The sequence below is a fragment of the Strigops habroptila genome, chromosome 9 (genome assembly GCF_004027225.2).
Source record: "Strigops habroptila isolate Jane chromosome 9, bStrHab1.2.pri, whole genome shotgun sequence".
In the NCBI taxonomy this organism is placed as follows: Eukaryota; Metazoa; Chordata; class Aves; order Psittaciformes; family Psittacidae; genus Strigops; species Strigops habroptila.
In genome coordinates this window covers 12,830,386-12,902,474 of record NC_044285.2, presented here as the reverse complement: position 1 = coordinate 12,902,474, position 72,089 = coordinate 12,830,386, and the positions used below count along the sequence as shown (strand labels likewise).

Below are 72,089 nucleotides of genomic sequence, written 5' to 3'. Positions count from 1 at the left end.
CAAAGTGGCTGTGCCTGTGTGCGACATGCTGTGTGTCAGCCTGACACAGGGTGAAAAACTCCACTGTAGCTGCCCTGGAAATAAGTCACTGTGAGGAGGAACATAAAGGAGCGGATGTCTCGCTGGAGGGAGGCAGCCAGTACAAACCCGGTTACAACAGCACTGCCTGCAAGAGCCACGCGCCTGGCCACAGCCCGGCCACAGCTATTTCAGTGCCGAGACAGGGCTGAGTACAGAGGTGTTTCCAGTAAACACACGCATTGGTGTCATGCGGGGAGGGAGGGAAGTGGGATGGAGGGCACAGCAGAGACACCCCCCTAACAGGGAGGGCACGAAGGCAGGGTGTCTGCTGGGCGCCTTTGATGTGGTGAATGGCGTTTTGACTGCGGTAGGAAGGTAGACTTCGATGTTTTGGGGAGGACAGTTGAGTGATGAACTTGCAGCAGAAGTGGATGAAATCCAGCCTGCGAGACCCAGCTGGTCCCAGCACCTTCACCAGGACCACAGCGTTTGTGAGAGGCTTTAGATAGCTGGGACCTGATACGGTCCCCAGACTCAAAGCTGTGGGAGCATGAACAGGAGATGATTTTAAGTTAAAACCAAAGCAATCCCTAATAAAGAGCTGTCTCTAGTAAGCGGGGTTATTTCTGATTTCAGGTTTTGAAAAGTCTTGAAACTGTTTAGGTCCAAATTACATGTCTCCTGCTGTTACAAGAGCTTCACTCTGCAGTGTCCTGAGCCACCCTCCCATCTCCACACTTAGTGAAAAGACCAGGTTTTTTATTCTGAACATCAAACTATCCTCTTGCCTTAGGAACGTATTTCTGTGGCCTCTGCAGCAACATTAGCCAGGGATCTTTAAGACCACTGTGACAGGCTAATGAGGGTGTTGGTGTGCAGTCATCAGTGGTCTGTGCAGGAGAGCAGCGTACCTGCCTCCGGCTCATGGGCATTTGGAAGGAGGTTGGGGGTTCTGGACCTGGCTGACTTGTTGCTGTGCCCCAGGGGCACCTCTCAGCACTGTGGTTTCCTGGTTTGCTGGCCCTTTGCCTGGCCCTAACAAAATTAGGGCAGGCCTCACCCAGAAGGCTGGGTGCAGAAGTGATCAATAGTACTTCTATTAGTACTATAGATGGTAGTTGGTCAGCAGCACTGCCTGGCTCTCGGCGTCTTAGTCCCAAAAGAAATACATGTATGCAGAAAAAATGTAGGAAGTCTAATGTATGCAGTCTGGCTCTGGTGGCCGAAGGGGGTTTCAGCCTGCGGTCCATGGGCCACAGAGGGCAGATGCTCCATCCCTGGTGAATGACTTCGGTCCTTCTGGTCTCCCTTGTGTGCAATGCTGTGTGTGTGTCTCCAGCAGGTTTTGCTGTGCAAGGTGTTTGTTCTGCAGCAGCAAAGCGTGGAAGGCTCAGGCAGAGGGAAGCAGCCAGGACAGTGCTGTGGGGCAGGACACACACAGCAGCTCCACATGTGAGTGCGTGGGGAAGGAGATCCACTGGTGATCCCTGAGTGCAGTGTAGACACTTGCTCCTGGACAAGAAAGCAGTCCCTGTTCTTAAGGAGATAAACAAATCCCAAAGAACATCCTCTTGGAGTGGCCCCTCCTGCTCGCCTGTGTCCCTAGAGGACAACGAGGGCTTTGTAACTGCCCAAGGCTCTTGGGAATCAAAACAACCTCTGTGTGAGCTCAGTGGCTGTAAATCAGCTGGCTCCACCGAGTGCTAGTGCTGGGTAAATTTAGTGCCGATTGCTTTGATCTGAAATGCTTTTATTTCATACCCTCCACAGAGATAGACACAAGGTCAGACTAACAGCTAATACATGAAAAACGTATGTGGTGGTTATTGATTTTGCAGTGATTAATGATCCAAAGGGAAGGATGGTGATTCATGCACAGGAACAGAGCCTGGGAATGAGCAACACCGACCAAGGTAGCCTTTTAATTCCAGCATCGAGCCTGTTTCCCGCTGCTCGGGGGTAACAGCACTGCTCTCACGGGTGTCCTTGCACTGGGCAAACACCCGCTGGTACACAGCGAGCTCTTGCACCCGTGTCAGAGCTCTGTTTGACTTGCTTTTGCTGCCTGTTTTGCAAGGGGATCAAAAAGGCCAAACCTAAAGCCTTGCTGTACTCCTACTGACAAAAGCTCTTGAAGCTTTCCTGCTGCTGTCCCAGGTGGCCACGAGGCCTGGGAGAGGGTATGGTGTGAGCCCCTTGCCCGGGCTCACACTTGGAGGCATTGTGGCTGAGTGCCTGCAGGAGGCATCCCTGGGGTCAGCCCTTTGGTTACCAGCGGGTGATATCTCAATGAAGGAGTTTCAAAGCTGTCTGCTCTGCTCAGCCTTGCAGGCGATGTTTTTGGAGGTGCTTTTCCACCTCTCAAGCACATGAGACCCCCCGGAGGCTGCCAAGCTGTGGCAGAGTGCATGCTTTCCTTCCACAGCCACCCGTGGATGGGGACCGCAACTCCCTGGGTCACTCTGTGCCACAGACACAGCTGGAAACTGGTGCAAGGGGAAGTCACCCTAATTTTGGAGGGGGAAATCAGGCCCTGTTTGAAGGATCTGGGCAGCAGTTATGCAACTTTCCTATTTGGTATTTGAGAAAACTTCCCCCTCCTGGCTGTTTTAGCCTTGTGACTATGACTAAAGTCATCGTGTTGCTACCAAGGCTCCTTCTGCTGGGCTCACTGCTTTTATACTAGCTGTCTCGCTGAGTGGGCCAGACTTCCTACATCTCTTAGGGCCTGAAGACTCTCCACACTTTGAGTTCCACTTGTTGCCAGCATTAGTGCTTATTTTTCTCTCTCACAGTTGCTTATGTCTTTCCCTTGCTGAAGACAAAGACATGTTGTCTCTTGGGCAGCACCATTGAGAAGGCAATGCTTTGCTGTAAGAGCAATTGCTCTGTTATGGTGGTGACCCTCCTGGGGCCATGCATCCCTCACAACCCCACTGGGGGGGTCAGTGCTGAGGCACAGGCAGGGCAAATGTGGCCAGGGAAGGGGGCTGAGGCAGGAGGTGGGAACACTGGTATGGATGAGGGGTTCCTTCAGCTTTGTTCCATGTGGATGGATTCAGGGGTAGGAATTTCAGAGTTGGTGGTGATACGCATGTGTGTTGCTGATACTGGTTAGCTCATCACCCATCCATGTGACCATGCGAGTCAACGAAAGATGACATATGATGGTGCCATATGGTGGTTCCTGTGGGAACCTGTGTTCCTCTTCTCAGGAAGTCATTATGTGGCAAGACAAACATGGGCACAGGTGAAGGTCCACGGGTACAGGATTGGTTCAGGCTATGTGGATGCCAGTGCACACAAACCCGTTCAGCCACATGCGGGGACGTGTCAGGCCATTTGCACCTCGCTCAGAGGCACTGGCTCCCAGCCTGTCTGTGGCAGGAGCTGTGGAGGTGCTTTGAACGTGCCGAGGAGACAAGGGAGCTGCATACATTGAACTAGGCCTGTGTCCTCACGCTCCCCCAGCCCTCCCTTTGCAGCCTCCCTCATCCCCCCCTCATGCTGCAGCAGAATAGCGTCCCAGCCCATCAGGGTGCACTGCCCTAAGGAAGGGGCAAGAAAACCTTCCCAGCAGCACAGGTCAGTGAGAATGTCCCCCTGTGAGTGGCTGCAGTGCCGTGCTCATGTGTGCTGCTGTTAGCATAGACACTGACTGGTCCCACACGCCCAATGCCAGCTCTCGGTGTGATTGGGAATGGTCCCAGTGGGGTCTTCATCCCTGGTCAGGAGCAGTCGAGGGCTGTTGGCTCCCTCAAAGGGACACTATGGAGACATGGGGTGTTGGCCCCAGTGCTGTCCCTCTACACTGGCATGGCAGGAGAGGGTGGGAAGCACCACAGGGAGACATACCAAGAGAGACTGTGTGCTCCCAAATTAGCTACCAGGCCAGGTCGGTTTTCCTGTTTACTCCCTAAGTGGAAAATAGGAAGAGAGTGAAAAACCTCATCCCCTTGGCTATAAAAAGATCTTGGTGTGTGGGCACAGGAATTTTACCTTCTTTCCATTTCTGCCTTGGTGATGCCAGGTGTGTGGCGTGGGCTGTAGCGGCAGCAATGCAAGTAAAGCAGGATGCCAGGAATAGCAGCTCCTCTGGAGGAGATGGTTCCTCTTGGGCAGAGGACTGGGTCCGGTCTGCTGGTGAGCAGCTGTGTCAAGGTTTCACAAAGCATGAGGGTCACAGGGAACACATACAGGGTTTGTGTGGGTTGTGCTGGGACACAAAGCCCCCGCCAGTATACCTGGCACTTGCACAGGGTGCAAGGCTGATGGCTGCTCACAGCTCCAGAGAGCGGGGCAGAAGGTGAAGAAACCACGTCATCCCTACAGCATTTCATGGGCAGACGGCAATAAAAAGGTCGGCTGGTGGGTTTGGCCAGCAGGAACGAGGGGTCGGAGGAGATAAGATACTGCCATGCTGGAAAAATGGCTGGACTGCGTGTCAGGTTTACAGCATCGAGATGAGTTATTGGGATCCTAAACCCTGCAAGCCCAGTGAGGTTGCTAAACCTTGTTTGCGTCATGTTGTTTGTCCAAAATGATACTGAGAGATGAACTCGTTCTTCCCTTCGTAATTGGCCATGTTCTTATCTGAAGCCTCCAAAGTGTCCTAGAGACTCCTCAAGGAGATAACAACCAACCAAACAAGAAGTCCAAGAGCATTTCTTTCTGGGGAATAGAACAAGTTTCTTGGCTAGCTTTGGTCACCCTTATTTGGCACAGAGAAGGAAAGGACATCCAGAGCTGCCAGTGTCTTGCTTAGGTAGCGACTGAGCTTTCTTGCCTCCTCGCTCCTCTGGGATAACCGAAGCTCTTTTAAGGAGCCAAGACTGAAAGTTGATTTAGCTAATAACTTTGAAAGAATATTGCATGAGAGCAGCAGGCTGCAGCAGCACAGGTCTCCGGTGTGCAGCTGCCTCGGCCAGTATGGTTTAACTGTGTCCCACCAAAGGGTATTGTTGGTGTGTTTATTGTGAGCCTGTGGATACCCTCCACGTGAAAGGCTTTCTCATGGATCTGGGGTGGTTTCAAGGTACCTTTTTCTCTGCATGGTTTATGGCTCCTCTCTTGCAAGAGGAGCCTTTAATAATCTGACCATAGACTTTGAAAAGTATGTGCAATTGTAAAAGAAGATCCCCCAAACGTAGTATTTCCTTTAAAATTCAGCTCAGTGTCTGTGTGCCTGACTGGTCTTAGCTGGTCTTGCCATAACAGATTTCACAGACAATGTGGGGGTTTTTTGGGTGTCTACTTCTGCTGGTGCCACCTGTAGTTGTCCATTTCAAGCAGCTGAGTGTTATTTGTGGCATTGCCTCCACAGCACAAGGATTCCTCCATGTGCTCACAGTCATGTGGGCTCACTGGCAAGTGGGGATGTCACACAAGGGCTGGTGATCTGGAGTAGATGCGGTGGCTTTGTCCATGCTGCATGTCTCAACCCCAGCAGCAAAAAAGCCCCTGTGCTGCACACCCATTCCCCTTGCTGTAGCTGTCTGCTGGGGAGGGGTTGTGGACACCAAAACAGGACACACCATCCCAGCAGCACTCGTACTGGGTCCTACTGGGGTATTCTTGCTGAGTGATCTTTGCTCATGAATTGGATGAGCTCTGTTAGTACCACGAGTGTCCATCATGTCCCACCCCTGAGTCTGTCTTAGCTTTAGCTGTGATTTTTGTATTTGTCAGTAACAAACATTTACTGCATGTCCAGTGTGCCCAGCTCTGGTAATGGGACCTGGATTCTGTGTTAATTACAGTGGGTTCGTCCAGTTCATTGTTTAAAAACGTGAAATTTCAAAGAGGCAAGGAAAAAGTTCCTCTCTGACAGTCTACCTGATGCTGGTTCATTACTTAGCATAGGGTTTCAGACCTACGAGTTGGCCAAGTTTTGCCGTGGTTATTATGTGCTGTATTACCTTTGGCATTATTCTGGTTCTCAGAATAATACAGCAGCCTGTATCAGCACCACAGCAGGTTACTGTGACCAGATCTGTTTTCTGTGAACCCTTCTTGATTAGCAGAAATAAACTGTTTAAGGGAGGGGAACTGAATTAATCAGCACCCACCTGGGCTCTGGGTCATGGTGACTTGCCTCTAGCATTGTCCTGTTCACTCTTGCAAAATACTAGCATCTTAGTTTTCTTTCGGATGAGTCCCTTGGCAGCTGGAGCCAGGGCAGGACACATGCTGTCTGTGCCAGTGCGGATGCCCTCGATCAGTCCAGGTACAGCGTGTATTTTAGGAGCAAAGGAAGTGGATGTAAAGGATACTTCAATGTCAGGTTCTGAGCAAAGCAAACTAATGTGATAAATGAGCAGTTTGCTAAGCTGCTGTAATGATTTTATTAATACAGGCCAGTTCACGGTCAGGCAGGACACTCTGTCAGAGCAGATTGATTTCTTTTTGACTCTTTTCCTCGCCTGCTGCAAGCCTTGGGGCAGCACTCGCGAGGCTCTTTGGGTGCCCTTCACTTTGCTGTGCTCAGCCCTATGCTCCCTGGGGCTCACTGCCTGGCCTGGCTGTGGGGTCACCCCCGAGGTAGCACTGCTGGGACCCAGGCTCAGGCCCAAGAGGACCAAGGCAGCTACAGGAGGTGGTGGATGCTGGGTGCAGGCAGCAGGGCTTGCTTTGTGCTGTGGAGCGCAGGGGACAGGCATGGGGAGTTAAAGCCCTTAGCCTGACTCTGCTAAAACCCCACGCTGCGTGGTTTGTGTGAGCAGGCTGCCCCAGTTCCCTGGGGTTTACCACACATTTTCATCATGCTTGCAAAATGCTGTTATCGCACATTGCAAAAACCAACCTCATCCTCATCTGATCAGAGCGAAACCAGCACAGCTCTGCATGTCTCCAGCATGTCCGGTCTGCTGAGTGCTCCTGTGGAGCACATGGTTATTGCTCAGAGATTCTTCTGAGCTTTGGGATTTTCTTTTCCTTGGCCTGTGAAAGCAGTTGGTAACCATTGCAGCCACGGTTCTTGCTGCTTTAGCTACTGGCCATGACATGACTCTTTGCTGAGGGCTATCTGTATGCAGATGGGCTGCAGTAATGCTGCGGGTGTCGGGGAGCCTGTGCTGGGCTGCTCCTGAGCAGAGGGTCTGGGCTTCTGCCAAAGCCCTGGGGAGCAGAGGCACGGCCAGAGCTGTCTGTGGAGCCCATCCCAGCCTCTCCTCTCCCTGTCCCACCAGGCCAGCAGCAGCCTCTTGGAGTCACCTTGTCCCTCTGGGGCAACACGAGTGAGGCACCCACTATCTCCCCACTGCCAGTGCCCATGTTTCACCCTGATAGCTCCTTTCATCCCAACAGCTCTTTGTGTCCTTCTGACCCAGCCCTGTGTCTGGATGTGGCAATGGCGTGGATGAATGAGAGAGTCTGGCAGGCAGGCAGTCCGGGAGGCTCTGGATATTCCCAGGAGCAAAGCTGCTGGTTAAAGTAGTATGTTTAACAATTATTGCAGGTCCTGGAGGGTATTTAACCTGTGTGGAGGAAACAAGCCGGAGGCACTGCATGGCTTACCAGCACCAGTTGCTATGACAGACCGCTCTGGTGTGCAGCTAGGATGGAGGATGGCACACGCAAAGTATTAGGGAGCACTGCAGATTGCTTTCACTAGAGCTTACCACTCCGATAGGGCTGTAAATGAGCCAAGCCGGATCTCAACCCTTTCAGCGCCCGCAGCTGCTTGAGTTTGCTGCTGGCGGATGGGTTGGGGCTGAGGAGAGGAAAGCACAGGTTACATGCACAAGAAAACGATGGCAATGCATCTGGTGAGGGCCGGCGCGGGGCTGTCAGCACTGTGGGCATGCAGAGACACAGCTCCCTGCCTTCAAATGCCATGTCATACGTTGGGATCATATGGTGCATCTTGCACCAGTAATCAAGTGAATCTGAAAATCAGGACATGAAAGTGCTTTGGCAATGCCAAAAGCAAAACGTAATGAAAAAGATTTCCCTTCCTCTTACTCTGGAAAATTTTAGTATTGAGCAGCTGATCTGAAATTTTTGGAAGTGCTAAAGGCTGACTGTGGGACACAAGTGTTTTACATTGGGTACAGGGATCTTCTGCTTCTAAAATAGATGAAACACTTCACAGGGGAGTCTTTAGACTTTCCAGACCGGAGATAACAGCAGAAACCTGATACCGTTGGAGGCTGGTTGTAGGAAATGCAATTGCTAATGGCTGGTCTTGATGTTCTGCTGTGCTTTGTACTTAAAAGTATGCGTTTTATCGTGAGGGATGACAGGAAGCTGAACTTTAAAGGCTTACGTTGCTGTAGCAGGAGGCCTGCAGGTGGATGTCCAGCTTGGCTCCAGCCCAGGTTGTGTTTCTGGGCAGAGGCTGCGGTGGTCTCAACCCCTCTCAAACCTCTTACTTTTAGTAGGCTCAAAGATCATCTTATCCAGTTGCAGGGAGTTAATTTTCCAAAGGCCTCTGGTGCTGTGCCTGGGTGCCTTTGGCTCTATCCGTGCATGCATGGCAGACTGGTGTTTCTGCTTTGTTCCCCAGGATGAAGCCCGCTTGGGTCTGATTGCAAGCCGCAGCAAGAAGCTTTCTGGGGTGCTGGTCTCGGCAAAGCCAGGCTTCACCCTCCTTCCCGAGCTGGGGTTTGCAGTGGCTGAGGTGTCTGAGCCTCTTGACAAGGTTGTGGATACACACCTGCGCAGGGCAGGAGCAAGCACCACCCTGATGAAATTAGGTCTAATTGAACACTGAGCTAATCAGCGAGGCTCCTATTTCCACCCACTTCCCATCTAGGTCAGCTCACTTCTCGGCCACACCAGAGAGTAACTGAAGTGTTGTGTTGGGTGTCGCGCCGCCAGCCGGGGCCGCTCGGTGGTGGCAGTGCCAGGTTTAAACATCCCGGCGGAGCTGCCGGACGCGGTGGGAGCCGGCGCCTCGGGCTTGCCGGCAGCACGGCTTCCTGCAGGATGCGGCCGCCATCGCTCCCTCCCTGCCTCCGTCCCACCGCCGGGGCTCGGAGTGGTGCGGGCAGCGGCTCCCCGCGGTGGCTGCGGGGTTGCATCTGTGTGAGAGCAGGAACCAGCGCCCGCAGCCTGCCCTGCCCGGGGAGGCGTGTGGGACAGCCTGTGTGCACATACACACGTCGCTTATGTAGACACACACATATGTAGACACACACATATGTAGACACATGTATGTGTATAAATGCATGTATAGATTGTGTGTATACGTATGTAAAATCTATACGTACATATATACACATACAAATATATATAGGTGTGTGTATACACATACATATGTGTATATGTATATGAATTATATACATATGAATGCATATATACACATAAATATATGTGTATACATATATACATAAATGTGTATATTTATATAGATTATATGTACATATGTATCTTTACACACATATGCGTTTATGTATATATTATACACATATATAGACATATATAAACACATATGCGTTTATGTATATAGATTATACATATATACACCTATATACATACACATGTGCATATATGTATGTGTATATGAAGATAAATTATATACATATATACATGCATATATGTATATAAATTTGGTCATGCATATACACACATATAGATACATATTTGTATATATACGCACATGTGTTTATGTATATAAATTATACATGTAGCGAGATATATATGTATATGTGTACATAAATTATATACATATGCATGAATATGCACGCATATACACATATACGTCTCTACATACACGTGTATCTATGCACATACATACGTGTCTCTATATGTGATGTGAATAATGCACATATGCATTCAGATTACACATGCTGGTGTATGTGTGTAATTGTCCATACGTGCCCGGCAGGTGTCGCTGTGCGCTGCTCCTGGGAAACGCTGCTGCGGCTGGAGCTGGAGCTGGAGCTTCTGCTGTGTGCTGGGGCCCTGGAAGGAGTCGGACTCTCGCTGTGGCGGTAGGACACCTTGTGCTGTAGAAAAGGCCTGAAAACAGGGGCAAGATACAGGTGTTTAATACAGCAGTCTCAATTTCTACCAGTCTTTTCTCAGCCCTGAAAGACACTACCCTTGTTACTGAGGTCACTCCATGGGGAAATCTACATTTGCTGAGGAGGTAACAGGATGGGCATGATGCCAGGTCAAGTATGGCTTTGAAAAGATTGATGCTTAAAAGTCTTGCATGATTCAGCTTTAAAATATGTCCTGGAGAAATGGGAAGAAAATGCCTTCTGGAGAAGTACACAGTTTTCAAAATAATTTATCTTTTTTAGAAATGAGTTTTCACCCAAACACATCTTGCATCCTATTAGAGTTGCTCTGCTTATGTTTTCGTACCAGATAATATCCTAATAGCTTGTCAAATTGAAGTCATTTGGGAATTTTTTGCTGTGCCTGGTAGGAGTGAGTGGCTAAAGAATCACCAGCAAAGCAGAGGTTGTCCTGGTTGGACTGGGACCCACACAGAGGCTGGTGCAGAGTGGTGTTAGGCTGGAGCAGCCTGATGTGGTGGGTTTGGGTATGGGCACGCAGCCCACAGTGCAGGCAGCCCCTCACTTGCCTCCTCCCAGGCTGGAGTTCTGGGCCCGCTGAGGCAGGGCACCTCTGTCTGTGTCCGAATGGGTCTCAAGGTGACAGTTTAGGTTGGTTTGGGTGAGCAGCTGCAGGGTGATGCTTTGCAGGAAAATGGAAATAAATGCTTGGGTTTGAGCTCATTCAAACCGAAACAAACTAAAACTGCCCAACCCCATAGAGGACAATACAGCAGCCATGGATTTAAGCCTGCTGCTGATTTCACAGCACTGTACGAGCATGGAGAGACTGAAGGGAAAAAGCTGCTTCAGCTCTTTGAAGCGCAGGGGCTGCACTGATGTGCAAGGCCAGGGCATCACCCCTGTTAGCAAATCCCCACCAAATGCAAACCCTCCCCATCACTTCAGCTAACACTCTGCTCCTGAGAAAGGGCTAATCTTTACATGCCTTGGCCTTTCCCAACACATCCTGGTTCACAAGTTCAGCAGCTTCAAAGTTGCATCTGATCATTAACCCTGAAAGATCAGAGATTACTGGATTTTTTAACTGCGTGTTTGGGATGGCTGAGAGGCACAAAGTTCAGGCACAAATCTGTGTCCAAATCCCAGGACAATCTTCCCAAAGTTCAAGAAGCAGAGGGAGGGTTTCAGCTCAGCTGTGCAATGCCCAAGCTTTGTATAAATTTGTGTCTTCATTTCTTTTTAAAACTGCTCTCATGCAGCTGCTATTTCAAAAGTGGCCATGAATTTTGGGTGCTTCTGGACATGTGGTCTGTGGTGAGCATGGCTGGGCTTACAGCTCCTGTGGACTTCAGCCAGAGGGATGAAGGAGTCCAAGTAAAAGCCCTGCAAGTTACAATTCTTCTTATATGCCAAAGACTACTAGAAAATAACTCTTTTATTGTGCATTTTCTGTCATTTTTATGCCTGATGTGTACAAAATAAAATGCTGTTTGTGGTCATGTTATGCACAAAACCAGAAAATGGAAGCTGTGAGAAGTTTTCTTTTCAGTTTTGTTTCCATGAGATGGCTTTTGGTATTAGAAAGCCATCCATGGGGAAACTTAGGTTGGAAGACGCCTCTGGAGGCCATCTGGCCCTCCCTCTTGTTCAGCTGCTAAGTGGCAACGAGCCCCTTGAGCCTGTACAGTGTGAACTCTGGCACTTTGATAGTGATTTTGGGAGGATCTGAACGAGCACTGAGGGGCAAAGACATTGGTATTCTCCTTGATGGGATTTAATCTTAATGCAGCTCGTTAGTCTTCAGGGTGGAAGTCCTGAACCTGATGGTGCCAAAGGATTAATTTAAAGCTAAATTCCTTAGGTATAGCCTCCAAGAACTGGAGGTGAAGGTCATGCAGTGAAGGAGGCCCATGAATACAGCCTCTCTGTAGAGGTCTGGCCCCGCATGCCCCCAGGGCAAAGCTGGTAAAGGGATGAACTCTTTGAGCCCTGCTGGTGCTGATGCTCCTGGGAGGGGTCTGCTCGAGGCAGCATGGAGCCCTCATCTCAGCATTCAGGAGTAACTACCAATGCACCAGAGTCAAGCACGATCTGAGGTTGTTGCTGTTACGGGTTTTGCCTGTTCATATTGCTGCTGCCCAACAGACACAGATCATGAGGTAAGGCTGGAGTCTGCCGCACAGATGCTCTGTTAGGAGCAGGCTGGGAGCACTACCTGCTGATGGACATGCAAGTTGAGCTGGTCATTGGCAAGCAACACCTTTTGGTGAGCCAGAGACCATCTCATCTGCAACCAAGGCACCATCTCCCGCATGCTCTGCCCTGCACTGAGGATGCCAGGACGTCAGCCCCACAACATCAGCAGGCTGCCAGCCAGCCCCGAGAGCACAAGAGCGTGGTGGCCAGGCTGCTCGCACCACACCAGATACAAAGCACGAGGGCGTAGCTGCATTTCACCTTCCGTCTTTCATGTCCTAAAATTGCCCCACGTCGCCTGAGCAGGCTGGCATGCTTTCAGCTCTGAAAACCAGATGTTGCCAAATTTCCAGTGGTTGTTCTTGGTGCTTTATGTTGTTACTTTAACAGAAATATGCACGTCATACCTCTTGCAAAAACAGATAGGATTTACACCCTTAACAAGGGTCAGCTCTGTTTTCAGATGCCTTCCCCTCCGCAGAGATGTCTATCTAGCACAGAAATGTTGCTGTCAGCTTTCTATGAGCATGAATTCAGCAGCACCCTCCATAGCAACACACAATCCTCTCCCAGCCACTTGCTACCTGCTCAGTTTGTGCCTGCAAAAGTACTTGCCTGGATATTTTTGCCAGTAATGTGACTTCTTTTTAACATCTGCAGTTTTAGACATTAAATCCAGAGTTTCGTCACCAGCTCTGTGCCTCCTACTTGGCTGGAAGTACACAAAGGCTATATAAATATAGTTTTATACATATAATACACATACACATGTATGTGTGTATATGTATATTTAGGTATACACCTTATTTATGCATATGTATATTATTTATATACATACACATTTAAGTGTATATAAACATTATATATTTATGTATATACAGACATATACCTATACATATGTAATGTGTCTATATACATATATGTATGGATGTGGTGGAGAGACCAGCACCGATGGGTTAACTCCATGGGAAAGTAACAGAAATGTGGGAAATGTGCAGGGCATTAAAAAATGTGCACAGCATTAAAAATGAACTAATAGAGCACCATAGGAAAAGTGCAGTAAGTAACCTGTGCTGTCACCCAGCAGTGCTCACAAAGTGGCCAAATGAAGGCCTCTAGCAAAGTCTCCAAGATATCCAAAAAACCAGCGCTGACCTACACAGACCAAGGCTTGCCAAGGGCTGTTGCCAGAGCTGCTGCTTAGGTTGGCTTCAGTTTTAGTGAGCGTGGCTCATAGTCGAGTGCCCCATCACCCAGCTTCAAACCAGGAAAAATAAGCAAAATTCTTCTAGCAGTTTTCTTAGCATTTTGGTTTTTTATATACTTACTGGAAGAATCAAGTGGCACATTAATAACAGTCTTCTGAGAAATATAGAAAAACAGTGTAAAGAGAAAGGGTGGGGTTTTCATGACAGCTTAGTTTTTGTTGGCCAATCACTGTAACTGAAATTACTTAACGAATTGTAAGCACAAATCCCAGTAGGAAAAGAGTTTGCTACGTCTTTGCAAGCACGAGACATCGGGCTGCCTTTTTACCTTATTTTAATAGACCCAGAGAAAAGTGACAGCTACCTCTGGAAAAGCGACCAGGTATGTACTACTGTATGGTGGGGCACTGAACAGTCAAGGCTGTAAAGTGGGAAATACACCATATTCCCTTGATTTGGTGGAGCAAACACAGTCACTACAGCCCTGTGGGGCTCTGCAGCATGTCACCAAATCACAGTGCTGAAAATGCAGCGGCTTTCGTCTGCCGTGAGCATCAGTGCAAATGCAGCTTTATGTTGAATGAGGTACTGGGAATCACTTTCCATTGCAAGGGCCCTGGGTTAAGCATCGCTATTGAACTCCTAAAAGAACAAGCACGGGCAATATAAGAGCCTTGGGCCACTGCCTGGGTCACCTGCTCTGCACAGGAGGAGCTTCCCTTTGCCTGTGTGTGTCTGTGTGTTTCTGTATGTATATATACTCACATATATGTATACAGACACCTTACATACATATGTGTATGTATGCATGTACATACATGTATAGACATTATATATGCATATATATGTATGGGTGTAGAGACATTTATGTATGTAAACACGTGTATGTGTATATACACATATGTGCATGTGTATATATATACATATTCTGTACATGATTCTATATACACATACATGTGTATGTATACATAGACACACAGACACATATATGTATATATATTTATATACATACACATATATGGATATATAGACATTATACATGTGTATATATATTCACATGTGCCTATAGCTGTATAACATGTCTACATATAGAATCATAGAATCATAGGATAGTTAGGGTATGTGTATGTTATACATATATGATACTTATATATGCATATATAGCAAGGTGTTATATAGTTATATGACATATAATGTATGTTGTTGAGATCAAACCATCCCTAAGGAACCCCAGGGGATGGAAGTGGTTTGCAGTCCTCTCTGCATCTGTGTGGGTTTTTATCATGTTCTTCAGCCCCATCACTTTTGGCAGAAGGGTTGTGGTTGCTTCTATTCCCGTCTTCACACAACCATACCCTATATAGACACCTCCTATTCAAGCTCCCAAAAGCCTTCCATGTGCTTATGACAGCCATTAATTTAAATATAAGAAGCTGCTGCGCCCCAGCAACATTGCAGTACCTGGAGGCACACCCGAGGCTCGAGCACAGCCTCCATGGCAGGGCTGCTGAGATGGTCTCAGTGCTGGGAAGCATCAAACACTGTGTGGCCACTTTGTGGGTTTATTTTTTGTTTCGGTTTTTGCTTTTTCTTTCTAACTGTGCATGACTTTATTCAATAAACTTTCAGGGGTCAGAAGCACTTGTACTGCACGTGCCTATTGATTTCCAAAAGGGAAGTGACTGATTAATTGCTTCAGGTCTAGCTCTAGAAGACACCCAAGTGCTGCTTGACCCAGTGTTCTCCACACGCCTGCAGGCAGTGACTCCCCCAACAAAGCAAGGGCAGCAGAGACAAAGATGAATGTCTCATCTCGCCTGTAATGCACCACAGAAACAGGCTTTTATGGAAAACATAGAAGAGAGCAGACCAAGACAGAAAAGGCAACAGTCATTTCCAAAGGTCACACATACTGTTTCTTTATGGCAAGTTTGCCTTCTATGACTGACAAAAGCAGGACCAATCAAGTGTCTTCCAATAGACCTGGGTTAAAAATGAAGTCATGTTACTTGGAGAACTGACAGTCCCACCAGAAATAATAGAAGCTGCTGACAGTTCTGGCTTCATGATAAAAAGCATCTTCCCACATTGTCAAAATTGCTTCTCTGGTGTGGGCATAAAATAAGGCATTATTTGAATGGAAATGTTAATGGTGAAGAGATATAAATCATATTGGTCTGCTGTAAGAATACACTGTAGCTGAAAAATGAGTTCTTGTTTCTCATATGTATGAAAATATATGTTTCTTAAACAAGATTTGCATATCTATTCATATCTCTACATATTTATGTATAACTCTATGCATGTGTTGTACATGTTGGTAGCTAAAAATACTTGGTAATCAGTCCTTCCTCCAAGAGCGAATGGTTGGTGTGATGCACTGAAGGCTGTTGTGCAGGATTTGACTGAGTATCTTTCCATACATAAAGGTTGTAACGTAGCAACCATTGTTTCCTGCTCAGAAGACACTATTTCTAAGCTAATTATCACTACCTTTATTAGTTGCTGCCACCACGGCTCCTGAGCTGGATGAGGAGCACAGCAGCTTTGATTAACCACAATTTTGATGAAGCTGGCCATGGAGAAGAGGCATTGCAAGCAAGGGCTCACTCTCTGATGGCATGCTCCGTGGTGAAGGAGGTATTTATCTTAAGAGCCTGAAGTGTTCAGACAGCCTCACTGCAATGGGAAGCTGTGCCTGGCCATGGAAGAGCCCACAGCCTGAGGCCATGCTACAAACCCTGAGCTGGAGGCACTCATCTCTTGTACTATGCCATGTGTATATATAAATATACACAGGCAAACCTATATATATACGCACACAATCTCTGTGTGCACATTGGGATGAAGAATTCCAGCTCTCAATGTTCAAAACAACTTTCTTTGCTTGGAAGACCAAAGAGGTTGACTCCAAGGGACAGTATCTGCAGCTGTTGAGTCTGAATGATCACCGCTACCATGGCACTGCTGCTGGAAAATGGGGATGTCCTCACAAGGGCTGACGCCAACGGGAATACCATCGGAGTATCCTGCGATTGCTGCTGTGAGCAAGGAGAAGGAAGGGAGTTAAATATTAAGAAGTACCAACCAAATGATGTCCCTTCAGCTGGCACTGGAGCGGCACTGGCTGGGAGGTTGGGGATGGGATGGGGATTGGTCTGTGACCGACAAGGCCGGAGCAATCCCACAACCATGGCCAGGCAGGCACCTGAACCAGGCACCTCTGCCCCACTGCCGAGCTGGTGGGTGGTGGAGCTGTTGGGTGCAATGCCAACAAAGGGTTATATAAATGTAAAAGCATTTTATATAAGCCTATTTTATCTGCACATCACTTATATTTAGAACACCTATTTCTACTGGAAACACTAAAACCGTGTTACATAAGAGCTCGTTTAAGTCCTTTGGCTTACGGTTTGGGCAGGGGGAGGGGTTGGTTCAGGCATGGTGCATTCAGACTGTGTTTTCTAATCAGAACTTCAAAACGCAGCCAAAGGGAGTCTTGAAGTCCTTTTTGCTTTCACCCTGCGCTGCCCTGACAATAGCAGAATACTTCACTGGAGGGAAGTTTCCCTCTTCCTCAGTGCTGCCTTCGTATTTAGAAATGTTCACTGGTAATGCTCTGGATGTGTTGCCAACATAGCAGAGGCAGCAGCTCACACTGCCTGGCCAGCATCCCAATGCCCGGGCTGCTATAGCAGGCAGGAACACCACTGACATCACCCGAGTGACTACTGTGTGTTCTCAGAAATTAAAAACCCCATTAACTGGAACTGACTATTTAGCAATATAAAATGACTTATGTTGGCATTTGTGCAATAGTGTTTTCTAATGGATTAATGATTCCCCAAGCCCACCTCTGAGGCAAAAGCAGGAAGGATGGTGACAATTGCCATAAAACACATGTACAACTGCACTGGAGGCAGTTAAATCACTTTGGGTGAATGGCCACCTCGGGCCAGCTCACCCTGCTCTGCCGTGGCTGTGAAAAGGTTTGTTTCTTGTCATATGCCAGAACAAACTGCTTTGGGTTGTGATAAGACCGCACTGCACTGCGTTGTTGGGCCATGGATGCACATGGGGTCTATATGTTACAGCTTCATCACGGCATTACAGGAGGGCTCTTGGGGGAAGGCAGTCTCCACAGAGGTGCCGTGGTGGCCACTGCCAGCAACATGTGGTGGGCTCCAGCACTGCCGTGGCAAACAGGTCCTTAAGCAGCGGTTGGATGCTGGTCCCACCTCAGTTTCCCAGCATGTGAAACTCCAGAAAGAGAGAAGTGGAAGATCCCACCTCACAGAGGTGGTGCCATCCCCGAGACCTCTTCATTGGCCCAGGTCATGAATGCTACCTCTGTGACAGGACACTGCTCCCCGGCACACTTTGTGCTCCCAAAGGAGCAGCACTGAGCTTTCCCACCACTTTCTCATCTGCACGCTACCTTTAATCACTATCACTGCTCCAATTCCCCCTGCAACTGCTCTGTATTCAGATGATGTGGTTCATTAGTTTCTATAAATGGCCAGGACATTGCATAGATTTCAGGGACAAAGTAAAAGCTGAAGCTCTAAATGACTTTTTCTTCTTACCTCAAGGCTTCTTGCAAGGTGACTCAAACTCCAGCAACTGGTAAAGCCCAGTTTTTTCCACCCCAGCCAGCACCGTCCTCTGGCACCTTCCATTTTCCCTGCTGTAAAGTGGAAAAGACAAGATGCAAATTTCCTAGGAGGAAAGCAGGTAACATCTGAGCATGCTGCAAAGCCTTCTGAGACTTTCCTTCCCTCACCGGGAAGCGAGGGCGGCTTAAACTGTTCGAAAACTATCTCATTCCAGTATTTCTGTGAGCTCAGCGGTGGGGCTGGGGAGGTGTGCGGCAGTGAGATGGTGTCCCTGACACCCAGAGGCAACATGCCCTGATGGAAAACCACCCGAGGGCATAAGCAATGGAGTCTCCAACTTGTTTTTTACAGCAGCTTCATGAGGAGAAGGTGGGGAAAGACTAAGGTGCCGCTGTCCTCGCAGGGTGCCTGTGTTGGGGAGCCAGAGCTTTCCCAAGCCCTCCTGGCTGCTCAGCACTGTGGTCCCAGGGGACAGGGACAGTGCCTTGCCTGCGCGCCCAGCTCCCCATCACTGCACATCCCCACTCAAATAGCTCGAGCAAATTCTTCTCATACTTCACTTGAGCCAGACACTGTAAATTGGATTAAAGTGGTGCCTGGAGAGATTTCTACCACCAAACATTTGAAACTAACATGAACATGAAACTAACTCCCCTCTGGTATACATGGGGCTCCCCAGCTCTAGCTCCCCAGGTTTGAAGCCAGCTCTCCTGTGACACCGCCAGCAGATGGCAAAATTCATGTCAAAACCTGCAACAGTGAAGAATTTAAGCTTAAAAAGATATCTTTTCAATTTCTGCTTGGACAGTAATTGTACTAGGGCTGACGGTTAAAGGAGCTGGGCATTCCCCTGAGCTCCTGGGACTGGCAGGCCACTAACTCCACCTAATTATTTCACTTTAAGCACTCCATCATCTTCTATTATTTCTCACCTGCCGTAGAAGTCAAGCAATGTAGTGAACGTCTGTGATGTTCATGGATGAGCATTTTGGCTGTTTTATGGACCTGGAGAGCAAATCTGCCTCATTAAGCATGGAAGAATTGAAACCAAGGTGATAGGAAACACGAATCAGGCTGGCATCCTCAGGACCCAAATCATCTGGAACACTGATGAGGAAAGTAACTTGCAGATGACCCAGGGAAACCCAGTGGAGCCCAGCTTCACAGCCACAGGACCTGCATGGTGCTGGGCAGAGCTGGGGAGCCCGCCACTTTCTGAGCTTTCCTTCCTCTGCTGACAAGCTACAGAGCACTACAGCGATGCCTGTCTAGCTGTGATCCTAACTGAGAGACCACCGGATGACCAAGAAGAATTGCTGTGTTAACCAGCTCAGCTGATTAAAATTGATGACATGGTCCTCACCCAGGGACTGTTTTGCGTCCAATTCTGTACTGACAAACACTTGTGACTTGCAGTGTACATGGCAGATTTGACTGTGAAAGGTAAAAGAATGGATAGCAGTATGGACTCATGGAATAGAGCCAATTTTATTGTATCTTAAGGAATAAACCAGTTTGGTTTAGCCTCAGAGATTTTAGTACACATTTTCTAATTGCTCAGTGAACTCATACATTATTGGGTTAAGGCTGAGTTTGTGCTTGCTTCTGAGCATACAGGAGACTGGGACTTCGTAATGTAAAGACCTCTCATGAGCCCACCACATTCTCCCAGGCTGAAACAAGCCTCTGGCACCCAACCTTTCCCCACTCACAGAGGAGCAGAAGTGCCTCAGTGATGGGTGTGAGAAGGTTTCGATGAGCTGGCCGAGCACCCATCAGCAGCAAAAACCTCTGATGGTCACAAACCAGCTACTGGTGTTGGGATCCAGCTCTGGGTCTACAGGGACCTGCCACCGCTGCCGTAAATCTGCACCAGTAACTGCTGCTGTCAGCTCCTGAAAGGAAGAAGCAGTTAGCAAGAGAAAAACACTGTTTGGTTTTTATTTTGTCTTCGGCTGGAAGGAAGCCATGGATCACAGCTCGGAGAGCAGGAGAGAAATACAGCTCCTTGGTGACAGCCGAGCTGTGAAATAGAACTGCTTCTTGCTGCTTGGCAGCGCCTGCGAGGTCATATCAATTAAATAAATGTGATGCCAGGCTGATGTGCTGCAGGGAATGGTTTATGACCTTCATCCGGTGAGAAAGGGAGAAGGCAGGTGTTGAGAGAAGGTGAGTGAACACATTTGTGTAAATAGCCATAATCAGTCATATTTTGGGAACACCAGACACCAGCCTGCTGCCAGCAGAGCTGTGCTGCCTCTACCTCAGGGGGTTGGTGGGGCCTACAGACACATGGGAGCCAGGTGTTCTCCCCCTAACAGCCCCAGTGTGAGAGCCTCCCTGCTCCCAGCACCCTCAGCACACAGCCAGCCCTGCAGCCCCGCTCCGTGACCAGTGTTCCAACATCCTGTTTTCACTGGGCTTATTTTAATCTCCCTGTTTCTCATCATGTTTTTCCTCCTGCCCATGCCAACACAGACTGATTCCTGGCAGGCAGGGTGGAAATCTCCTCCCCAGGCCACACCAGCATTCTTGGGGATGAGCCCGACTCTCCCTTGGTCACTCCTGGCTCCTCTCCATGCAGGCACTGGTACCCCCACTGTGGCTAACTGCCTGCTTCACATCAAGCCATTTTGAGTTCTCTCAGCCCCTAAATGGCTCAAGCAACTCTGTGCTTCCATATTTTGCTCCATGATGGCTGAAGAACCAAAAAACCTGCTTTGCTGCTGACATAGTTTTCTTTTATTGGGACAAGAGAAGTGATGCAAGGTATCGATGAGCTACCCAAGAGCCGTACAGGAGTGCCAGAGGTGAGCTTTTGGCAGCTGCAAAGTGTGAGCTGCTCGATGGCTGCCCAGCTTGCCACAGCTTCACTTCAGGCTTCAGGGTGTGCTTCACTCTTGGATTTCCTCTGTCCTGGATGATGAATCTCCTTGCCCTGTACGGGTCCCTAAGCCAGTCACGGTGAGGTTTTGTGTCTTGTCTTGCTGGAAATTGATGCTGCACGCTAGGTGATGCGGTTAGCAAGGTCAGTAGAAACACGGACATAAGCGCTGGCAATACCCAAGGAACATTCCTGTCTACTCTGCACTCCAATAGCTGTATAGACTGACACCTTGCTGCTTCATAGGGCTAGGTGTGTAAAACTGAGAGACTTGAACAATTGAGAGTCTCTCTGCATAAAGCAAGTGAAACAAAATCATGGAAAATCAGTGAAATATCATGTCTAAAGATCCAAAAGATAATGTATTATGCAGAAGTAACCTAACCTTTCAGTATGGGTCAACATCAAACTCGCTAAGAGACTGTAGCATTAGCAGAAAAAAATCTGAGGCAGACATAACAAAAGAAAACACAAACCTATCTACTTTCTTAATCACAGGCTTTAAAAATGTCTCTGCTAGCTATCCAGCTATTTCAAGAGCTGCATCATTTAAATCTATACCCAAACACAGAAGTCACAATAAATCTGTCATTCAGTTATTCAGGTCTATGGCTTTAAATGATTAAAAAAGATAAAATTTAAGACAGATGTTAAATGGAAACACTGTTTCTCTACAGCCTCTAGCACTGAAGATTTAAGTTCTAATCGAGTCTGAACAGCACCCCAAAGAACAAGACAATGTCCTTTTATTACCAGAGTCTGGGTCTGGAGCATCCTTTCCTGAAGCCTGAGCTGCAAAGTAAAAGTGTGTCTAAGGATCAGCCATCTGGTAAAGCAGAAACTCTGCCCTGGCTACACTTGCAGTATAGACACACCTTCTTGGGAAGATGCTGTGGAGATGGTGACATGGGAAAATGACTAGGTTTATACTGACCTTGCATCAGCCATGGTGGGATTGGGGTGACAAAGAAGCTTCCACACTGCACAGCCCCAGAGCCTTAGGGTATGGCTTGAGGAACAAATCAGGTGTAAAGGAAAGCCTGTATTTCATTAGGCTTCGCATCTATTCTGATAGAGGCCAGCAATCTTCAACCAAGCAGGCAGGGGATCACCTACATGCCTTGGACTGTACTCAGCCACAAGTGACTACTAGAAGTATATGAGAAGTCTAAAGCAGAAGTTACAAGAAATCATGTACCAGCCGGAGCAGGAGCCCTGCTGCAGTCCTGCAGGTAATCACAGCCCAGCACCTTTAGTCTATCGGCAAGGGAACCAAAGCTGGGGAGGTGGGCAGGTTGTCAAAGGCAATGGTATCACTGGCTCCCAAGCCAGACAAGTCATAAGTTCCCTGTCCCACACCCAACTGCGAAAAGCAGACTTCTGTATTTCATACCACACGTAACGGCCAGGCCGGGTGACATAAAGGTTAAAAGTAATTTTGGCTGCAGTAAATGAGCACATAGATTACAAGAGGAATTTTATTATCAGAGTTCTCTATAGAAGGGCTGCTTTGCAGTCAGGATGCAATAGACAGATTCCAGGGGAAAGCCAATGACGTTACGTGCCTGCTGCCAGCTATTGAGACAGCTATTTGCAGAGCATGGCCATATGCGGCTATCACCACATCCGCATGGGCTACCAGGGCAAAGCTCCCCCTGCACACGGTCTGGTGCATGCAAATCACCTTATCAGTGATGCTAATTCTCCGCCGAAAGAAGCCATTGAACTTTTCAACAGTCAATATTTTAAGGAGTTCTCAAATAGCACTTGGAGTAAGCAGATAACCACTTTAAATATAGAGACACGGGAATGGAAGCCCAAGTGTGCCGGGTGCCAGTGATGATCTGGATTATTTGCTTGTTGCTAAATACCCTGCAGCACTACTTCCCAGGTTGTTCAGCTCACTAACGCAAACACTGGCAGAACAACAAACAGGAATTTGCAGGATTTTGTAAGAATTGAGGTAACTCAAAGAATAAGGAGCAAATTGGTTCAGGGTTGCTGTTGCTCAGGATTGCATCTTTGGAGGAACGAGGAGAGTTTACTGTTTAATTACGTATAAAACCTAACTGAAGGCTTGACAAGCACTTCTGAACCTCAGCAACAGAAAAGCAACATGAGTATAAATAAAGACAACTTGTGAGAGCAGATTTAGCTCAAAGATGCTTTTCCCCTCTCTTGATACTGAGAAATAATCTGCACTACAGCATGTCACTGAATTCCTCAGGACCCCAAGTACAGTTCTCTGTGGTTTGTAGTATACACGACTGTTGAATAGGGAATGAAAGTCCACACATAGAAAAACTTGCTACCTCTGACTATTGCAGAGTTTAGAAGGGGACAGAAAAAAATAGCAAAAATAGCTCCAGAATAACAGTAGTTCCATATGGAAGAAAAACTCTCCAGGAAGAAGCCTCCCCTCTGTAAAAAAGGCATTAAAAACCTGTTTGTAAATTAACACCTCCAGGCAATAAGCCAGACTGAAGTGAGAACTTAGCAAGGCTTTAAATGCGGTACCAGTCACGCTGCTAAGAACTGCTACAGCACAGAAAAAGCAATAGCAAGGTGACAGGAAAACGAAGTAAATCAAGGCATACAACTTCAGCTGTAGGCAGCAGAGCCACTGCTGCAGGTCGAGGCTGAACTGCTGACCAGGGGCAGGGAAAAAACAGCAGCAGGGACTGCCGCACTGCCGCAGCTGGTTTGCAGAGCCCAATGTCCAGCCTACAGCCCCAGCAGACCGGCTATCCTTAAGGCAAAGACTATCTGAGACACGCTACTCATGCTGTACTCATACCACTAACAGTCGCGTGGGCAAAGTCTTATATAAATAGCTAAGATTATATATAGCAACTCTCATTTAATTATAATTTAATACAATTGTGAGGAAGTTAACTGACCACGACTGAGAACTCCTGATCAGAACAAACTGTTCAGCGTTGTGCTACTCTGCAATTATTAGATCCCATGTGATGGCAGAGTGCATGTAAAATGCTCTGTCCTGGTCTCTTTGGTAAGGGTAAACATCACCTCTTTTAGCTGAAGTTCTTGTTAGATATACTTTAAAATGCTGCCTTTTAACCAAAGACCACATAGAGAAAAGGTGTTTTGAAAAGATGGTTAGTATCCTCATTTCTTACTTGCTTTTTTGTTAAATGAGGGTGTTCCATTTTACTTGGCAAGTACCTTAGCATGGAACAGTGGCCCCTTTATGTAGTTTATAATCTAAGCCTCTTCCCTTATTTGTTTTTAAAGACGTATCAGTTGCTAGGTCACAGCCAAAGGGCTACACATGTAACTGGCCTGGGATGGGCATAGCTGATGAGTGTGGGACAAAACCCACCTTCCACCCCCTGGGAGCACTCTGTGAAAGCCTGCTCTTCCCGCAGACCGCTCTCCCAATGCAGGACTTCTGTGCTTTGCCAAGGGAGAACCCAACACCACACTCACTATCTTCACTTTCTAGCAGTAGATTTCACTTTGCCTTACAAAACACTTCTACTTTTTTTAATTGTCTCCACACAGAGAACTACTTCCAGGTAATAAGCCCAACTGCCTAGCTGAAACCTCCAACAATGGAGCCTGTTAGGAGAGCAGGGTTTTCACCAAAGCAGCCAGCAGTGCCTGTACAGCATTGCTCCCCCAGTGCAAGTACAAGTCAAAGGCGCTGCAGCACTGTGCTGGATTTAGGCTCGATGCTTGCATCTCCCTTTTTAAGTTTAAAATGTTCCCTTCCTACCATTACAGGCTAAGTTCCACTGAGTGTCATTGGTGTGCTTAAAAAACTAAACAAACAAAAAAACTCCATTTGCCAAAGATGTGTTTTTAAGCTGAATTTTGTTTCCAGTTTCTAAGCACTTCCCACCCACTGCTTTCCATCTCAATAAAACCTACCACAGTCCCCTGCCTACGAGAAAAGGCAACCAGCCATCTCCTCCTCCCTACAGCCCCACACACACAAACTGATGTACCTAAACATTCCCATGCCATACCCAAGGACATACTTTAGGTGCCATCTCCCCAAGTGACCACTTTCTCTATGTTGAAGAGGCAGCTCCTTGTTTTAGGCAAATTGCATCTGTGCTGCTTACCAGAGGAGGAGGGGAAGAGGGATGGAAAAATTGGAGGAACTAAGATACCATCATGGAAAAAGTTGTAGAGTTTGCCAAAAGATGTAGCTTTATTGCAGGACTAATTAGCTCCCCCAGGAATAGTTCTGACAGGAGGAACTGGAAGAGAAATACTTACTGTTCTCAGGGCTTGCTGCAACAGAGACCTGATCTGCACATTTTAAAAATCCCATAGGAGTTACCTGGTCCCACTCCTGATACCGCCTTGTGAAAGTGCTCGATAGGCTCTTGGCTGAGGGACCTGCATCAACACCTTCATTCCAGGTTGCCTGTCACATGAAGGTGCTCACAGCAGCTTTTCTGCTTTAACACGATTCTGTTTAAAAAGTTGATTAAACAGTAATGCTCACCTACGCCCTGCAAGTCAGCTGTATTTTCAGCAAAAGAGGTTATCGATGCTGCGTACGCTCACACTTTCATAGTCATACCGTTACACAAGATTTTCTTCAATAGAGGCCATGTGCACTGGGACAGAAGTTACACTTCTGGAGGCTCCTTCCAGGGCGCTGCAACCCCAGGGGCAGCACATCTAGGGTAGACTGCAAGACAATTCCTCATGCTTCCTTGAGCACCTTGTATGAGGGAGTGCAGGCAAGCAGGCCTGCCCTCACAATACAGCATTTACAGCAGCAGATCTTTATCTTACATTGCACAAAGCAACCCCAGTCATTTTTGCTGGCCATGTTTTTATTTGTTCTTCGTTTTAAACAGGGGAGCCAATGATACATCCAGTATTTCAAAAAATCAGAAGGTAAAACAAATTTTCAGAAGACTGAGATGCTACATGCTATATTTAACCTAATTTTAGTCATGCTTGCTTTTGAGGGGGGTTGGGAGCGGGACAGGAATCATTCAGTAAAAACATACAGTAAAAACAAAATGTCTCACCATATAGAACTTTAACCTACAGTAATGTTGTACCTTAATTATTTCCATGCACACAACTAACATTACAAAATCTTAAAAAATGAACACAATTAAGACTTCTAGGAGCATTTGATAATAAAGCAATTCCTAATTTCTTTTGTCGAGATCAAGCACCTCCAATTACAAATTCCTATACACAGTGAGTGCTTTCATTGAAATGAAAACTAGAAAATAAAAATAAAAAGAATGTATTTGATAGCCTCAGAATAAGCCGATGTTAATATATATCCAGCTATGTAGGCAATAAAACCATAGTGCTAAACAAAAACTTTTATCTGAAAAGTAACTCAAAAATTAAGTTGACTTTCTATAATTACAGAAATATACTTATTTGCTAAAATAAATAAAAGTGCTGCATATTAACACTTCACTATAAAGAATGCATACCAGAACATTTATAAATATTGAATGATTTTCAATAAGAATAGCTACTACAATAATGCTGGCTAAATAGAAGTGCATAATGAGAAGCACTATGGGTGGTTAATGTTTTGCCACCTACTGCTGTTACCTTGAGGTAGATAACACATGCGTACCAAATTCTGCACTCATTTCAGTTGCTGCTGGTATCATGTGTCTAAGAAATGTGTACAGTATGAAAAACTCTAAAATACGCATGAATGAAAAAATGTTTTGGGAAAAATAGATATTTTCATGCAATTATGTACAGTCTCACTGTGTAAATTTCAAGGCAAGGTTCTTTTTCTGCAAAACATGGACACTGTTTTACTGAGAGAATGGTTTTTTACTTGGTTTAGTGCATTTTTTTTTTGTTACCTCCTGCATTTTGCATTATTTTGCTCTATTCTTTAATTTTGTGTGCAAACGACATGCCAGTTTAAAAACAAAACTAACTTATGTATAGAAAGTAATTCTGGATTGTAAAAACAATGGTAAACAGAAAACTAATGAAATCCATACCAAAATTACACCGTCTGATTCAAGTAAAAAAATTACTTACACTAGTAATAAAAAAAGACAAACACATCTCATGAATATAAAAGAAATGTCTGCTGAGTGTTTTAGTTTAGATGTTTCAGAATGCTGCTGTACGTTTTGTGGGGAATCTGGGGAGATGACTTCATAGCAGAAGGCGTTAATGTGGCCTGTATTGATTTCAGTGGCGAACCAACAGGGCTGTGAAACTGAGGAATACCTATAGCCTCAAGCTGCTTGTTGAAGAGGAGCTCTCCACTGTTACTGAGAAAGCTCTCTTCTCTTTCCTTCTCCCCAAGCTTCCCCTCTTCTACTGGCTCAGGTTCTAGCATTTCAGCATCTTCTTTCTTACTAAAAAATTTGTCCAAATAACTGGTGTAAGTATTTTCTTTTTCAACTTGTTCATCTTTCCTTACTTCGCAACAAAACTGGTCTATGAGGAAGCACTCCTCCCCACTACTTACAAACTGACTGTCCCAAGAGGTTTGGTACAGAGCTTCTAACTGTGCCAAATTAGCCATTCCTTTCTCCTGCTTCTCCCTGCTTACTGACTTTGATATTAATCCTTTCAACTCTATTTGAGACACTGAGCTATTCAAGTCATTTAATTTATCAACATCAGTAGACTCGTGTTGTAAACTAAGCTGAATGGTTTCTGCTATAAATGAATCAAAGTCAAATCCTTGATTCTTCTCCCTTTCTTTTTCAACAAGTTGCTGTGATGCTTCCTCAAGTGCTATCTGAGCTTTCACCAACCCATTCTTTTCACATTTAGACTTGCCTTTCTTATCAGACTTCTCTTTGCTCTGTTCCTTCCAGTTTGAAAGATCTATAATAAGCTTGGGCTCATAGTAATGGTTAACTTCACTGTCTCGCCAAACTAAATTATCTAGGTATGAAGATGACCTCATTTTGTAATTACAAGTGTGACTACATTCCAGATCACAATACTTGTTTTCATGGTGATCTGAATACTGCCAGCAAGGCTCAGTAGAGAAGTGGGTGTCAAAGGCAGGATCCTCCAGATACTTTTCACGATCTCCATCCAAATATTTGCGAGGATCTACTTGCACTTCTTCCTCATCAGTAACATCAGAGAGAGCCCTTGGATCACGCTGAACTTCATCAGCTTCATAGTTATTATGAATAGGCCAGTCATGGTCTGAAAACTGACTTTCATGGTATCTGTAAAACAATTTCCTAAGTGTTAGCAGCTAAAAAACCAGTCTTCTAGCTCCCAAGACAGAGACAGTTAAGTTCAGAAATTCTCTTACAGAATAATGACAATTCAACACAGATAAAGTTTTTTCCTCAATCCGTGGGGTACCTCTTCCAGGCTTTTAATTTAATCTGGCATAAAGCAATCCTCAAATGCACATCTGAAAGATTTAAATCCAGAATTATGTATGACAGCTCACTTCATTTACAGAATTCTTCCTTAAAGGGTGCTAAACTGACTTTCCATGACTCCTGTGAATCTGTTTACTATTATATGCGCTAAGCACTGGACAAGACAATCGTATTTAAAATTTATTTTTTAGAGAAATATTTTTTGAGAAAAAAGTAATGGGGAGATTAGCTTTAGATTCTAGACTGCTGAGTGCATCTCAGGAATGCATCAGCATATCCAAGTCACTTAGATGAATTATAAACCCAATGATAAGGCACTGCCGATAAGGGAAAAGTTTATTCTCAGGTCAACTTGAGAAGAAACAAACAGAAGAGGAAGTTATGCCTACGAAGCAGTATTACTTCAAGCACACAACCATTCAGTTATGTTATATGGCACAGTAAGTGATAAACTTACCTTTCCCAATTATAAATATGGCTGTGACTTTCATCCATCAGCAGAATATCATCAACTTCATCTTCAATGTGAAAAGGATGACTTGAAATAGGCTCATCCGTTGGAAAGGAATAAATGCTCATATAAGGATGGGACAAAGCTTCTTCTGCTGTCAATCGATCCATGGGACTAAATGTCAAAATTTGCTCCAGAAAGTCCAGTGCTGCAGCAAAAGTTACAGTAAATAAGAGAAAAATGACATTTCAGACATCCAGAATTCAAGATTCAGGTGCAGAACTTTGCTCTAAAGGTGTGCATTTGCTTGAAAGTAGCCACCTGTGAAGTACCAGCTCTTGACAGTACACTGCCAAATATGCACTCTGTAGCCATAGGAAAACTAGAAGAGTAGAGGTCAAATCTACCATCAACAATAATTTAACTTAAAGCAGGAAAATATATTAAGAGACAGAATGCTTCAAGCTGAATCAGAATCCACCTACAGCTATCAGGAAACGCTGCTGTCAGTTTGCTTGGGGGACACTTGAAAACATTTGAAAGACAGTTGTTTTATACTGACTCCATTCCAGTGCTCCCTTATATTTAGAAGGCCAGTGTCTCAAAATAGAGCAATTCCAGTGCAAACCAGTCCAGCAGAGATTCACAATTCTGCTCTGAAGTAGATGACCAAGTAGCTACCATGCAAGCAGATTTTTTTTATTACAGAAGATAATCCTGATTCAGACGATGCAGAGGTTCTTCTAACTGCAACTTGCTTTTAACAATCACACACATTCACTATTTTATGATTTTGAAATACAGGAAGTATTATTTTTAATTACTTACCTTCAGGACTGATGCCTGGAAGCAACTGAGTTAAAGGTTTGTGTGGCTCAGTCATATCATTTCTAATGTAAACTGGAATTACATTGAGAAGCTCCTGACGGTCCTCCTCATGTACGACAGGAATTGATTCTAGAATCAACTGCATCTGTTCAAGTTCATGTGCACCTAAGCACCCAGAGAAAACACAAGCTGCCATTTCAATTTCAAACACTTCTGATCCCTATATGAAAAGCATGTCAAAATTTTGTGCTCCAAATAGCTATTTTCAGCAGAAGACTATTATCTCCTACAACAGAGGAAAGGCTGAAGTTCTCAATTTGAATGATAAATCTGAAGAGCTCTCAAAAATGCTGTAGCACATGAAGAATCACAGTGCTGCTGCACACATAAAACGACCTAACCTTAAGCTTTTGCAAAGATGTTTTCACCATGGATGAGGTACTCTACAGCAACACCCTTTTTGTTATATACTATACTACTGCAATCCTTGTCTTTGAACTGATCCACCTAATTAATTCAGTATTTGACCTCACTTTGAATTTTATGTTGCTTATTAATAAAACCAGCAGTTTAGCTCAGCAAGAGATCTGGCAGGACACAGCCATTTGTATTCATATACTGTTATGACTGAAATTATAGCACACTTTTAGCACTACTGATGTTTCCCTGGGTAAGAACTACAAGGAAACTGCAAGAACTACATAGCAGGTCAATTCTGAATAATGGACAGCATCTATATGCTGTACCAGTGTAGCTGGAGTACCCAGAAATACAGGTTGTCTACCTCAGTTTGTTGTTCAGCTCCAAGAAGCACACAGCACCCTAGAGAGTCAACTAGCAGACGAAACTATATAGGATTATTTGATGCCTTCACCAAGCAGCTCTGGGCAATCCGTTATACTGATGCATGTGACATTAAATACAAAAATAAATGGAGATTGTACCATCTCAAAATCTATGCGCTATCAGTTCACTTCAGCAGTCTGCGCTGGACATCCTACCAACACATCTGCCAAATGACTTTAAGAAAAGCCAAGGCAAAGTCACTACAGAAAATATGACCCCAAATGAATTTTGGTTACCGAGTTTAAAAAACCCCAGAATTCTAGCTCACTGCACACCTATTAGACCAATAAAAACTTCTGGCAAATACCAACACTACTCAAAGAAAAAAAAAAAAGCCAAAATGCTTGCAGTTGGAATCTATCTATGCTGAGTGCTGAAATCTGCAGACTTTCTCTGACTGTTTCACTATTTTCCAGCAGAACTGCTTGATGCAATGGAAACTTAATAAATCTCTTATCAGTTGAGCATTTAATACACTGTGAACTTTACTCCAGCATTTAGTAACTCAAAGTTAGCAACCCACTGTAAGTTAAGAAAAGCCTCTTTGCATATTAATTGCTTATTTCTATAAAATAATGATTTCAAGGTGACAGAACTTCATTAATAGTACTTAATGGGAAAAGCACTCAATTTCATTACCTTGACATACAAAGCTAAGAATTACTGCAGAGATGTAGTTTTAGTCCACATGTATCTAAAGGAATGTGAACTTCAAAATGCAAGCTTGGTTCTTAAGAGGTTTTTTCTGTATTACTCCAGTAATTCAGACCAAGGGGAGCAAATCCAAGAGTGAGCTTGAATAAGTCAGCTGCTGCTGAGGCCCCAGGGTGTACACGAAGTAAGCACGTTGGGGGTTTACTCTAGACTGGCTAGCCTGCTCCCATGGACTGAATGCCTAACAGCAGGTGGAGCCCATGGGGTGATCTCCTACAATGCAAATGACAGTATGGTACAGGATGGCCATCAAGGCATTTGCTTCAAAAGTTTGCTCCTGATCCTAATCAAAACACTAACGTAGATGCACCCACTAAGACCAGAGCATAGAGTCCTATCTTACTAGAAAGATTTGGAGCTTACGTATTTCCTGGGTATGCTATGCTAAATTTTAAATCTTACGAGTCCTCCCTAGACCACTGAAACAAAGGTCAGGGCGAAAGAACCTGTAGATGACAAAAAAATTGGGAATGAGGTAAAAAGGGTTACTCTTCTGTAATTTAAAATATAAAAAAGTGAGACGTGATTAGGTTGACTGTATTAAAAAAATCTTTCTATGATACTCAGGGCATTCATAATCCTCAGATAGTCCCTGGATACACCAGTTCACTAAAATACATATATTTAGAACACTTCTTCGGCATGCAATAAATTTAGCTTAACCTGATTACAGACAGCTTTCCATATAGGAGTACTGGCCTGAGTAACAAATATTGAAACATCTTCTGCTTTACAAATACATTGATTTTAGTTTGCTTATATACATGCATGATAATACAGCATATCCTATAGTCAGTGACTAGTGATATTACCCATGAGAATCAACCTTTCTTGAGGAAGATAATTATGCAGTATCCCTCCTTGTAGCAATACACACATATGTTTTTATTCTACCCACCTGCAAAGAGGGTTTTCCCAGTCAGCATTTCAGCAAAGATGCAACCTGCAGCCCACATGTCAATGGCTTTAGTGTAGTTGTTAGGAGAAAGCAAAAGACGGGGCGATCTGTACCATTTAGTAACCAATCCTTCAGAAAGATGGCCCTAAATTGATTAAAAAAAAAAAGAATGAAAAGAGCTTATTTAGATTTTTAAGAGGTATGGGGGTTTTTTAATTACTTCTTATTTTTTAATGCACTACTACAAGATGTTTTGGTCTCAAGGTCTTATGGACAGTACCGTGTGCCCCCTTCTGTGCCCTTCTACCTTCTACAATGTAACAGCAGTATGTTGTGAACAGTAACAATGCTAAAATATCACACTATTAGTCAAATGAGGTACTGCAGCAAAACTTTCTTATTCCCAGATGCCAAATAAACACAGAGATTATACCAAACTGCTGTGAAACACCTCAACCAGGACAACAGTAACTCTAAATCAATCCCAGGAAGCAGCCACACTTGTACACTATGAATGCACCACATATAAACTTGTCTAAGGCTCCTGCAGTTATGCCTCTGAATGTTGCTCTTAATCTCGGATCCTGTATTCACTGTTAAAAATCTGCTTTTCCGAACACAGATAGCAAAAAAAAAAAAAAAAAAAAAAAAAAGTTTTATCTTACGCTTGCAGTAGTCCTGTCTGAGACAAAACATGTAATCCAGATATCTGCTTTACTCTATTTGCAAGCATTCCAGTTCTACTGTATGATCCCTAACATGATATCCCACCTGCTAACGAGACCATTCACAGACTATCTACCTCTGTGAAATGGAGAAAAACACTAAGGCGGCACAATTGCGAGTGCATCACTTGAATATTCCCACTCTTCACATACCTTGTGGGAATAATGAGGATCCATGATTCGTGCAAGACCAAAGTCACCAATCTTCAGCACCAAGTCTTCAGTATTAATGAAAAGATTAGCTGGTTTGAGATCTCTATGCAGAACATTTGCAGAGTGAATATACTTGAGCCCACGTAGCAGCTGGTACATGAAAAGCCTGGCATGATCTTCCAGTAAAGGGCCTTGCTCTAGCAGATTAGCCAGATCTGTCTCCATGTATTCCTGGACAATGTAAACACAGTTCAGTTCTGTAAGGGAGCCCACATCATCTGTTAACTGGCTTCCACTAGGACCAAGGATTTCAAATACTTTGACAATGTTATCGTGGTCAAGTCTTCTAATAATTTTGATCTCACGTAGAGCATGTTTAACACTCTGGGGATCTGTGAGGACAATCTTCTTGACAGCCACTCTTTTGTCACAGTCATTATCGACAGCAGAAAAAACTAAGCCATTTCCACCACAGCCTAGTGGTTTTAAGTCCATATACCGAGAGCCCAGATCAAAACCATGAATGTTCATGAGACTTTCAAATTTTTCTGCCATTTTTAAATTCTTTACGTTTCTCTTTTCTCAAACTACTAAGCTTCTGTAAACACGCGGAGACACTTCCACTGGTATCTGAAGGAAAGGTCTTACGGAAAGGGAGAAGAAACACTTGGCTTTGACTGCAAGATGGTTTCTTGACACTCTCATTTCATTATGAGCCAGCCAGGCCTGTTGTGTCCCCTTAAATTTAGAGCCCGTAAGCTCTAGAACTCAAACCGAGCATAAGATAGAAAGATTGCAGCATTCATAGTTCAAGAAAGGTGCAGCATTTCTGCAGACATTAAAGAAAATACTCACAAGAAACTCAAACGGAATGAAATGACATACTATGCACTCAGCTCTACTGGGCTAAACTGGTTAACATTTAACAAAAATGTGAATAAATATGCACATAATAGGCTTCTATTAACATCCTCCTCCTCACAGTGCAGATACATTCAGTGTTGGACTGGTCCTGAGCAGCGTCATTCTATGGTGCTGGTAAGCACTATTTTTTTTCTTCTTCCTCCTTTTTCTCTCCTTTGTTTACAGTCTAGTTAAATGGGAAACTGGCAGCTCTTGATTTACAAAAGATGCCTTCTGTTAATGATCAGGTGGCTCCAGCTCACCACAATCACAATCAAAGCTACCATCCATTTTACTCCGTGACAACCTGAAAAGCAGAGAAAAATACATCAGTATTTCAGCACATACAGAATTCTTCCTCTTCCCCCAACTCCTTAAGTCTCCCTAAATATACAACTTCTTTAGTGTCTAGCTACAAAATAAGAAATGACCATAAAAGCTGAACTAATCAGAAATGGCATATACTTCTCATGCTCCTGGAGGAAAACCAATGATAATCACCAACCATCATTTCTAAACATGTATTGTGAAAGTTTTAGATATAACCTGTTGAGAATAAAAGGCATACAATGAAAAATCTTACTGAATCTTACTAAAGAAGGGAACATCACAGAAAACTTGGTAACTCTCCAATACAGCTGTTAAGACAAGTCAGAAACAGTAATATCCTGCACCTTAGTCACTAAATTCTGGAATAATTCTTTCCACTAAACTTTTGCTCAAAGCCAAAATCAGGCTATTTCACCTTAAGAGATTACTGGGTACCATGCACACAAAAAGGGTAGGTTTGTGCATTCCCAGTATTTATTGACTTTCCAGAATATACATCACACATACATTATAAAGCTTAAATACTTGTGATTTTGTATAAAGTTTACTAATATATCAAATCATAATTTGGCTTCTCTAAATTCATTGTTACAGGAATCACAGGGGTAATTACAACATATTAGACAAATATTACCTTATCAATTACTTCACACTTACCCAACCTGGATTACAAAGAGAAACAGCAAACACATTTTACACAGTAACTGATACATTCTATAACCATTTCTCCATATATATGGGCACTTTCAGACATAACTTATTTTTGAATAGTCTAATGAACGCAACTACTACTTATGAAAACAAAAGTGGTAATTTTCTTGGTAAACGTCCCTATTTGTTGCAGCAGAATGCAGTCATAAAGACCACAGGTTGCATTTTTTGCACAACATCCTCATTTCTTTTAAAAGCTCAAAGATACCACAAGGAGAAGAGTCAAAGGCATACCTCACACACTGTGGCAAGGTTTGGGCAATTCCATTATAAGTCACTTGTATGTTCTTCCCCCACAACTATAGGTCACATCAAACCACTAAATGTCTTCTGATCAACCTTAGATTAACACATTTCAGCTCTTCATCCAGCTCTCTAAATAAACATAAAATTCTCCAAACTATCCCAACCCTTTAGAATTAATTGTACAAATGTTTTCCCTTAAAACTGTGCTGGCACTTCAGCAGGACAACTGGGACCAAGCAAAACAAGTCTCCCCACTCCTTACCGGGCAGCAAGAGCAGCTGACCAATTATTAACATATTTGAAATAATGGCCTCAATTCACTAAAGTAATCAGAATTGCATGCAGGAAAAAAAATAAAGGCAGGCACACTGGCAAACAGAAACAAGACTGTTTCACCACATTTAAACATTACCATTCCTTAGGCTCAAGCCTGACCACCACCAACACACACAGCCCCAGTGCCCCAGCTCGCTCCCTCCTGCCCCACACCACCTGCCTGCAGGTGTTTGTACAGCCACACAGCAAACACAGCAAAGAAGGAGCAAACACATGCTCTCATCTGCTGTGTTTTTCTTTTTAAGTAAAGATCACCAAATAGAGGATTTCTAAACTGAGAAGCATTCAGCTGTGCTCCACTGATGTGGTACAGTACCCTGCCAGAAGGGTGATCTTCAGAGCTTTCTTTACTCAGCACGTGTAACTATTGCCTTGAGATTCCTTGCTTCACACGCTGCCAAGAGCCCTAATTTTAGACGGTGTTTTACAAGAGTTATTATAACCTTCATACAAATATAATAACACTGGTACTTTCCCCAAAAGTATCTTGAATTTGTATCAGTATTAAGAAACCAGCGTGGGCACCCTTCTTATAATATCCATGCATCCACTTAAAGAAAAAGGATAAAATTTGTCCTAGAGTTAGTGAGGTGACTATCCAGCTCTTTGTTCACAATTACAAAACCCAGAAGTGTAGCCTCTTGATTTTTAATTTTTTTTTTTTTAACCTAAAAATACTTTCTCATTTACACACACCACTTTCAGGCTCACTCATTCTGAGCTGCTGCCTGTAAACGAAGTTTACATCAACCCAGACCATTTCCATTTCACTGTCAACCCCCTCCAAAAAACTGTTATGGAAATTCATCTTCGTAGCTCACACTAACGCTTTAAATTCATGTTAACTCAAGGCCCAAAGCCTCTGTTAAAATACCCTGCAATAAGCTGTGGTTTCTATCCTTGGGACCATCTAAACCCAGTTGTATTCTTCCCCATAATTAGGCTTATTGTTTCACATTGCTGATGTCTTCAATATGCAGCCATACCAAAGTGGTTTGCACCAGCTGGGTCACACATCTGAAACCTCTCTTTCAGCTAGTTCCATAAAACAGCACAGGAACAGATTCAGAAAGATGTCCATGAGTAGCAAGGAGTAAGATCTGCTGATCTCTTCACTGTAACTCAGATCTTATCCTTTATTGTCGTGCCTAAACAAAGGCAGCAGCAAAAGTACAACACGAAAGCAGTAATGACATTACTGCTTTCAAGGATAAAGAGAATTATGGCCCACTTGCTTACGGAAGTAGGAGTCCTAAATTTTCATTCTGTATCTCTGAAATGATGCATTTTTAAACAGTTTATATTATAATCCTTCCACTAGGCGACAACTAATTCAGAAGGCACATAATGATTTTCAGAATCAGTGATTTTGCTAAGAAAACAAATACTGACAACACAAGCAACCCATCACAGCCTTCAATTTGACCTGATCCTGCTACAAACTTCCTCCGTAACTTAGGAGCAAATTACTGAATCCCAAAGCCACAGAAAGCAGGGCTCAGCTATCATTCAGAACAGGATCTAGTCCTAGGAAGCTGACCAGGAGGCAGCCTGTCTAACAACCAGAGTACATCACAGGAATACAATGAGGACAATTGAAGATTGTCCTAGCAAAAATGCCCCACTACTAAAACATAGTAAGATTCAGTAATTGAGAGTGATGTTTTGTTTACTGCCACTGAAAATTCTACTTCGGAAATGTAACAGATGACAATGCTATAGCAGGTTCATGTATCCTTGTCTACACAATAAAATTCTGCTTTTAAGCTAATGCCATGAATTAACTACACCTATCTTCTCTTTCACATTAAAGACACACTTCTTCCACTACACCAGTTGCATCTCTCTCCCAGCACAGCCCTCTGCTCACATGCTAGAGCCCCTTCGCTGCCATCGCCCATGAGCTGGCCCCTCTGCCACGACTGCAGCTCCCAGAGCATCGCCTGCGCCAGGGGCCAGGGAAGCTGCTGAACTAGTTTCCCCATCATGAGTTAATAGCAAACAGACATTTAAGACAAACAGTCCTGGGGACCAGAAGCAGATAGGAGGGAGGGACAATAAAAAGTTAACCCCAAACTTTCTTTCACTCTTAAGATAATAGTTACTTAAAGGGTAATCAACTAGAAGAAATCAAGACTTTTCTCAAGCCGAAAGTGAGCTCAAAATAACAAATTCTTCTTCGCATTTTATGGAGATATTTAACTTTGGCAAATAACGAGGTGGGTTTTTAAAAATATTAATATTTACAAAGAGTGACACCAACACCTGTTAAGTTTATGCACTTCCAGTTTCAATGAAAGTCATAACCATGAGTCCAACTATCTGTCTTGAAATACACTCTAAAACAAAAATGACAAACTCCTCTTTAGTTGTGCAACATGCTCTGACCACTTGGACTATAGTATTAAAAGAAAAAGAGGGATTTATCACCCCAATGTGTGTTGAACAGGCTATTCACACAGGCACTTCTGTTTTCATTTAAGCTAACTGTCACCTTCCCAAGACTACTGTTTTGTGTAAGCAGTACTTTTATTCCTTCCTCCCACAAAGTTTAAAGAGGGAAACACAAAGATACTAGTTTCTTAAGTGGTTTACAACTATGCTTTTAAAACAGATCGGTTCTCAGGAGAGGGCGACAGAAGTGACCCACAGAAGGGCTGTCATCTTTGACATTATTCCTAGCGCTGGCAGACATCATCGCACTCGACTGGCATTATGCAAGCAGCCCCTTCAGTTCAAACTCAACTTCTGCACGTGGATTTATCACAGTTTTCAGGAAACAGGATGTACACTGAAACACAGTCAAGTATGAGACATTTACTTTTTCAGAGATACAAATGAGACAGAGAGATACCAGTTAATTTGATTATGCAGACCACATAATGATCAAATCATTACTCACAAGAGAAAGACCAAGAATGACTAATGACATATTATACAACCTGCTAAGTACTATCCCTTTGACTATAAAAATACGGGGCACAGAAGTATTTTTTTAGATCAGCCACGTTGCAGTCAGTAGGCAGAATGAGTCATCGTCCAACTCACCAAACTGCTGCTTTTCTAAAGCCTCCTACTTGCTCCCCACAATGTTTAGGGAACTCTGTGCTGGCAGTCAGCAAATGTTACTATTAGTTTATAAATCTTCTGAAGGATCTGTAAAAGCACAGAAAAATCCACTGCATTTTTCTGTATCAGAAATAAAAGTGGTTTGGTTCTGCCTTCGGATAATTCAATGAAAACTCATCACTGAAGAAGCCTACCATCAGCTAAGCACATCCTTCTGTGCCTCGGCAGATCTGCTACCGTGTGCTGTTCCACTGAACAGTTAACCAGTCAAGAGCAAATTAAAGATAACAACCACACGGCAAAGACTGAGCCTGAGAGGCTGAAATTAAAGTTCCTGCTTTAGCTTTACAGTACACATTTTCTGAAGCTGATTACCAAACTAAAATCTACCTCTGTTGTAAGCCTGGAATTTGTAACTGGTTTATGAACTATCACAGTGTTATTTTTACACACACACACATATATATTCATACACACATAAAAAAGGCTTGTTGGCAACAGTGCTTTTATCAACGTTTGCATGAGCCATATGAGAACACACCAACCACTGTTTCTTTTTCCTTGACACAATTAACTTCACCATTGTTAGGCTGATCTAAAATGGCACTGAATTAGCCAGAGAAAAGATACTCATCATACAGAGGCCAAGTGTGTGCATCCTGCCTGCCTAGCCAAGGGTACCTGTTCTTCTAAATCCCGATACTCGAGCAGCCTCCCTTGAAGCTATTTTCATCAGGCGTTTCAAGCTACTTATGGAAAGCATTAAGTCACTTTTTCCACAAAAGGTGCTGGAGGTTACGGGGAGCCTGCGGGCGCGCTGGCAGCAGGAGCCGGCGGTACCTGTCTCCATGCCTTCCGGCACGGCGGCTGCAGAGCAGCGCCGAATGCCCCGCGGGGAGCCGCCGCCGAGGCCCCGCCGGCACCCAATTCAACTGCAAAACTTCCGCAGACTTGGCAGAGGCCGGGCCCGTCGGCAGCCGCCAGCCCGCAGCCGTCACGGCAAAGGACATCCTTCCTCCCGCCGCCCCTCGGGGACGGGACGGCTCCTCCCGCACAGCCCCTCCAGACACCGGCGACCGCTCGGGCAGAGGGCATCCTCGCCCGCCATGCCCCCGGCCACAGGGTGGGGGAAACGGCGCAGCAGCCCGGCCCCGGCCCCAGCCGCACCGCACCGCACCGCCCCGCGGCCAGCGGACCCGGCGGCCCGCCGCAGCGCGGAGTCCTACCCCTACCTTCAAACGCCCTTCAGGGCGCCGCCGCCGCCGCCGCCGGGCCCGCTCCGGCGGGAAAGCGACCCTCAGCGCTCGGCGCGGGCCGCGGCCGTTGGCAGCGCCCCGCTCGCGGCCGCCCCCGCCCGCCCCGTCTGCGCCCGCTCGCTCCCCTCAGCCCCGGGGCCGCCTCTGCCCCCGGGCCGCAGCCGCCGCAGTGCGGAGGGGCCGGGCCAGGCCCCGGCGGAGCGGGGGAAAGTGGGTGGCGCGGAGCGCGGCGGGCCGGGGGGCGCCGCCGTCCATCGGGAGGGAACAAAGCGCCTTTGTGCGGCGGGGCCGGGCCCGCGTGTGCGGCGGCCCGAGACCCCCCCTCGCCCGCCCCAAGCCTCGCCGCCCGCCCCGCCGCACTCACGGGCCTTCCCAGGCTCATCGGGGGCTGCGCTGCTCACACGGCCAGGCCCCGCGGCCCCGCCACCGGCTCCCGCCCGGCGCCCCCCCGCCTCGCCGCAGTTGCCGCTGCCGCAGCCGCCGCCATGTAACCCGGCGCGGAGGGCAGGGAGGGGCGGGGCCGGCGGCGGCTCCGCCTTCGATGGGCGGGGAGCAGCGCGGCGTGGCGGGGCGCGGGCGGCCCTCGGGGGAAGCAGAGCACGGCACGGCCCGGCCCGGCCCGGCGCTGGCACGGCCGCCCGCGAGCGCTGCCCGTGCTCTGGAGGCCGAAGGAGTACGCGGCCTCTTCCGCAATGCTTGTCCGCCGGGGCCTCGGCAGGACACCCTCTCGCTGAGCAGTCACCTCAGAGCCTCGCCTCTTCGTGGCACATGGCAGCTCCCAGCAGCCCCTATGTCCAGTTAGCCAGGGAATTCAGCACTTTCAAAGACCAGCTGAGCCAAGAACTTCAACGAAATGGGCCTAGTGGAGCTGTGTGTGCGGGGGTACACGCTGCTGGTGGAGTTATAGTGAGCTAGAGGCTTACAGATGCTAATAGTGGTCCTTTAGTACTGCAGTAATGCTCTAAAGCTTCAACTACAATTGCTGCTTCCTCCTCCTGTTTGATCTCTGCTGCGTCCTGACAGCTTCCCTAGAGTCAAACTCGTGCTTTTGAAACGTGTGTCCATCCCGAGCCCCGGCAGTGCCAGACTAGGCAAGATCTAGGGCTTTGCCTCTTCAGCATTTCCCTCAGCCACAACACAGCAATAGAATCCTAGAATAGTTTGGGTTGGAAAGGACTTTAAGATCACCTAGTTCCAACCACGCTGCATTGGACATTGCCCCCAATAGGAGGAGAGGTGATACTTGATAACACAGCACTGTGCTGATAGCACAGATGCAGAAGTCAGTAGTAACTAATCTAACACTTTACATCACAATAGATGGTCATTTACAGTCAGCTAACCATGCTGCCAACAGTGGAGAAAAGTCAGAAACAAAGTTGCGTTTCTTCTGCCTACCCAGCAAAAGAGTTGGAAGATTACAGCACTGGCTGCTCCAGAAGGCTGTATTTAAATACAGTCTATAAAGAAAACAAAACTGCAGGAATGCATATTTGGAAGAGGTGATGTTAGGACGTCAACCAGAGCCAAGCCACAGAGGAGTATTTACTTGCATTAAAGAAAGAGATTTGAGACTCCAAAAAGGCAGGAGCAGCAGTGGTTATATATCTAAACCCAGAGCTATTTAGTTAATTAAAGAATCCTTCCACCCATACAACGTATTTTCATTATGAGAGGCAAAAGAGCTGATCCCAGGGTACTGCAGTAAGAAAAAGTTTATATTACAGCCTTGCAACAGCACATGGAGAACCCATCATCGTACTGTGTCCATTGGGACTATTTGCCAATTCCCATATTGCCGTTTCAGTCAGGTGGAGAAGTTGCACGTCCATGGAGTTTGCTCTGCAGCAGCCCACACTGTTTAGGATACATTGAGGAGCCTTGCAGGAAATGGCACGCTTCCTCGCCTGGGTAGCACACACTCACTCATAAATCTCACATAGGCCAGTCGTACCACCATTTTTGGGGGTTTCTAATTAATAAATCAAGATCTGCTTTCTTCCCACCCCACCAGTTCTTTTCTGCCATTCTAAGGATCTGTGGTAAGATCTAGTGAATGAGATCCTTCAAATTTAGAGGAAAATCATGCAACAAGAAGAGCATGGTGCAGGAATGTTACTTGTCTTCAGCCTCACTGTAGAATTACAATGTGTGTCAGAAAGAGTTGCTCAGAATTTAATTGTGTGTCACATGGCAATTTATAGCTATCTAATCCAGCAATTTGCTAATCTGTTCTCAGATTTTTAATATCCTATTGATTAGGCTACAAATTACTGAGTCAAATTGTTTCCCCATTCCCCCCAAAATGCCATTCCGTAGCATGAAGATGATATGCTATACGATACCAGTCCATTCTAAAACATTTGCAGATACTAGCTCAGTAAAATGCAGAGTAAGAAAAAGACTGGAATTTGAAGGTCATAAAGCCCAGCAATTAAAAAATAATTAGAAGTGAAGCAGTGATTCATTTATTATATTAAAGTTGAAAAAGATCAAACAGTAAATTCCAATGTAATATTTCAGTCCTGTGTGTTACTTGTGGCATAAAAGAGAATAAAGTATTTTTAAGTGTCCACACCCATTATAATTGGCAAGGGAAGAAAGATTTGGAGGCAGTTTGAAAAGGTTGCCCAAGGTGACTTGGCAGCTCCAGGCTTTTTTTCTCAGTTTCATAGCTTTGCTGGGCTTTTCTGCGGGAACCCTTTGTTTTCTGGCATTATGCAGCTCCCTCTAATGATTCCAGGTATTTTCAGAAAAGGCTCAACTTAAGAGCGTAGCTCACATCAAGCAGCCTCCACCTCCAGTGAAGATGAAGGTATCTAAGGTGACACCTGGTTCTTGGCTTCTCCTGCAGGATCAGTCCCCTGGGCAGCTGAATTTGCTAACACACACAGGGGAAGACTGACAGCAGACAGTACCTGGGGTTCCTGCCGGACCACTCCTGCTCGACTTACATGTTCTCCCAGAGGAAGGGAAATGTACTCTAGGATATGTTTTTAAGGACTGACCATGCTTCTTATCAAAGTCTGGGATTCTTTTTGCATGGGTATAGGGATGATTTTAGAAAGACAATCCAACTTATTAAAAGGGGATGGGCAGAGGCTCAAGAAACACTCAATTTCTGCTGCCTCCCTGGCCTGTTCGTGCTTACCTGTGTTCTGCAGGGTGATCTGGGCTCTGAAGTATGATTTGGTTCTCCTGGCACAACTCCCCAAGAGTCTGAATAGTTTGTTTGGGTCTCCTTTAACTGCTACCTTAACTGTGTTAAGCAGAGCCTTTACAAAACACTTGCTCTTCCAGCTTACAGTTTCATAGTGCTGATGTTCACCACAAACAGATAAATTGGAGTTTCACTGACAACCCAACTTCACTTCTTGTGCACCTCCATTTCCTGGAAAAGGTCAGACTATACCTTTCCATACTGGAGACAGGGTTTTTTTATTTGTTCTTTTAAAACTCAAACACATTTTCCTAACAAATGCTCTCTGGGTTTGCAGACATTAAAGCTTTCCCAATAAATCTTAAAGCATACTTCATGTCAGCATTATTAGGAGGTAACCACACAGAAGCTGCCATCTTATAAACTTCTAAAAAATTTTGGTTTTAGTTTTTTTAGTTGAAGTCTGCTTGATGGTAGCCAAAACTACCTGCGCACAGGCAGCATGCTGTCACCTCATTTGCACTCCCTTGGTGGAACTAGCTTTGTTAGAGCAAGATTTGTACCATCTACATTCTGATCAGAAAAGAAGCTAGGACAATGTTAGGGGACTTAGAAGAAAGGAAAAAGGCAAACCCTCAGATCTTCATCCCTGTGTGAAACAATAGAAAGACTGGAAAAGAACAGACCATTAACAGAGACCAATTCAAACCAAAGGCAGCAAAATACAAAGGGCAAATGAAGGTGGAAAAAGAAAGTCATAGAAGATATTCAACTTTGAGGTGAGAAATAAATGGATTCTGTGACATACTTTGGAAATTCTGTGAATCTGCAGGAAAAAAAGTCATTAAACACTTAAACTAGAACAAGTCATTCTTCCCCCTTGGTAGATCATCAGCAATCTAGGACACTTCGGTACAGCTAGCTGCATGCAGGTTCCCTGCTTAACATCACACATCTTTATTAAGTCAGACAATTCCATTGCCTATTTTTTTCTATGATGTCTTAACCAACACTTAGCACAGGGGACAGAGCAGCTGCCTAAAGCAGTAGTTTGCAAAACCATGGTATACTGGGAGAAGAGGAAAGCTTAGAAAACTTGCCTTGTGGCTGGGTCATCACTGAAAGCATCAGCACTCTTTGTGTGAAATGCACTTGAAGGGCTGGAGCTCTCCCAGATTTCTCAGCCTTTCATTAATTCCTCGTTAGTTAACCTTGCATAGAGATAGCTATCAGTATTTCATGCACAGAATAGCAAACACATTAAAAAAGATTACCAAGGTAGGCAATTAAGGCAGTATGTGTTAGGTTTAATCACCTTTTAAAGGATGACTACTACCAACGTTTTCACACTTGGGTGCTCCAAGTGACCCGAGTTGCTTCTAACTTCCCAGCGTGGGACAAGGAGGTGTGCTGGAGCCAGGCTGTAGATCCAGTCAGTGGATGAATCTACAGCTGAAAAACATTCCACAGAAAGAGGAAAAGGGCTGTTGTGACAAGGCAAAGCATAGGATGAGTTGGAAACAAGAAGCACCAAATGATTTTTTCCCAGCACTTCAGGTACAAGAGAATTTTGTGTGCAACAGTTATGCCCTGTTCAGACCTGCAGGAAGGCACTGCTCTCATCCCTGCCTCCAACAGCTCAAGCGAAGTAGTTAGGAGAACACGTCTGCCCACTGAAGTGGCACCAGAGCAATTGTCTAAGGCACCTTTTTTGCTAGTTATTGCATTGGCTGCAGTGCTGCTAGAGTTGTAAGGCAATATATTGTAAGGCAATACTGTACAGATAATATTTAAGTATCTGTAATACCTTGAGTACTCCAATGTGGAGAGATGCCCTGGAAGCAGGGCAGGGTGCTCTCGGCAAGAAAAGCATTTGGTTTTGGATCCCTACTGGAACATACGTTACCTCTTGAGCAGAAGTTATAAAGGCCCAATGATGGATTTATGTAGAACAATTATATGGTTTTGTAAAACTATTGCATTTAATGGCAGAACTATACATACTGCTATGTAGAACTGTTCTTTTTCAATCCTATAGAACGGTAAACCCTCCTACATGCAGCAATTTTACTTCTATTGCATTGCAGAGATAAAGCCTCTGCTGTGCAATTGTAAATACAGCTGGTGCTGCAGAGCTTGTCATTTACAGAGGAAAAAATAATTAAACTAACATTCACTGACATTTTCACCAACACCAGGATCCTCTTGAATTACATTTACAGGAGGCAAAACTCAATACAAATACATGGGCATCAGTTAATACACTGCTTTAGCAGCCCGAGGCTACACAACTTATACATATCAAATAGCAACAAATGTTATCTACAAGCTTACAAAGGGAGAAGGGAGGTGCAGTGAATTGAGGCATTTCAAACACTTTCAAATACTATTTTGCAATAACCTACGTATGAATGGCATGGCCAGAAGTGAATCTTTGTCAGCCATCAAGAGGATGATCCGTTGCTGCCATGAGAAACTTGGGGGTTGGAAAAGCAATACTAATTGGTTATAGTGGAAGAGCATCAGACCTCTACTGCTACTTAGATTTGTGCCCTGTAGAGACCTTCATGAGTGGAACATGGACTCCAATGCTCCCTAGGCCACCTGCAGCACTCTGATACATCTTATGGCAGTTTGCGAAAACAGGATGAAACAGGCTGGATTGGGAGACACATTAAGAAATCCTGTCTTTGTGACTGCTCAGGCAAAGGCCATCCTGCATTCACTTTACCCTGCACACAGTGGTCTCCAACATGCCAAAGCTCATGGATACAGCAGTTTCACAAGCAAGCAGCATGTTGGATGGCTTAAGAGGCAAGAAGCACAGTGCCAGCAGGGTCAAGGCAGGCCAGTGGGAAGCTGATGTGAGTGCTGTTGCTCAGGGTGCGTTTTGTCTGTGGCCAACATGCTTTTTCAGGATTCCCAAAATAGCACTTATCATAAACAGCAGATTCACTGGGGAGCACACTGCTTCACTTAATGCCTCTTACTGTCCTTGTCAGACTCCTACCCCAGTCAGTCTCCTGAAGCTAAAGAGATGGAAAACCTAAGAAATACCAAAAAGTAGAAACTTTTTATGGAACTTCTACCACCAAATTACATGTCAAAAACTCAGCAGCACAGAAGCTGCCTTGAGTCACTTCTGTTGTATCTTCAGACATCAAAACTCTGTTTTTATTTTATTAACAAATAAACTTTGGAACCACCTTCTCTCCTTTAACACTCTGTAACGTTTTCTCAGCACATGTTGCACTATCTACTTCTAAAGATTTTTCTACAAAGATATGGAACTATTAAATTCCCCATATTCCCCAACTCCATTATATCTTAGCTTTCATTAAGATTTTCTAGGATGTTTCAGGTTTTCTCAGCAGTTTTGGGACACTTGCTGGGAGTGAGTACATTTCCAAACGATTTGTTTTCTCATGAAAACTGGGTTTTACCTATGTGCCAGAATCAGGAGATGTTTTATAAATAACTTTGGACAGATGACAGGAAATGATGCAAGATCTCAGGCCACTCCACAGAGACCAACTGTCTGAAGCGCTCAGGAAAGAGGGACTTGCACCATTGACTACTACACAGGGGATAAAAAATGCACAGAAGCATCGTTTACTACAGAGGGTATCAGGCTTATGAAACACAGGCTCTCTCTATCATATTACAGCTCAAGCAAAAAGCTTGCAACTACACTACAATGAAAACCAGGAAAATTGAATTTTCCTTTGAAGAGGAAAAACTGACCAGAATTGTCTAAACTTGCTTTGTCTTTTACTCTCAAGGAGGAGCATTCCCCTCCTAACACACTTATAAATGCTAACACATGCATTGGAGATTCTCCAGACACCGACTGGTGCCAGACACTGGGATCATCTTCTTACCTTGGCATTTCCCATCAGCTTCAGCAAAGGCCTTCCAACTCAAACTGCTTTAAATGGGCTCCAATAATAGCTCCAATAATAACTGCTTAGAGGTTAATCTGTGTCTGTTCATCTGATCCCAAGAACTATCTGTTCCTCTTCACAATGGTAATACAGAATGGAGCATCAACTCACTGTCTCATTTTGTTTCTATCAGCTTCCATGAAGATAAAGCACAGTAATTTAACCCCAAATAAATGCTTTATTTGGAATAGGAGCAAACTCTCAGCATTCTTAAGTCCATGTCAAAATTCTCAACAGATTTAATTTCAATGCAGTGACTCCAGCCTTCTCCCCTATTACCAAGTTGGCTCCTCTTCCTAATAGCAGCAAGCACCTCTCAGCCCACTCTTTATCACAGTTGCACACCGCTGATGACTGAACAGAGTGATATACATGGAAGACTACAAGTATTAGTGAGAAATAGATAGTGTACCTCCCCAGCAGATGTGCCTTTTGAGTCATCCAGTCCAGAGTGTGATGCATTTAAACCTTCTATGTTCCTACATTGCAGTTAAGCATTGCATGGAGCTAGAGGAGCTGGCCTCAAAGCAGCCACGGGCATCATCATAACCAGCCACAGTGCTTTCTCCCACAGACCCAGCACTGGGGAGGCTAGCCTGACACTTCTACTGAGATTTCACTTTAACAGACAATGGTATATCTGATCCCTCTGGTGACCCATACCTCAGAGGCATCCTACTCTCAGGAGGGGATGGTTTCTACCCATCATTTGTAAGCTATGTGTTTCCATGGCAGACAGAAGAGCCTAGAAGCATTCCTACCTATGAAAGGAGTAAATAATACACCACACATCTTTTGAGCTTTTGTACTAACTGATTTTACCCATGATCTACATTTCTGTAAGTCTAAAGAACTTCTTTTTTTTTTTTTTTTTTTCCATTAAAGACATTAAATCTGATGGAATCTTTGTTGTTTTAAAAACATGAGATTTATTACCTCTATTAGAGGTACAACAGCGCTGAAACTGGGCCATCCCAAACTTTCTCGGTTAAAGGCTATACAATCAGAAATGGAATACATCTGTCCATGCATATATTTCAGGATATAAAAGCAAATCCACTTGTTAGTGGGTGTTCACACACTGCGTATGTACAGGAGAGAAGGCTACAAGTGAAGGTGAAGAAGGCTGTCAGCCCCTATAGAGCTCAACAAGAGCTCCAGTGCATGAGATCCAACTCTCCTTAATGACCACAAGCATAAAACCTCCTAAAATTGTAAACTCAGACTGCATTCTTTTCTGCACTTGGAAAGAGATCTTGTATATCTTTTTTACTTCTTGACCTATGAGAAAATGTGTCTCATATGCCTTTTACTGCACTACTGGATAGCTGCCTCCACAGAGACACGTTCTTCTCGTACAGGGCTCCTGCAGACTGCTTCTCAAAAACACCTCCAAAGGATACCTTGGTGCTGAGGAATCACTGAGAAGCAGTCCTAAAACCAGAAACTGATCTTGTAGAGGTAAGCATTTAACTGTATAGTTATGTTTAGAGGTTTTTCCATTATTTGAAATGTAATATTTACTTTGCAAGTGAGCTGGAATTAAGAAAGGTAAAGAGGTAGAGAAACCTTCTGCTTTTCAGTGCATCAGCATTCTCTTATCTTCAGCATATCTCTAAACAGTTTTCAATCGCATTCAGTCTAGAACTGCTAAATGAAAAGTTAAGAGATTACACATACATATAAAGCTATACTTTACGACAGGGGAAAGCTATTACTCCCTCATTCTTTGTGGTTTATGAAGCCCTGGAGAACCATTTAAGCCTCAGTTAAAATAAAATCAGTTCCTGGTAAGCTTATTTTAGTAAACACAAAAAGTTGCTAACCATTATCTCAAATTTCTCTGTATTGTTTAAACTGGACACTCCCAAAACAAAAGCAATCACATGATTCAAAGAAAGGGAGTTTCAACCTTTAGACCAGCTCTAATTGCAATACTTGGTTCTCACGATTGCAGCAATTCAACAGACTCCAACATGATCATAGGGTTCATGTGTACTCCATGACGTACTACAGCATTGCCCTAAATGTGGTTCCTGTCTGTAACCTGATGTACCCAGTGGCTCACAGCACCACAAGCCAGCTGAACAACCCTTCTTCTGTTCCATTGTATCCACTATCACAGAAGTTAGGTGCACAAATCCATTCACTCGTGTTCAGTAGTGTGAGACTTTGTGACAAGGTGGTGCTGCATAGCGGGAGATCTCACTCGGTCACCCAAAACAGTGGCTTCAGCCGCTAGACAACAGTGGGCAAACCCTTCCTGGTAGCCTGTGTCCTGAAATGGTGGCCTAGAGGGGTAAGACTGCAGCTCACAAACCTCTCAGCTTTATCTTGCTGTTAACTTTTCCAGCACAGACAGCCTCTCTGGCTACAGACTGCCTTGGAAAAGATACATCCCAGAAATCAAGGAGGGACATGAGTCTTAGTCCTTGCTTTCAGAGTCAAACCATCCTGCTGGGGCTGGACTAGGAGTTTCATTGCTGCTGCCCAAACTATCCTGCTCCAAGGGCAGCTCCAAGAAGGATTTAACACTCTCAAGCTTGTCTGTCAGAGACGCTTCACAAAGCCTTCACAAGACAGCTCAATATCCATCAAAACCAAGGTGGTGGTTTTCCCCTCAATCCAGCAAAGGTTTCGAGATGTCAGCTGTTTTTTTTCCTGACAGACTACCCAAGCTGGTATTTCCACAGCTGCATGAACTACCTAAATGCTTCCTAGAAGTACAGACAAAAGTCAGATTATTATGGTTTGTGATAATTTTGCTGTTTAAATAATTAAGGCAATTCATTTGCTTGTAGTAAAAATGATTCAAGGACTACACGTACAATTTGCGATCAAAGTACTACCCTGTACCCCATGTTCATTGTCCTAGGTCCAATGACATTTGTTAGTAAACAATACAAGTGTAATCATTGCTAGACGATAGTAAATCAGTGGCAAGGCTTGAACAGCCTGTTGTCAAGTAGGAAAACTTCAACCAAGAATCTGCAGTGCCTGCTGAAATCAAGTGAAACAGCAGAGTAGTAATGGAAACTTTTGAACCTTTTCACACAGAGGAACAAGAAGATTTATCTTCCTGATTGCCCTAATGTTTCAGATAGCAGGAGAACATGGGAATATGGGCCTTAATGTCAGCTTCTTTGACCTTTGAAGGGAACTCCATGTGACATGACAATCACAGTAATCAGAACAAGCTCTATCTGCTCTGATACAGCTTTACTGCATGAGCAGATACGCCTTTTTCCCCTTGCAAGTGCTCAGTGCTCTGCTTCATTCATTGCACAAGACAAATAGTGCTCACCTGATTACCAGTAATTGGATACCAGAAAAAATAAAGTCAGTGTACTGCCCTATGTCTTATTCATCACATATTGCCCCAGTCTAAAGCCAGAACCACCAGGGTTTAAGGGCTCTGCAAATACCCATTAAATTAATTTCTACAATCTGCAAGAACATCAGGATATTAGCATTTCCATTTTCCTGAACTGAGCCACAAAGATCAAGGTCACAGTAGCCCTTAACAGCAGACACACTATTTAGATTACTAGAACTGAATTTTGCAAGAGATTGGTACTTTATTCCACTGTTCAACTTTCCAACCTACTTTTCAAAGTGATTGGTAGTTCTTGCACTAACTGCAGATCCCCGAAGCTCTGAATTCTCATTCTTTGCAAGTTATGCTAGGCTTTGTCCAGGCAGTTGTGATTTTCTCCACCACCAGAAAACCCTCCACATCAGCCTCTCCACTCCCTCTCAGCTACTCATCTAGTTTCTCCAAGTCTCCTCCCATTTCCCAATTTCTATTTTTTTTTCTTCTTTCCAATTAAAACCTCATTTTTTACAAGCTTTTTCTCCCAACCTACTCCTGAAAAATTTCCTCCCTCTTTGGTCCTTGCTTCTTCCACATGTGAGTGAGGTAGCTACCTCCAGCTTCCTAACTGGAGACACCAGGAGCCAGTAAAAGCAGTCCACTTCTATTCAACTAAGATGCCCAAACCCAACACAGCAGTCACAAGAGAATTTCTGTTCAGAAGTGGACTGGGTAGGAGCACACCCAGGACCGACAGCGTGGGAATTTACCTGCTACCACATCTATCCGGTCTGCAAAACCTGAGGACTCCAGTTCATAGACATCAAGAGATTTTCCACAAAGATAAAATGTGCGTCTTTGATTCTGGATTTCAAGAGTGCCCTCTTCTAGAACAGGCAAGGGCCTTTTAAGACCCTTTTTTTGCCTATTTTTAAGTAGGGCAAAATCAATGCTCTCCTCCATGCCAGTTCTTGTAAAACAACAAAATATTTGAGCTAAACATTCCAGCAAAGTTCAGATTTGGGAATATACCTGGCACAAAAATGTTTCCATCCAAAGAATTAGCCATCAGCAAGGTCATGGTCTATAGAAACTAAGCCAAACACCAAGGCCAAGGCGATCCCAACACGAGAACTTCCCAGCTTTGCCCAAGCCACCAAGAGGTGTACTGCTCCCGCAGGTACAGCTGCTCTCTATCACAGCTCCTCTGCCTGGGCAAAGGAACAGGCACATTCACACCTTCTCTGTCCACAGCAGAAGGTACCCAGAAAGCTAACATGAGCTGCATCACCTCTCTGGGCAGCCTTCTCCTGACATCCCTGGGTCTGGAAAGCCACTAGCTGTCAGAGAAGGTGGTGGTAAAAGGGTCTTTCTACATAGGAATGCATTAGGGAGGAAAAAAAGTGGTCCAGAAAGCTTCTGAAAAAGACATGGTCCTATCAGTGTCCTCCCAGTGATGAGAGGTTTCTGGGAGGGCACAGGGAAGCCCTACAGGGACACTTGCTGCTGGGCCCTGTTCAAGCTTCTTTTCCACTTTGCAAAGGTATTTTGGGAAAAGGCTCTCAGCAGGGGAAAGCAGGAGGCTGGGCTGTTTCCTGTAAGGAAATATCCCACTCTCCAGGACAAGGCTTCTTCCTATTATCTTGCTCCGACGCGCAGTCACACAGCCTCCTACCACCCAGGAGGCCTAGGATTACATGGGGAGACCCAAGAATCAGGGGAATGCAACAGTGAAGGAAGTGAGGAGATAAGTGTTTAAATAATCTCCATCATTAGCTTCTCTGTAATCTCAGTTTTTGGCTGTTTGGAGGAATGGACAGAAACCACGTGTAACTGTGTGCAGGGGATAAGGACAATAGCAACATCAGCCTGAATTTCTGATGGTTACAGAGGCTGTAGTTTATTTTTATTCCCACTGTATCCTGTGTGAAAAGCATTTCGATACCTGCCCTACCCCCAGATCCTATTACGAAAAACTAGATCTCACAAAGCTGTTTCCCAGTGTGTCAAATTTAGGTTTCAAGGCTCTGTTTGACAGTTTCATGAAGACAGCATTAATTCCTGACTGAGCATATGCAACCAGGTCACCGAACACCAGGAGTGCACGACCCAGCGCCCCGATGCCTTGCCTGGGTCAGATGTACTTCTCAGAGCACCCATCTCCAGCCTCTGCAGAGCCTGTCTCACCCCTTCGTTCTTCAGCAGACGCCTCTGGGGCACCCACTTGCAGCGGGGTGCCTGCCTCACCTGCAGCAGGCACAATCTAGGTAATACATCCCAAATCCACCCTTGTGTTCTTTAAAACAAACTCTTATTTACAGTACTAGTGGTGGCAGAATGTAGCCCCAATCCCCACTGTACCTTCAGTTACTTTTTACCACATGCAGAGCTGAAGCTCTGAGGCTCCTCTCCCTCTGCAGAGCGAACACAGCACTTGCAGGGATAAAGCTGTGCTTATATAAGCTCCTGAGAATGCCAAGTTGAATGTCTGACAGAGGAAAAACTTCTGCTAAAACCCTATTTTTTGTCTTTTCCAGAGATCTAATCTATCTTCTGTGCATTCCTGACCTTCGGAAAGTATTTTCATCTCACACGTTAAGTATAACAATCCTCTTAACAGGGGAACATTTTGTTAGAGCTTTAAACTGGGTTACGTAAATTATTTGTAGTTCTGACAGCACGTTTCTCTTCCGTCCATGGGGACAGTTACGAGATCGCCACAAGGTTCATTCGTAATCACTGTAGATAACCATCTGAAGGGACTGTTTGAAATGAGATCTAATCTGGGGGATATGCTACAAGTTTACCAAGGCTTTTTATAAAAGCAGCATTTTTGCCAAATAATTTGCAATACGGTAACCTGCACCAGAACTAAAAACTCCCTGATGTGAATGGTAAACTGAGGAAAAAAACCCCAGCTCCCACAAACTTGAGGAGGACCAGAACACAAAGGGGAGAAAACTTCAACATATACACATGTATAAAGGTGGTACTGAGCATGTCTCCATCCCTGAGTTTACTCTTGCTGACTACAGTGGGAACTGCAAACAGGATCGAGCTCTTTGTTTCCACTAAGTGCTTGTACAGAAAAAAGGAGAGTGGAAAAATTATTCAAGAAGCAACAGCAGTACTGTTAGCATTACATCAGAGCAGTCAGTGACTGAAGAACACATTTGGTACTCTCTTTTCACTTTTATGTCTCCCCAGCCCCTAACCGGGTGTAGGGTTAGACACTGATTTTGAATGGGAAGAGCTCTCAGGCAGTAGAAGGTTCTTGCATCACTTTCTCTTGTCACTGGTAAGGCTGATTGGGAAAAAAAGTTTCTACTGATTTCTTCAGGAGTGGGAAAAGAAAGGAATAATTTATAAATTGGGATTATTTTTTTTTTCAGTTTCCCATTTTATTTATAAGCTATTTAAAAAACAAAAACAAAAACCAAAGCAATAAAACAATAGTTTATTCAAAAGGAAAGCATTTTGTTTGACTTTTTTTGACTGATTTACTAAACCAAAATATTAGAATGAAAAATTTCAAATAAAAATATGGACATTTAATTTTAGAATCTTTGTAAGAGCATTTCAGATTTTTTATCTTCCTAAGTAACAAGAGCAGTGAGTTTCATCCAATGCTAAATATAAGCAATTGAGCTAATCCGGTAAACCTGATTTCTGCACACTCCTGCTGGCTTTAAGTTCTCTACAAGAGCAGTCGAGAAACCAACAAACCCAGCTGCCCCTTCTGCAGCATGAAAGTACTCCAAGGAGGGACATTTTCAGGGGGAAAAACCCACACACATGCATAAACACAAGAAGCATGCAAAAGGTGCTCAGCAGAGGAGGACGTTTACCCATGAAACTTAACATCTGCTAACACTTCCAAATCTGCAGGGAGTGCTTTACGTTGGTATTTCCAATTGTATCGAGCTCTCATGGTGGTTTATCTTTCCTTCATATTCCCTCCCTTCTCTGTTTGATGCCAAACACTTATTTTCAGCAGTCTGTACAGAGTTGTTTTATGATTTTATTAGCAGTCTCTCTAATAATACTTCATCTGCAGAGAATGCAATGCATTAGTACTTCTAGGTACAATGTTAGGTATTCCTCTGAATTATCTACAGACACTGACTAGTATAGAGTGATTTTATTTATATAAATATACTATTATTTTGGTAATTCTCAGAGAGAGAGATGTTTTTAAGTGTTAGTTAGAAAGACTTAATCCTTTATACTTCTTTCTCTCTAAACAAGCAGACCTCTTAGGAGAATACACACAGATATTTAACTTACCATTACTGAAGCTATCTTTTGACTTCCTCAGTATCATTAATATTTAAGCAGAAAGAACAAACAATTATCTGAATGATACCACACCAGAACTAACAAAGTAATTTTAAAAAAGTCATCCAGAAGAAGTGAGAAGGTCGATCAGAAAAGGCGAGTCAGGAATAGCTGTGCTCTGATGAGGAGGGGAAGGTTATGTTGCTGTGATATGAGCAGTGCACAGCTGTTACTCTAGCAATAATTCATCATATTAATATTTAAATGAGAGGAGGAGGAGAGCACGAGATTCTGTGTGACTCAATGGTCCCTCCCTGTCCTTAAGCAGAAAAATAGGCCACGAATACAGAAGGAGTATTAGGAGCTCTAGAGTGGGAAGGTTTGCTTTCATTACCTCATGAATAAAAGTGGGCAAACTGGTCTCCGAAGAACTATAGAAATTATCCTGGTTTTACTACTGCAAGTTAAATTCTGTTTCTACTCTCAGAAGCAGCCATTACCTAATGAACAAATCAATCCAGCAACCAGTGCTCCAGGTCTGTATGTGGTGTTTCTTGGATTTCAGTATATTTCCAGCAAGCTTCTATGCTTCCTGCAAAAAGCTGCCCGCAGGAGCCTTGCCTGGCAGTTCCTCACCAGGAATTGCTGAATTGCTGCTGTACTTTGCGATTTATCTACAGACATGTTGATAAAAAACATGTCTTTAATCAGGGCTTACTTACCTCCAGGCTTGTTCCATCGTCTTGGCCCATCGGGGTCCCTGGCATGGGCAGGCTTAGGAGACCTGAGGAGGAGCAGGAGCGGCTGCCTGCAGCAGGAGGTGTTGTGAGGAGCAGAGAGCCTCAGCCCCGGGGAGCCTGGAGGAGCTTCAGGAGGTAGAGCAGCAACATCCAGCAACAGCAGGCTCAGCGCAAGGTGGAGGGCTGGAGGAAACAGCTGATGCAGGCATAACCCAGGCAGATGTGGGTGGCATCCCTGGCAGCAGAGGCAGCCTGACCACGCTTGGTTGCACATAGGCTTGCACAACTTCATCCAACAGTTCAATATAAACACACTTCTCACATGCTGTTTTTTTGGGGCTGGGTTTTTCTTTTTAATTCTGCACAACTCCTCCTTGTTAGCAGAGAGTGTTACTATGACACACCTGGTTGAGCATTGCCTTGTTGGCTATATAATTCCATATAGGTAATAAACATCCATTCAACTAGAAATACAGGCAGAAACTCCAGAAATGGCCATGAGGCTAAAGAACAAATAGTTTGTAACAGAACACATCTACAAAGAAGCATTCAGCTTAGTGCTCAGCATGAAAATACAAGGCACACAAAGTACAACCATTAAGAGATGCCAAACTCATGCAGTAACATCAGTTCTCAGCACACCAAGGTAAATTCTACACCAGAAGTTTTCTATTTTTTTCCTATTCAAGCAAAGACATTCCCCCTCTTCATTTCATTAGCCTAATACCTCAAGTTTGCAAACAGCCTGAGTTAATGTTGATATTGTTCTTTGCTGACTGATATGGAGGTTTTATTTGATGCATCCTGTGTAACAGTATTCATGATATTAATAAATTACAGAAACATCTCTCATCAGATCTCTCCATATCTGTTGTCAGTGTTCCAGCAGTGACCATTTAAAATTGGTCTTCAGAACTTGCTACCAAGTTTTGTACATAAAGCAAAATCAGACCCCTGGTCACGTTGGAGGAATGGGGACTATTGATCTAGACTGCTCACAAGAGTAGATGATAAGGTCTATGGGAAGATACACTCTTCTCTGTATTTGTAATAACACAGCAAAGGTTGGGCTCTTCCTCCTTGGATTTTGGGAGTGCTGGAAGAACAGGCCTACCACGCTGGCTTTAATTCCTGGCTGCAGCTCCACCACCGCTGCTCATGGGTAAGACAGATACATGAGGCTGGAATTAGCCATCTACCCCATTGGGACTCCCAACTCGGACTCGTGTTCCCAGGCACAGGCGGAGGGAGAAGCCATCCTCCAATCCCTTGAGCTTCTGTGTCAGCCTCTAGTGACAGCCCGGCCCCAATAAGTGTCTGATTACCATCAGGTTGAAGACCGTTTACACTCCTAAAGCAGCAGTCTCATTAGTATCTCAGTAACCAGAGGGCTCAGTCTTCAGCCAGCTTGGATGCTGAGTAGTGTCACTGGCCAGAGAAGAAAAATGCTGGAAGAAGCAGAAGAGCCCCTAAAGTAGCAAACCTCTCTTTCTATGTGAAGGGGTTTGGTCTGGTCCACTGGAATGCAAAATATTTTCTGCTCTCTACAACTAGTAGTGTCAAACATGATTTAAGTCAGACTGGCTCCCTTCGTCTTTGTACGTTCTCCTCCACACTATATACATACTATTTCAGAACCAAAATCCTCATTGTTCAAGCAGTTGTCCAGATTTCAAAGTATTCATGTACAATTGCTAAAATAATCTGCAGAGCAGCCTTCAGTTTCCCCATTGGTCTTCAGTAGCCTGAAAAGGTTAGCAAGCCACAGAGATCTCAAGACTATTCCCTCCTTCCTTTTAGTTTGCATTTTAAAAGGCAACTGCATGAAGCATAGCAATACACATTAACAAGGAGAGAAGGCTAATGTATCATTTTAAATCAGAAATAAAACTGTGGACAAAGGTTAAGAAGTCTTTGCAACCACTGAATTGTTAATAGAAGGTGAATGTGTGATCAAAGATAAACATTTTCAGGTACAGATTGGGTCAGCTGACAGATTTAATAGCTTCCATAAAACACCACATTGCAACAGCCTTTATACTGTCTTTATAGGCAAGCATCAATTTCCAGCTTGACTTGATGGCAACCAGATCGATGCACAAAGTTTGGGGAGGCTCAGAAGCTCCTGCTCAGATTTTCTCTTCTTGACTGAAGAAGTTGCTAGTTAAATCCAAAACCATGCTTTTGGTTCAGAAAAGGCTCCGGCCTCTGTTGACAAGTACCCTTGAGGGCAAGGCTTTTACAGGCTTTGTCCAGTGTCTGCCCAAATGCCACCATTACAGCCTATGCTCAATTTAAAACAAACAAAAAAAAAAGGGCGAATTCACCCAATTCTTTTTGTTTCTAAAACACAATATTAACAGAGAGATAAATCCTGCCCAAAGAAACTACCATTCATTTCCTGAGTGCCTTTGGGTGCACTTTTGTGCTGAAATTGCTTTCCTGTGGATTTGGGGGTAGCCTCTGTTCATGTTGGAGAAGACGTGCCAATTAGAGAAGGATTGAGTACAAAATTCAAAGATTGGTCAGCAGCAGTTACTCTGTTGGTGACAAATAACTTAGCTCCTGACTCAGGGGGTATCTATCATACTGTTCATTTGTTCCTCTTATAACCAAGCACCAGGCCTCCATCACAGTCACAGAGAAGCTCGAAGACATACAAGAGTTCTCTGCAAGACTGACTGCTGCACTTGCCCTAGGAACAGAGGGTCAGTGTGATGGACCATGATGGCACCAAGAAACCCAAGCCCTCACTGCATGCAAATTCTAGTTTAACTAGCATCACTAGGGTTTAAAGGTATGACCACCAGATGCAGACTGCTGGGCCCAGCCCCTGGCATGGTCACAGCCTGCAGCCATGCCCAACTTTTCCTTAACCAGATAGGCTCCATAGCTCAATCTTTCTAGATGAAACCAGGTGGTCGTGCTTCCTGAAGGCCACACAAGCAGACAAACTCCCCTCTGCCTCTGCAGATTTGTTAGTTCCTCTACTTGAGGAACTAACAAATGCTCTCAGAAGTGCTGTGCCTAACTTAGATTTCAAGTAACAGCAGCAAGGCGTACATAGTCAAAAAAGAGGGGTACGCTTTTTATAGTCTAAACTTTATGAAGTGATAACAATCTATTAATCATCTAACACGCAGTTTATCTACAGACAAATGGGATTAAAAATAGAGCAGGTAGTTTCATCTCCTTTTTTTTTTTAATTGGAATGGAAACCAAAAGAAAGTTGGCAGACGAGGAAAAAGGCGGCTGCTGGGGATACTCAGCACAAGGCTATGGCTGGGGACTGCAATGAGAGCTTCCTCAATTATTCCATCTCCCTCATGAGAGGCCAGGTCTTAGGTATTCTCAAGTGGCCTTTTTCTGTAATGAGGATCTCAGTACTTGGCCTATTCATATTTTTCATTTCTCTGCACTTGGTCCAGGAAATCACAAGGCTTGGCATTTTACCACTGGAATCGATGCAAAGACTTCTGCCTTTTAAGTGCTTGGCTCTGCCTCAGAGTTTTTTAATCTTTCCTTTCCTAAATGTAACTGATTGATGGGAGTGTGCATCCCTGGGTCAGTTTTCAGCTCTTGATCCAAATAGCTCCTCTTAACTTGGAAGAAATCCCAACAGTTTCCCAAAGAATTTTCCTTGGGACAGTCTGGAAACCTGCCTTGTCAATAAATAATTTCTACCAAGTGAAACACTGACAGAGCTACTCCAGTCAGCTAACTATACTGTGAAACATTAACCTCCTTCCCTGCCTGTGGTGGCAGAGACTGTGTTTTGCTGCTTTGTGACCCAGGACTGACCTCGCTGTGGACTCCTGTATTTTCAGCACACCTCCTTGAGGTTCGGGATTGAGTTACATGGCACCTACATTTAAAGAAGCAGATGGGAAAAGCAACTGTCATTTCTTCCTTGTCCACTGGCCATTATATGCAGTGCAAGGGGACAGATAATGCCAGGATCCAAGGATGCTTGGTTTCCCCGACACACACACACACTCCATGGACTGGCAGTGGCGCTACCTGATGTAAGGGGCTCTGCCTGCCATCACCTATGGATCTTGCTGCCCCAGCTCACTCAGAAGAGCTGTGGAGGAAGAATATGCTGCCAAGGAGAGCAAGGGCAGATGCCTGCAGCAGAACCAGGTGGCTATGGGACTACGGGGCCACCCTGCTGACACAGCATGTGTCCCTGACATTGCTCCCTGGACACAGCCATGCCCAGCAGTCAGTAGCACAGTTGGGCAGCACCAGCAAGTCCAGTAGTGCCACTGTCATCTCAGAGGTCTCTGAGGCTGAGGGACATGGGTGGCACATACTTGAATGCCATTACATGTTCGGTTGTGTCTGCAGCAAGACGGCACAAATTGTACCCATTGCTGCTGGTTTGGAACCGTGACACTGGAGACACCAGGGCTGTTGTTCCATGGAGCTCCAGGACCTTGTGATGAATTCCTGAAGGTTTCAGAGGGTGAGATGCTCTGGGAGACCCCTCCTAACTCCAACAACCCCACCAGAGAGGGTTTGCCCAGAAGAAGGTCATGCATGATGCCAGAGCAGCACATGGGCAGGAGCAACCTCACCAGTATCCTAATTGACACCTATGCCTCTGGCTCTTCCCTATCCACTCCTTCCAACCTCACCCCTCCAATGAGTAGTTTCTCTACACCCACACTTCTCCACACCCACAATTCTTTCTCATAATATGCAGCCTGGCTGTGCTGACAAGCCCATGCCACACTATTCACTCTTGCTAGCAAGCCCAGAAAAGGAAGCCTTGTTCAGGCCCCTACTTTTGGGGTACAAACCAAGCAGAACACCAGATCTCCCTTCCTGCCTCCTCTCCAGAGGAGCTTTATGGCTGGTGACATTGCTCTGCACAGGTATCCATCTCAGGAGGGCTGCGTGGCTGTGCCAAGCCTGCGCCAGCAGCCCAGAGCTATTCTGTAATTAAGATGCTTCACTCGAGCAAGAAAAGTTGTTCAAAGAGGCAAGTATAGAAGAGTGTTCTGTGGAAAGGGCTGGGTAAGGAAAACAGGCCAGCTTCATGTTTTCACAAAGAGCACTGATCCAGAACAGAAAAAAGGAAAATATTTTCCTTTTCATTAAAACCCAAACCAAAACAGAACCCACTTTTCCTTCAGTGCGAGCAGAACGCGCAGCCTCCTGCAGAAAGGCAGCTCCAGCCCTGCAAGCTGGCCCAGACTTGACACCAGGAGAAAGAAGGCGGCCAAGGCAAACAAAAGCCCCACTCTTACTCAGAAGCCATCCCTCTGCCTGCAACCTGCACACACTAGTCACAGCACAACCAGGACAGCCAAGGAGAGATTAGGTCAGCTTATGGGAACAAGCTCGCACAGCTCAGAGTCCACAGCTCCCTGGAGGGCCCCACGCTTTCACCAGGGCTGGTCAAGCCTGGCACCCGCAGGTCCTGCTCTCCCCTTGTGCCCTTGCTTCTCTTTGGAGCTTGTGCTCAAAGGGGCCCTGGACAGCTTCTGAGGGTCACAGGGAACAGAGTTTGTGCCATGTCCTGGCCAAGCTCTGCCGAGCACAGTGTAACAAAGGGCCCTGAGCAGCCTCCTGCTTCTGGACCTGAGACTCAGATGTTGGGCCGCCCATCTTCATGCTCATCAAGAGGTCTCCAGTACAACCTGCAAGGCTCAGCAGAACCCCAAAGCAAGAGCCATACAGCCCTCAGCTGTCTTGATGTCCAGTGAGCACCTCTACCCACGAGAGCTGCCACTGCCAGGCCAAGCGCCTCTGGAGAGCCCACCACCGAGGCTGGTGATGCTGCAGGTCTGTCATGTGAGCCTGGCACTGCCACCTGCGTGGACTGCTGCGTGCTGGCACCCAGCGGGTCCTCAGCCTCCTGCTGGCTCAGCACGAAGGAGCTGTCAGCGGAGCTATCTATGGGATACTCTCTTGTCTGACCTCTCCCTCCAGAGCCTGTGGCTGAACTCTTGCTGTTGTGCCTTCAGCACCAGCAGCTCTCACGCTTTCAGTAGAGATGCTAAAGGAGGATGAGATACTGCTTGACAAACCCAGCTCTCTGCTCTACCTGCTCTACCTGCTCAGCCTCCCCTACAGCCCTTCCCTGGCCCAGCTAAAGCCGTTTCAGCAACTTGGTCTGTAAAACATTTAGCCTTAAGGTCACAGCTGGGAGGAAGCTGTAACAAGGCAGCATAGACATGACCATCCTTGTACAGCCCTACAAGTTCTCTGAAGATAGGTGGTTGTACATAACAGATGGCGTTAGTGTCTGTTGTACATGCCCAACCATGAGAGGTAAATCCATAAGGAGCAATTCACACTGCTGCCTACTGACTTGGCCCAAGATGTTTAGATGTGTATATTCAGAGCCTAGAAGCATAATATCCACAAGAGATACACCACCCCAAACATAGAAATATTCCTGCTACATCCTCACTGTAGCTGGCTCAGTCTTGGCCCTGTAAATGAACAGTGCCTAATGCTGGTGGAGGTAGCAAAACCTCTCTCAGGAGCTCAAACTCCAGAACAAACAACTGTTTTAAGGAGGGGGAACAGGGGAAAGAGGAAAGGGAAATAAGGAAGGTAAAAAATTCAACAGAGGTTGTATTGTGCATAAGGATCAGGCAGCTTAAAGTGCCATAAAATCCTTTATACAAATGTTCTTGCAGTAAAACGTAATAGCAGCTATTCTCAGGGAACCTGTAGCTATCCTTAGTGATTATTACAATAGCCTGACTGATGTGGTATTTTTTTCATTTTTGAACCAGACTCTATAAGTAGCGGTATGTACCTGTATTCTTAAAGAATACTTTAGATCAGCACGTCAAGTTCAAATGGGAACTGTTCAATACATTTATACACCCAGGCTGGATAGGGCTTTGTTCAATAACCATTTCTCATGGTGAGATAAGGACAGAACTGAACGCAGCCATTAACTGTCAAAGCACACATCAGTTTATTCATGACCCTCCATACCCTTGGGGAAGGATAAACAGTTTAGATATCCCTCAGTTAAACCTCTTCAGGACCACCTAGTCACAGATTTGCTTTTGATATTCTACTTTTAAAACTTGTCCCCAGCTACTGAGTTCACTACAGGCAGAGTTTGTGCAGCATTACCCTTTATTTCAACCCTTGCTTTTGCCAGAAGGTTAGTCTACATCTTGAGTCCTACCCCACTTGCTCAGACAAAATCTCATTGATCGCAAAGATGAATGGGGCTCATTTCCTCATTTTGTCCCAGGGGACAAGAAACGTAGTTTACAATGCTCCAGGTTACATATGGCTCATATATACTGCTAGGGCCTTCCAGCGCTGCCTGCTCCAGAGCAGATTTCCTGTATCCCAGACAGCTTCCCATTTAAACAGGCACAGGCTTCCTTCCCACCACGCAGGTGGGACCGTAAGTACCTATGATCCTGCATTATTAAGCCCATATCTTCTGAGCAGGTCACAAGGGCATATGGGAAGCAAAGAGGTAGTGTTTAAGCTGCCAAATGGTTATTCTTTCATCAGAGCAGCAGTGAAACCAGCACTGCACAGATCCAAAGAGGAAACTGTGCTGTAACAAGCTTAAATCAGAGTCCAAAGTAGGTGGAAACATGCCAGTTAATGACTTCCAGCTCCAGCACGGAGAGCACGCTGGGGAACAGCAAATGGAGCAGTGTCTGTTCTCAGCTTGAGAAGTCACAGAGTTCTTTTCTTCTAGATGCTCCATTTGTGTACTTGGAGAGGGGGTGGCTTTAGGGATGGACACACACAATGACAATTAGAAACATGCCACACATTTGGATCTCAAATCAGACAGGCTCCCCCAATATTCTGTAGTATTAATAGTTGGCTCTTCATTTAACCCATTACAGGACAAAGCTATTACATGTATTCAGACGTCACACCAGGTCTTAGGACCAGTACTGCTTCTCCCTTGGGGCTGGGAAGGTGGGGAATAGAGGGAGGGCTAGGAGCCCACCACCTGCACTTGGGTTCCTTCTTTCCTTACTCACAAATTTCAGCCCAGGCACTTCCAAAAGATACAGAACTTTTCATAAAAGAAAGGGCAGAGCCACAACCTCATCCTATACAGGACACAAAGAAATCCTCCAGCATGCAGCCAAGGCATCCAACCAGGACTGCAGGACAAGGGAAGGGAAAGAAAATTACATCTGTGACCTGCCAGTGGATTAGCACTGAATTAAAGATTGAGCTCAATGATATAGAACACTTAAATTCTGGGATTGATAGGAGCTCAGGTACTACCCACTCACCAGGACCAGTAACTACCTGGGAACCAGCAACAGGCCCACGGCCAAAGAGAAGCAGGTCAAGAGTCTCTAAGGTTCAACCACTATATTCAACACACACAACCAAAAGGGCCAAAAAGTCTGCAGGTCTGTACACATAAGCAGCAAGACTGCTGCAGGCCATGCTATGACTCCATATCATCATCCCCACTAAAGTCAGTTCACCATGCCAGTGTTTCTCAGATGTCCATCTTTACCATTCATGGCTCCCGCAGTCAGAGAGAAGTTTGGGACTGAAATCCCAGGCTCCCATCATTTTGCTGTTAAAGCACCCAGCCGTGCGATTCCCCTGGTCTTCCGCAGGCCCTCAGATTTGAATACCCCCATGGGATTCCCTCTGCTCTGTCCTGCCTCTCTCCTCCACCACTCCTCCAGAGGCTGAGTGCAGGTTCCATCACCCCACAAGAGCCGATGGTGAGTGCGCTATCAGGCAGCCAGGCAGTGTGTGCTGCAGGTCTCACTGCATGCACAGCAGACAAGAGGAGGGTGCCCTTGCTGGTGGAATGATCAGACAGATGCGAGCCAGAAGCCGCTCAGATAAAACCACCTGGAGGTAAGGCTGGAGAAGGATGAGAAGCAGAAGGATACCCGCTGTCTCCGCCCTCACCAAGAGATACCTTTCTGCTCCAGCACCCTGGGAACCGAAAAGAGGGTGTTCCTAGGCTGAACAAATCTGAAACTTTAACTTTCAGAAGTTTGTGTGAACGCTTCTCCCTGGTTCTTTTGCAGTATGTGAACCTTGCTTTGGGTGCAGGTTTCCACCCAAAACTCAAAGCAAAACTGCTGAAACCACAGGCTTTTGCAGAATCTCCACCCAAAATATCTACCTTAGCATAGATTTGCTCAAAATCTCTCTTGTAGGCAGGACAAGGGGGTTCAGGCTGCTGAGGAAAACATCAGCTGCGGGCTGCAGGGGGAAGGACTAAGGCAGAGAGAGCCGGCAAGTCAGGAGCCCTGCCTGCTTGTCTGAGCAGCAGACCATACTCTGTGCAGCCCTGCAACTCTGCGTATCTATTGCTTGAACCATCAAACCTGTTCCTGAGCTGTCAGCATTTCTGGGCGTAAATCCCTGTAAGTGATGATGAGGTTCTTTGCCTTAATTACCACATATGTTTGCTACCCACTGGGTATAAGGACCATAAACCTTTCCAACACTCACAAGCGCTTGACAAGCTATCTGTTACCTTCACTTTGTGGCCACTCTGTGGGTTAAGCACCCCACGGTCTGCCCATGCTCCAGCCATGACCTTGTGCCTTCCCTCTGTTGCAATCCAAGCTGGGAGCCTACTTCACTTACTCTTTTTAGCAGCCTGTTCTCCTTATCAGTTATAAACTTAGCAATGCTAAAAACATAGGACACAATAGCACTTGGATGGGACATCCAACGTCAGGAATAGCTCCCCTGGCTTCTTGAGCAGGACCAAGGCTTGACAAACACCATCGCAAGCCTTGGAGAATGTGGTAACAGCTCTTCCGTCCCGTGTGTTGGATCTGCTGCTCTCCTCCCTGTATAAAAGGCTGTTCCGCGCCTTTCAGCGCTGCCAGAATAGCCAGAAGCTGCTCTCTGCTTTTATTTTTCTCCTATAAACCACAGACAGAAGAAAACCACAGAGGGAAAAAAAAGCCTTAAATCAGCACTGGAGATTTGGCTACTACACCTCAGTTCTCTCTTTTATTTTTTAACCAGGCAGATCTATAGCAGAGATAAGTGTATGCTTAAACAGTTTGCTGAATCAGAATCAAAAGAGTATTCAGACTCTCCACTCAGAAGTTGCTTTGATACCTCATCTATGCTATTCACTTAAGCAGTACCTGTAAGTGAAATACATCTTTCTTTTTCCCATGCTTTTGATGCTGATATTTTTGTGCAAAGACTGCCTATCCCATCTCTAACAGAACTCATTCTTCATCGGCAAGACCAGCGCTGCTGAGTGGCGCAAACAGGCAGTCACCTTGTCAGAAGTGACGCTGACAGTCAGCGGGCTTTGGTCCCCAGGAGTCAGGCTGCTAAAGGCAGTTTGGCAACTACCTGCTATCCAAAGTACTCTTAAATCTCTGGTTTGAAGACACAGCCTAGGCTAAAAAAAGCCTTTATATAACAGCCCTATCTCTAACACCAGATTTTCTCAGAGCAGTAAAAATGACAAACTTCCCTAGTAAGGGTACTTCTGCTGGCAGAGCATCTCCCAGTTCAGTAAGTAAAATAACCTAAACAGGAAAAAAGTCATGTTGATTTAATTATACACCTACAATGGGATTTTAATGATACAGAAATGGCATAAAAGAAATCTTTTCTTTAATCAGCATTTCCTTATTATCATAAGCTTCTAATGTGGGCCTGGCTTTAAGGACCTGTGGGACAAATTTAAGCTGTAAGTCACTTTATGCTGGAAAAATCTGTAACCATTATCCTTTGCAGATGCAGAAGGTGGTGTACCCTGCTACACAAAGCAAAATCACTTGCTTTGGTTTTTTTTTTAAGAGGCAACTGTTCACTCAATTTTAATTTCCCCCTTACAATAGAGAACAACCCTGAGGAGTTTTGCAGCCAGCTTTTCAAAACAAACACCCAACGTCATGCTGCTGTGGGGAGGAGGGAGAGAACAAGCTCTGCTCCCTGGAGGCAGGAAATGAATGCCGGGGGGGCAGGAAGCCCCCTCAGTGAGGACAGCAGGTCCCTGGGAGCACCCGAGCCAGGGCTGGCTGCTCCCAGCCCCATGCTCACTCAATCAGTGCAATGTTGAGTCCTATCAGACCAGCCAGTTCAAAGATTGGCTTTGCAGTTCATTGCTGAAAAGCTTTATATTAAGAAAAAGCCCAACAGCTAAACAAACCAAGGCAAGGCTTACATCCGAAGTTACTTACATGTGGCCGCATGTTTTAAACATCATCAGAGGAACGATAGCACTGTAGGATATGACCCACTTAGTTACACATGCACTTCAGTGGAGTGTAATCCAACATTGTCCTGTACATCTATTTTTTATATATGTATGAGCAGAAACCCTACATTAATTTCTATAGTTAATGACCAAGAGGTTAGTGAAGGACAGCAAAAGCAGCCCTCATTCGGATAAATGCTTGCCTGAGTTTCAACACTGGTCAGATAGGAAGTTTGCAAAGTAGGCCTAAAGGAGTAATTAGAAGAAGTTGACCTCAGTGTTAAAGCATTGCATATTCTCCTCAGAGGGCAGATGACTGCATGCAATCAAGTTGGAGCAATTAAAACAAAATTACCATTCCAGCAGCTGAGAAGGACCACCCTGATCAGTTTAAGCTCCCTGCAGCAGGTGACTGAAGGTGTCCTGTCTGATTACGCACTGGGAACACAACCAACCAATTCACGTGTCCTTGCCGAGGGAGTCACGACTTCCCTACCACCACTGCTGGTTCACCTGTGATGGTCTGGCCATCCCTTCTGCTGTGGCACAGGCTCTTCTAGAGGCCCTTACAGCATAAGACACGGGACTTTCAAAACTGGACAGGAAGGGGTTGGCTTTCTGCTGTCCCCTGGGCTGTGCTCTGGCAGCAGTGCATTTGGCAGCAGTGCCAAGGCAATGACCAACATGCTGTGCTGTGAGGAGGTGGGATTTCTGGGTGCTGGAATCGCCATTCCCAGCTACAATACAGTGCAGCAGGTTGGGTCTGTTACTCGGAAAAGCATTCCCTTGCACAGGGCTGAGCTCTTCCCCATGCAGAGCAGCAGCAGCTTAGGAGTGCTTGGTGGGAAGTGGGGATGTCTTTCTCTCACATAGACTGTATTAAAACCAGTAAGTAGTTCACTCCGGCTAAGTTACCCCCAAAGTAACCAAATATCATCCTGCCCTGCTCATGGTTGTTTTGCTTCAGTCTCTTGCTTTCCTCCCTTGTTCTGACAAGGAAAGGCCAGGGTGAAAAGAGGGAAAACATGTTTTCTGCCTTCTTTTGAGCAACAGAGGATTCTGCAATACACTGATCTGTAAAGCAGCAAATACCAGGAAGAGACAGAACAGTGTGAAACTCCTTTGGCCTCGTGAAGCTGGCAAGAACTTTACTATTGGCCCTATTAGCGCTGTATGTGTAAAGCCCAGGACTGTTTATGCAATAGTGGGTATTTTATGTCTGAATGAGGGGTTTAATTAATGTTGATCATGCCAGCTGTAGCAAAGATACCTTTTTCTTTCATCTGTTTAATGAATTAAAAAACCACCACTTCCCAAACTGTTAAACTCCATCAGAATAAACACCCATTTGGAGCCTATACTTAGTTTTAGAACAGGAGGAGGAATCCATTTCCCCTGACATTTCCTCTACATAACCTTAATACAACATAATAAACCATCCAGTTATGCTGTCACCGTTACTGAATCTAGCATCGAGGTGCTGCTTTTCTAAGAGGGAAAAATTGATGCATAAATTGTCAAGTGGTATTATCGCAGTCGTATGCCGCTTTCCTCTGACAACACGGAGCCCTTTCCTAGACAGGAAGGCTAATGAGCCCCTTCAGAGAATGGCACTGCTTTTGGCTCATTTCTACAGAAATAGAAATAGAAAAGTCGTTGGCAAGGCCAAGTGGGTAGGAAAGGCTCCACATTGCAAAAAGCAGAGTAATCCTGTGAGATGCCAAGCTGCCCTGGGCAGGGGCTGAGGGCACGCAGCTGTGGGCAGAAAGGCTCTAGCACCCTGCAGGATCAAGCTGTTACTACCAAATTCCTTTCCTTTGCACTCTGTCAGGAAACAGCTGCGCCAAAGTGGAAAAAAATCCGGGAAAGTTACTGAAACATTCTTACTATTAAAGACATGTTTCCACCACAAATGGATAAAACTCCCAGTGAGGTTTCTGGTGTCTTTTAAGGTCAGTGTTTGCGGCATTAAAAAGTATCAGGCGTTCTGTGACGCTGTACTCATGGATTTTGGGAACATTTTTAAGTAAGACTAGAAAAAAATTGTAATTTGCTTGTTGTGATTTACAGCACTGCTTGCCAGTAAGCATACATAACACTGATTTACTGTCCTTTCTGTCACTTCTCGGTACTGATCTGCCCATGGCAGGGGGGTTGGAACTAGATCTTAAAGTCCTTTCCAACCCTAACTATTCTATGATCTGACCCCTGTTTCCTTGTGTACTTCTCTTCTGACTTTGCCCCAGTTTGATTTAGGGCTACTTTAAAACAATCTTCCGTTGCCTGCATTTGAATCCCTAGTAAAAGGGACAGCAGTGACATGCTATGGGACTGCACAGCACTCTACTGTAAGGATAAATATTCTATTCCTGTTGCTCAAACTGGCAATCCCCAAAAGAAGGATTTAAAGAGAGGCATCACAGCAACCACTTGTCATCTTCCTTCATCTACACCAGTACCCCCACCGAGGTGCGGGGAAAGATTGCAGACAGCTAAATTAGCCGTGCTGTCTCTGAACTGCATTGCTTCATTTTTTCCATAATCACTACTATATAATATCCCTCTTGGGAAACAACCCCTTTTACTAACATAACTGAGGATCGCTTCAGACTGAGAGCATTTCCCCCCTTTTTCATCACTCTGGAAATACTCTCTGAATTGAGAGATTTTAATATCTCTCTTTGCCAAGGAGAGATCAGACACTAAATGGCATACCGTGCAAGTGAGGACTCATTACTGTGAAACTGTTGTTTCTTGCCGAGCCAGTTAATTGGAGCCTGTAAAATTTCCATTGTTCAAACCTGGAGTATCTCACAGGTTACGCCTGGACAAGGCAAATCCCAAGCCCTCATCCACTGGACTGATACACAGAATCCCAAGCATGCACAGGATGGAAAAGTAACCCAAGACTGTGCCATCTGAGCAGGTTCTGTCCAGGGGTCTCCAGCAGAAGTTTTAATCCCATCTGTGGAAGCAAAGACACCGAAAGGTGAAGTCACTTGCCTTGAGGCATGCAACAATTTAGTTGCAGAGCTGGAAATAAAACTGAGGAATATGAACATGCTGGACCATGCTATAATCAGCAGATGCTATTGCTTCCAAGTTCTAATTAAAGAGCTGTCATTGCACAAAAAGTATTTGTAGTTTGCAGTAAAACTGATAAAGCTCAATAGTCCGGAGTACTGGAGAGGAGATATACACTTTTTAAATATCCCAAAGATGATAATATAGTCTTTTCATTAAAGCCTGCCTCAGCCTCTGCAGCTAGCTGATCCCAGCTATGTCTCTCTCTGCTCGAACAAACCCAGGATCCTGCCAGTACAAATTGAGTAATGCTTAAAATATATAATCTACACTACACTTTCCTACCTGAGACTGTGTGTGTGAAAGAAACTGCACTGTAGCACTTTCATGAAATAGAATAGAGCAACCAGTGGGAAAAATAACAAGTCTGGGAGAGAACAGAAGTGGTCGGTGTGCTGCAGCCATCATTAACACAGCTGGCAATAGTTAAATGCATGAAAATAGGTGGTAATAATACAAATATAAATGAACCAATTTGATGTCTTGGGCATGCAAGTGCACACACAAACACACACGAATACACACACATTTCTCTGCAAAGGGAACTCCTGCTTCCAGCTAACGCTGTGCCTAGCACTGCTCCAGCAGATGCTTGGCATTGCATCCAGCTCCAGTGTTAAGAGTTTGATTGCCTTAGCGCTGGAGCAGCTGCTGGATTTACATCCCCAGCTCTGTCAGCCAGGCAGGGGCTCAGCTCTGCTGCTCCTGCTGGGAGCTACCTCACAGGGGCTGGGAGCTGGTGGCAGCCTAGGGGTGCTGGTACCCCAAGGGGGTGGTACTCCAGGGCCGGTGGCAGGGCTCTGGTGATGGCACCCCAGGGCCAACCTGTGTGTAGGCAGTGTGCTCGGGCTGGGGGGAAGGTGTGCCCAGGGTTGCTCAACACCAATGCCTCCAGCTGAGTGAGGAGCAACAGAAACTATCTCTCTAGAGTCCTGTCCAGCCCTGCTCCTTCAGGCAGACAGCGCCTTAACACAGGCCATTGCAAAAGATGAAAGGATGGGGCAAGTGCACTTCTGTTTCCCACAGAAATGAAATACCTCAAAGATATTCCTACAATCCAGTGATTATTTGGGCTTCTTACCTGGCAAGCACATATTGCTGTGAATACCAGGGTAAGGTGGGTGCAATCACTGCTGGAAGCACAAAGAAGCTTCATTTGCAGCCAAAGACCAGATGTATTTGTGTGAACTGCATCAAGCCACAAGTGACTGACAGCATGTATGTCCCATAGCTTCCAGTATCAGTTGTGCTAGGAAAAAAATGAAAGGTATCAAAATGAGGTCTTCAATTGAGAAATAGAAAACGAGAGCCAGCAGTGCCACGCTCTGTGGCACTGGCAAACAAGGCCACCACATTCCCCCTGTGCAGATGTCAGAAGATGTCTGCGGTTGCAGTTTAGGAGCCCGGCAGTGCCTCAGCTGCAGAAAAGCCAGCCTCTGTCCTCTGCCTCTGATTTTTCCTTATTTGATCAAGTTTGACAAAGGCTGTGCAGGAAGCAGGTTTTAACGGTGACTCAAGCACACGTCAGCTCTACAGAGGTGCAGCACAGGCGTGTAGGCACTGGGGCAGTATGCAGGTCAAAACCAGCAAGCCCCGCATCACCGCAAGCATGGTTACTCACAGCTGAATTCCTTCTACCTCCACATTACTTGGGATTTTGTTATGGGCACTGCTGGAGCACAAGAAAAGACATCTTGGAAGGACTTCTCCAAAAGAATTGTACTGGCTATGGGTTCAGTCAGTGTTTCAGCAGAGCTCTACCAATATCTACCATAAAAAGAGAGAGGAAATGCCTTGAAATAACACAACCAGCACTGTTAGGTGCTCTGTGATCAAGGTGGTGTCCTAAGAAAAAGGGGCCAGGCACATCAAAGTCTCTAGGAGATAAAGGGGAGGGAAAAACCCCAAAACCAAACAACCAAAAGCCCCTAACAAACCAGGTGCAGTTGAGGTCTTTGGCAAAAAAAATAGAAGGTGAGATAAAGGCTTGTGTAATTGCTCTTTAGACAGCAAACCAGGGCAGGTTTCAGGAACTGAGAGAGAAAAGCCAATTCTGTTGCAGTGCCTCAGAGGCAAGACACGGGGTCTTTGCCCTCTGGGGCCGTTGGCTCCCGTGACTTTGCTCTGTTCACAGAAGCTGGAGGTGACCAGTTGGCAGGTCAGAGTATTCTCTGGAAAGGAGCAAGGTACTTGCAATGCACGTGCCATTAGTGCGTCACTATGGGCACCAGAGTTTCTATTCCCAACTAGATCTAGTGGAGTGGCTATTCAGTCTACACTTCGTCAGAAATCATCTTTGAACTGCTAGTTCCATGGCTCTTTCTGATTCAGAATTGACCATAAGCTTGTATCTGGTTGGCTTGTGGCCACTGGATTTCTCACAGATTGTTGTGGACCTCTCAGCTGTGTCACTGCCTGCTACAGCTGCTGGGAAGGTGGCTCATACTTCCCTTGTACTTTCATTACATGCTAGAGTAACACTCCATATGCACACCTGTGAACAAGTCAAGGCTGCCTGTAGGGAAGTTCATGCTTGGCAAAGAGAATTACAAATTTGATTCCAGCAGCACTAAACAAACTGCCTCATCTGATGAGGGGGTCACACAAATTACCAAAGGATCCAAAAAGAGAAGGGCCTGACCTCTACCCTAACCAGAATTCTTCAGGGTATGTTGTTGAGATGTGTTTCAGTCCT

At 45.1% G+C, this 72,089-nt stretch overlaps 1 protein-coding gene across 4 annotated transcripts; it reads right to left on the bottom strand.

Annotated features, from left to right (window-relative positions):
• Nucleotides 1-25,692: 25,692 nt before the first annotated feature.
• MAPK6 (mitogen-activated protein kinase 6) lies at nucleotides 25,693-55,813 on the bottom strand. 4 transcript variants are annotated; one of them, XM_030498729.1, is made up of 8 exons: nucleotides 55,123-55,813; nucleotides 44,181-44,317; nucleotides 43,966-44,076; nucleotides 32,855-34,064; nucleotides 31,977-32,121; nucleotides 29,519-29,683; nucleotides 28,697-28,898; nucleotides 25,696-28,074 (listed from the first exon to the last, which is right to left on the bottom strand). In XM_030498729.1, the coding sequence occupies exons 4-8, from the start codon at nucleotides 33,407-33,409 to the stop codon at nucleotides 26,976-26,978; spliced, it is 2,166 nt and encodes a 721-aa protein (XP_030354589.1). In that variant the 5' UTR covers nucleotides 33,410-34,064; nucleotides 43,966-44,076; nucleotides 44,181-44,317; nucleotides 55,123-55,813; the 3' UTR covers nucleotides 25,696-26,975. The 4 variants fall into 4 exon arrangements, with proteins under 4 accessions (XP_030354587.1, XP_030354589.1, XP_030354588.1 ...); XM_030498728.1 differs by lacking the exon at nucleotides 55,123-55,813 and adding an exon at nucleotides 54,410-54,618; XM_030498727.1 differs by lacking the exons at nucleotides 43,966-44,076; nucleotides 44,181-44,317; nucleotides 55,123-55,813 and adding an exon at nucleotides 40,070-40,248 and having other exon boundaries at nucleotides 25,693-28,074.
• Nucleotides 55,814-72,089: the final 16,276 nt, after the last annotated feature.

Coding starts and splice junctions, on each gene's coding strand:
- MAPK6 (XM_030498729.1), bottom strand. CDS start 33,409: ATGGCAGAAAAATTTGAAAGTCTCATGAACATTCATGGTTTTGATCTG. Junction 29,684..31,976: donor TGGGAAAACCCTCTTTGCAG/GTGGGTAGAATA, acceptor CTGGGTGCTTAG/GTGCACATGAACTTGAACAG. Junction 28,899..29,518: donor TCCAGGCATCAGTCCTGAAG/GTAAGTAATTAA, acceptor CTTTTGCTGCAG/CACTGGACTTTCTGGAGCAA.